This window comes from Vigna angularis, chromosome 9, assembly GCF_016808095.1.
Source record: "Vigna angularis cultivar LongXiaoDou No.4 chromosome 9, ASM1680809v1, whole genome shotgun sequence".
NCBI lineage: Eukaryota > Viridiplantae > Streptophyta > Magnoliopsida > Fabales > Fabaceae > Vigna > Vigna angularis.
This window is the reverse complement of record NC_068978.1, coordinates 8,266,958-8,339,046: the sequence shown is the minus strand read 5'-3', so window position 1 is coordinate 8,339,046 and position 72,089 is coordinate 8,266,958. Positions and strand designations below refer to the sequence as shown.

At 35.0% G+C, this 72,089-nt stretch overlaps 4 protein-coding genes across 13 annotated transcripts; 1 reads left to right on the top strand and 3 right to left on the bottom strand.

The window, feature by feature from the left end:
* Nucleotides 1-7,553: 7,553 nt before the first annotated feature.
* Nucleotides 7,554-10,503, bottom strand: LOC108321184 (60S ribosomal protein L5). The gene is made up of 9 exons (XM_017552855.2): nt 10,379-10,503; nt 10,055-10,124; nt 9,872-9,963; nt 9,622-9,748; nt 9,458-9,537; nt 9,251-9,367; nt 9,040-9,174; nt 8,766-8,935; nt 7,554-7,904 (listed from the first exon to the last, which is right to left on the bottom strand). Exons 1-9 carry the CDS (start codon nt 10,379-10,381, stop codon nt 7,796-7,798), a joined length of 903 nt encoding a protein of 300 aa, XP_017408344.1. The 5' UTR covers nt 10,382-10,503; the 3' UTR covers nt 7,554-7,795.
* An 11,967-nt stretch (nt 10,504-22,470) lies between these two features.
* On the top strand, nt 22,471-31,197 carry LOC108321199 (signal peptide peptidase-like 4). The gene is made up of 14 exons (XM_017552879.2): nt 22,471-22,780; nt 23,770-23,928; nt 24,064-24,175; nt 24,433-24,552; nt 24,725-24,876; nt 25,185-25,367; nt 26,523-26,557; nt 27,118-27,280; nt 28,397-28,450; nt 28,657-28,749; nt 28,859-29,001; nt 29,191-29,261; nt 29,914-29,997; nt 30,631-31,197. Exons 1-14 carry the CDS (start codon nt 22,646-22,648, stop codon nt 30,750-30,752), a joined length of 1,626 nt encoding a protein of 541 aa, XP_017408368.1. The 5' UTR covers nt 22,471-22,645; the 3' UTR covers nt 30,753-31,197.
* A 2,580-nt stretch (nt 31,198-33,777) lies between these two features.
* On the bottom strand, nt 33,778-48,357 carry LOC108321202 (SKP1-like protein 21). 10 transcript variants are annotated; one of them, XM_017552882.2, is made up of 10 exons: nt 48,202-48,357; nt 46,901-47,231; nt 45,735-45,959; nt 45,403-45,618; nt 45,230-45,340; nt 43,994-44,072; nt 43,062-43,165; nt 42,763-42,929; nt 35,019-35,146; nt 33,778-34,081 (listed from the first exon to the last, which is right to left on the bottom strand). In XM_017552882.2, coding segments are annotated over exons 2-10 (1,068 nt in total). In that variant the 5' UTR covers nt 46,937-47,231; nt 48,202-48,357; the 3' UTR covers nt 33,778-34,079. The 10 variants fall into 10 exon arrangements, with proteins under 10 accessions (XP_017408371.1, XP_017408374.1, XP_052724358.1 ...); XM_017552885.2 differs by having other exon boundaries at nt 46,901-47,122; nt 48,202-48,330; XM_052868398.1 differs by having other exon boundaries at nt 46,901-47,046; nt 48,202-48,330.
* A 6,676-nt stretch (nt 48,358-55,033) lies between these two features.
* LOC128193864 (uncharacterized) lies at nt 55,034-55,435 on the bottom strand. Its single transcript, XM_052868051.1, has one exon. The coding sequence runs from the start codon at nt 55,433-55,435 to the stop codon at nt 55,034-55,036; it is 402 nt and encodes a 133-aa protein (XP_052724011.1).
* Nucleotides 55,436-72,089: the final 16,654 nt, after the last annotated feature.

Genomic DNA, 72,089 nt, shown 5'->3' with positions numbered 1-72,089 from the left:
TTTAAGGAGGCAAAATAATCTCAAGTTCACTTCCAGGAAAGAGAGGAGAATCACTAAGGATCACTTAAAATCCAAGCCTTTCCTAGCCAAAGTTTACCTCAAGTTCTCTTGCACCAAACTTCTCAAATGGAATTAGGTTTGATACACAAGTAGACACACAATAAATTATAAGCAGTTAAAGACAACAATTAAACTAGACTATGCGGCCTAATGGTAAAGTTAGAAGGCACTTTGGAACCTTCAAACTTTAACCAACTAAAAACGTTTTCAATATGGTTTACAAGTCTTTGTTAGGATATGGGATTGAGTATCACAGACTACCTCAAGATACCTAACAAGGTTATGAGTTACAAATCCAAAAGCAATACAATTTTACAACTCGAAAATGCGTAATACAAATAAATAATGTGTGTTCCTCTCTAAAGTGTTTCACTCCTTTTCTTCTTGTCTCTTCCTCAAGGTTTCAAGGTCCATAGAGGTCTCCGATCACCCAATATACTATGTCCAATTTCGTTTTTCCTCCAAAGAATATCCTACAGCAAATATCAAACCAAATCCGAAAGGTAGGAATCCAAAGAGAATGCAAATCAAGGGCCAATTTGAACAATAGCTCTTCAAAAGGAGTTATGTTGAGACAAAACAGAGAGTAATGAACAAGACAATCAAGAAAATAAAGCTTAAAAAAACGAAGGCTAGGCACTCAAAAGAATTACCTAAAGAAAGGCACTAGAATAGATGAACAAAACAAAAAACAATTAGAATAGAGAATTATTACTTCTTATCTTTACAAACACTGAGCTAATGGTGCACTATAAGCAGAGACAATATTTTGTCAAAAGTGTCATGTCCAAGTCTCATATCCAAGGGTCATGTCCAAGTGTCATGTCAAGGTATTATGTCCAAGTATCATCTCCAAGTGTCATGGTAAAGTCTCATGTCAAAGTCTCAAGTCAAAGTAACTTTTTTTTTTTACTTTTGCTTTTGCTTGTACTTTTACTTTTTTTTTTTTTTACTTTGGCTTTTTACTTTTGTCTACACTTTTGTTTTTCAACACAAATTAGATCTGGACAATTTGTTTGGGTAGCTCAAAGTTCATGACTCAAAGAAAAAAAAATGGAAGAAATCTTACTAGAATCAAAAATAGAGCATGAAACTCAAAGAAACACAAGAGAAACTTAACTCTAAGAACTTGACAATGATCTAATGACAAGCATGAACTCAAATATGAAATAAAAAAGCACTCAAATGGATGTATATACTGTAATTTCGAAATCCCAATGGGACATATTTTTTTATGATTTTTGCAAAGCCCGAACTAAGAGAAAATGACATAAAAATGACTACACATGACTCTAGACAACATGGATGGAATTAAAAATAAAAAATAACCCAAAAATGACATTAAAACAGAACCAAATATATGAAGAAAGATTAAAAAAAAATTAAAAGCACGCCACAACACATGTATATGGAAACTTAGTGGTAAAAACCGAATGGTTCCTGATAAACGGGTCGCACCGCTCACAAAAGTTGATTGCACGAAAATATGCAGTATAGCTAGGATTTGACTCCTAGGTCGTCTCTCAAGGACCAATTTGTGTTGGTTCAGTCTCAGATTTGTTTCACACTAAGTGGGGGGTTTGTGATTTTTGGTTTGACACTGAAAAATAAAAATAAATTAAAACTGGAATTAAAACACAACTAAATTTAAAAACACTTAAAATAAATTTTAAACACTGTAAAAACTGAACGGTAAAAATGACGTTGAAAATAACATGAACAGTAAAATACGATGACAAATTTTAACGGTATAGAAAATAGTAAACGGTAAAATAAAAGAGATAACAAAAATAAAACACTTAATTGAAAATAAAATTTATCAAAGATTCAACACTTATAATGAAATTCTTGAATAATACATGTAAAAATAAAACGACTAACACACTACTACTCAGCTACACGCTCAAAAAAAATAAAATTCTACATTATGCACTATTGAAAATGGAAACTGAGAGAGAGCTCCTGGAAGGGAAGGAAACATGACCCCTTCCAGGCCTCAAGGCCGTCCCTTCTTCTTCTGGTACAACTGGTTTATATCCTTCTACCGAGAGACAACACTCCCCCTTTCTCGGTGTGCCTCCCTTATTTTCTTCCAGTTTGCGTTTTTGTCCCCTCAGCATTTTCTGTATGTGCCAAAAAAGGGGCCCTCCATTTTCTACCTACTTCTTGTCTTCTTCTTCATTCATGCTAGCATCCCAGTACATCCCGTGAATTATCACCTCATTCTTACTAGCATCCCGGCTTCTCCTGCTTCCTTTTCCTTCTCATAAAAATATTCAAGAAAAAACCAAAATGAAGATGGCGGCTGGTCTAGGCTGAATGCGTGTTCTTTCCTTTAATCATCTAGCACACACCACTTCCATTTGAGTACACGTTCACCAGTTCTTCCACCGTGTAGCTTGCTAAGAAAAAGGAGTCAAACCTCTGCATGTTTGGACCAATTTCTTCGCTGGACACCACCCCCTCATGGGCGTGCGGCCTCTTTTTATATAATGTCAAGCCCTTTAATTGTTTGCTGGACGGTGATGTTGCACCTCCCAAGCTGTTTCGATATGCTGGTGCTGCTGAATGTCCGTGTTTCTCCTTCTCTTTGCTGCTGGATGGGCCACTTGAATCAGTTGGGAACATGAAGTCCAGCTTGGTGAGATGAGCATGCTGCAGCCCCCTTCTTCCAACTCATCTGTTTGCACTCCAAATGCTTGCTGTATGCGTGAATTAGCTGCTGGAAACATGGAGTCTTTGCTGCTATGGAATGTGACCTTGAGAGCTCCTCCTTTTGCTTTACAACCATCCATGTGCATCTACTTTCAGCTGGAATAAAAGAAAACAGCCCCTTCTTCTTGTTTAATCAAAACGTTCCAGCCCCCAAAGAAATGGTGGACGTTGTGCTGCACTTAATATGTTGTGAATATGTTGTTTCACTTAAAATCCCAAAAGCTTTTCCATGTGGGCCGTGTGTTGTTTTTGTTTGTTCCATGAGTTTCATTTCATGATAAATTATCTTCCAAATTATTTGAGAACCGTTGGTGCACTTGTGGTCCCCTCCAATTATGTTTTACTGCCTCCTTCATTTCTTTTTAAGCTGAAATACTTTGCCAAAATGAATGGCCGTGAGCTTTTCACTTGGTGGCCCCTTCCCAAAATTAATTTTCCAAGCTTTATGTTTTGTCATGAACTTTCCAACATGGTGGCTCCCACTTTGCTAAATGCTTGCAAGGCCATTAATTTCTTCCGTGAATTCATTTCCAATGTGGCCACTTCTTTCTTGTTAATTGTTGGATGCGGTCCCCTTCATTTCCATCCATCTTCATCATATGCGTACACACTTCATTCTCCTCCAAGCCAAAAAGAATTCTCCAAAGGTGGCTCCCACTTTCCATTTGCTTTACAAGGAAGAAAATTTATGTGGATGGTTTGGTATGGCCGTGGCATTCACTTTGAGAATGTGGCAGCACACTTGTTATTAACTAAAAACCGTGAGCTTACTTGCAAGTGGTCCTTCCTCTTCTCCATTCAATACATGTAATGCTTGCTACAATAAGACCGAGAATTCCAACCTTAGATGATGGCATCCTTCTTTCTTCAATTAATTGATAAAGTATCAAAAATTTTAGCATTTCCTTGGACTTCTCTTAGACGTGAAGTGTGTAGTAGTTCCAAATTAAATTTTCTATTTCAACACACAAAAATAAATCAATGTGGTGCAGCTCCTTCCAAGTAAATAATACAGTGTGCAAATTAATCTTCTTCCAAATGTCCTAGAATATTTGCAGAATTTTCCCTGTACTCAATAATGTAAATAATTAGTCTCAGATAATTCAAATTAATTAAAATAAGAATTTCTGATCGGATTAAGCTTAATTCAGTAAAATGGGAAAATACTGGACAATTATGCACAATTCCCTAATTAATTCTAGCACAATAAACTAAGTGAAGTGAAGAAAATAATGATTCATCAGTTCCGCAAAAGAACAAACTAGAACCATAAAAATAACATATATGGATGTAAACAATGGAAGACAATAAAGAACAACACAATAACAACAAGAAATACACAAAGATAGGTAAAGGACCAAGATACTTAGCTCTTGTAGACCCAAAGCTCTTGATACCAAATGATAGCGTCCTCCTCGAGCTAGGTTGGGCCAAAGCACGAAGATGAAGCTATGGAGGTGGAATTTGTGCGGAAGCGATGGATATGGTGGTGGGCTCACAATTTTGGTGAGTATTTGTGGTAGGATGGAGGTGTTTGATGGATCTCCGGAGAGGTTAGGCCAACTCTAGAGAAGGGTGGTTAGAGGGACCTCATGGGATGCTCTAGCCTTGACTTGAGACAAGATATGTTTACACACATTTTGGCATAATAACATTCAAATTCATCAAGTGATTTTACAAGGAAGGAGACCCTTCTATTTATAGAGAAAGGTGTCTCCAAAGTAGACAAGAAACCCTAAAAACTATCCACTCTTAAAGAGACATGTGGCAATCCTCTTTTACAAAGTTTCTCCACTCTTAGAGTGCCATGTGGCAATCCACTTTTGTAAAGTCTTCTCCACTCATGTGGTAATCCACTTTTGCAAAGTTCCTCCACTCTTAAAGTGCCATGTGACAATCCACTTTTGCAAAAGCTTTCCACTCTTAGAGTGACATGTGGCAATCCACTTTAGGAAGAGTTTCTCCACTTGGAAAGTGACACATGGCCACTTCCTTTTTAAGAAGTGTCTTCACTAAGAGCTTGCCATGTGGCCATCATGTCCCATGGTGGGACACACTCTTTTAAGCTAATATTACAAACCATACAATACTTGGCCCATTATACAAGGCCTAAAAATATACCCTATACTACTTGACCCTTAATACAAGGTCTAGAAATACTTCATGATAGCCCAAGTAAATAAGAGTTTAGCTCCTTCTTTTGGAAATGATTTTAATCCTTCTTGAATTTGTTTGGCCATGCTTCTTGTGATTGGACCCTTAGCTAGGAGTTTGTCATCAAGCTCTCACTGAGAACATTGCTCAAATATGTATTTTATATAATTTTTGCATCGGCAAGGATTTTCTGCTTTCCTTTTTTGACAACATTATCATAAATCAACATGGTTCATTTTCATTCTATTACATTATTTAGTTATGGTATGGAATTGACGGTAAAATGCTTATAGTTTTAGATGGTTTCGCCAACCTGCCCAGACACATGTGAAGAAACCCTTCTTTGGAGTTCTCATATCTGACACTTGTTACTCCGTTCTGCATAGTGTTTGCCGTGAAATCCAGTACTCTTCCTTTGGCTGCACTGGGACTAAAACAACGACTTAGGATACCACATTTGTGTCTTGAAATGTATTGTTTTGGATCCAATAATAATTGTTTATTACATTAACACTGTTTGCTAGTATGGAGTCATGAACTAAGCATCAAGGAGTGCATTTTTTGGTTTTGGTCAATGAAAAAGATGTCAAGAACAGTATCAATTTCCTAGTCTCTGCTTTTTAAATAGGATATTTGTCTGTCACTAGTCATCAAAATGCAACATGGTCAGAGATTCTTCTCTCCATCCATAGGGTGTTTCTTCTACACCCCAAGTTTCTGGAAATGTTTATCCAGAATAAGGATGGGATGAGAGTATCTTCTCAGTTGTGCATTCCTATGTGACATCTTCTGGGTGTTTGTCTCTAAATGGTGGTGCCAACACACTCCTTCCCAGACTTTGAGAATAACCTTTATTTGGTTATTTTTATAGAGGGTGCTAAATTTCCTGGAAGTGCACTGAGAGAGAAAGAAGTTCAAGATTATCATTACAGAGAAAGGCAAAAAATTCCGAAGACTATGGATGCCTATCTTTATATATGTCAAAGAATGGGGGTAATTATTCTGGTGAACCTTATTTGCAAAACTTCTTTTTTTCTTTTTGCTAATAATTTTCTGATTGAAATGGATTGCCTATGTGCGGGCAGGGAAACTACTCATTGAAATGGATTGTGTAGAAAAAGGGATTGTAAAGTTCATCCATCAGTATGCAATACAGAGGCTTGTAATGGGAGCAGCATCTGATAAGTACGATTCTAGGTAAGTAGCCAGCTAAAATCCATCAAGAAGCTAATACACATTGTTGTAACTAAATTATCTGTTCGAAATTTGGAGCTTTTTGTTAACCATGTTATACTTTCACACTTTTGAATTACTGTTTCTCAACATTCTTAGTTATGGAACTTAATCTTCACCTCTGCCTGTTTGATTTTATTCCCCTCTTGAACGTTTTGCTTCATGTAAACTTTTGTAGCCCTTTTGAAAGTAAACTGCTACTAATCTGAAAACAGCAAACTGAATAGCCACATTAGAAATAAAAACAGTAACAGACTTGCTACTTACTCATGTTCTACATTCCTAAAAACAGTAAATAAAATGAAAATCTCTCAAAGCAGAGAAATCCTTAATCTATGCAGCAAAAAAAAAGGTTGAACACAGAAATTTAAAACTGCAAACACTGAGAAAATAGGCAGAAAAGCAAAGATTAGAACCCTCTCCTACACTTGAATTACACATTGTCCTCAATGTGCAAAGGCAGTAAACCAGAAGTGAAAGAACTAAAACTAGTGCTAAATTTGAGATCAAAATTTAAAAACAGTAAAGAAAAGCTACGGATGAAAACAGTGTATAAAATGGAATGTATATATGAACTGGTGCAAACTGGTGGTAGAGCTGGACAACTAAAGCTAAATCTAAAACACAATTGAAAACAATAAATGTTAAAAGAAAAGAATCAACGTCCAGCAATAAAACCAACAACCGTAAAATGAAAATGAATAGTGGTTAGCAAAAGAAATAAAAAATGTAATGCATGTAAACTGAACAGCAGTGACCACAAAAAAGGAAAGAAATTATGAACGGTTATTGACATTAAACTAAAGCTGACTTTAACTAAAATACAATGATAAAACATAAAATGGAGTGAAAGATGCAATGACTGAAACTATGAAATGCAAAAGTAAACTTGAAGATGCTAAACTAAACTAAACTAATGCAAAAGGAAAATAATCAATGTAAAAATAATCAATGCATTGACTCACCTAAAACTAAAAACAGCTTGGCCTAACTCAAATTGACCACAAGCTACTGTTCATGGTGCTATATTCACTGCTTATACTAAAGTCTAATATTATATTTACAAACTCAAAAAGCTTGCATTTTTACGATTGTTATTCCACATACCTCCGTGTGCTTACATAATTTTGGTAGAAGGTTTAACTGTAATTATACTATTAATATTTTATTTATAATTTTAAACCTTTTATTTTGAATTATTTTATTTAAATTAACATTGACTGAGAAAAGACATAGAGGTTACTCGTGTCCATATCAACCTTTCCAATGATCAGTTCGGATTAAAAAAACCAAATCTAATCATGTAAGTTTGGATCATAATTTGAATCTCAAGATATCAAATTTAAATTTAAAATCTTAAATAAGTTTTCAGACATTTTCTGAACCCAAACTGATAAGTTCAACCTCTAATAATAAAAATTTAGAATACCACGTAAACAATCTGATTATGTTGTAACCAACATATCTGTAAAGCATGAGAATAAAATATAACACATTAATCAATCCCGACACAAAATGAAAGGCTAACTCAACTCCAAAAGTATCCAAAATTTGTGATCTACAAAATAACTGCTCATAATGACTAAATACAAGCTAAGACAGCAGCTCATATTACAGCATGAATGATGAACTTTCACTCATCATCCTCATCATCATCATCACCAGCAGCAGAGTTGAGAGCCTGCAACCGTGCAACCAATTTAGCCTTTCTCTCCTCATAAGTGAGTTTCTTAAGATTGTACCTGCATAAATATGCAAATATTTTCAGAAACACCCTCCATACTAAAATCTAAATTACAAAAAATCGGAACCAACATGTCAACCATGCCACAACATGAAATATAGAGTACATAGGTGAAATACAAACAAACTATTATTATTGTGTAATTTTTATGAAGTTTTTACAACAATAATACACAGCTAATCATAATTTAATTTAATAATTATTACAATGGAAGCATTTTTTTTATGAAGTTATTGAATAAATTAAACACATCCATGAGTAGTATACTTGGGTATGATCATTTTTATATAAAACTAAGAGTGAATTAAATTAAATCTACTTCATACAACCATAAATAAATAATTATAGGACTGATTAAAATTTTATGTAACTTAAAAAGGAAACATGTGATTCTTATTTCACAATCCCAACATTTCATGACCTAAAGATTCATCTTTTTAACATAAAAAGACATCTTACTATATATGAATATATACGTATGTATACATAGTTTTTTAACATAAAGAGAACATGTGTCTCATAAAATAAACTAAACCATAATATATATTATAATATTACAAAAAAAATAGCATTAACATTAGATTTAATAAATTTAAATATTAGATCACACCTATATATCCATGAAATTGCTTACTTCCAAATCAATTATTCAATGCCATACGGAACTAGTAGCAAAAATAAGATGAACAAAAGCTAGATAAAAAGCAGAAACTAGATAAACAGCACAGGATTAGTTAAATATACAGCCAATCCAACAACAGCTCCACTTAAAATTGCCAGAATTCAAAATGACAAAATAGATATATGCATTTCCCTAATTCTAGAATCTATATGAATTCAAAAAATATCAGCCACTTACCTCTTATGCTCCTTTGGTGCCTGTTTCTCGGATGTCTTGAAAGTAGGGTCAGCTCTGATGGCAGCATGAACCTTCTTATACAGATCTTCCAGACCATCAGGCTCTATTCCCCGCTTGATATAATCACTAAAGTGTGACTGGTATTTCTCTGGCTCATCCTCATTCAATGTCTACATAATACATAAAATAGTGTCGGAACACATTTTCTTAAATAGTCACAATATAGTACTAAACTTTTCAACACAATTGTACTAAATAAAACCTCTGTCCGTACCTTCATATAAGCAGCAACATGTCCACCAAAGACATATTTGCGATGAACCTCAGCATCAAGCTCCTTCTTATCCTTATCAAAGCCAGCAAACCTTTTCTCACTATGAGGGATATCCAAACCCCCATCCAGAGCTCCCTGTAAACACAATTATTCAATTTGGCTATTAATCAACAAAAACCACACTAAACAGCACTGTATTGAAATAGATTACCTTAAGGGCACCAAAGACACGATTGCCCGTTGTGGTCTTAATAAGACCAACATCAAGGAGAGCACGGAATGGTCTCCTGGTGTCGGCTGGTTCCACTGAATAATCCTCTCCAGTGGCCTGAAAAGGAAACACCCAAATAACTTAGAAAGATGTCACAAATAAAACAATAAAAAATAAAAAACACAGAGCTAGCAACTTCGTACATACCTCAACATTTCCTTCATATTCCTCATCCATTTCAAGCTTCTTAAGCACTCGACGGGCCAACAAGAGTCCAGTGCAATAAGCTGATGACAGAGAAAAAGAGTAAAAAGATAGACACAAACCGTGGGTCACAAAATGGTTGGGAGTTAGATTTCCTCACAAAGTACCTGCGGCATAGTTTGTAAGGCCCACTTCGAGACCATAGCGTGGCAGCTCATGTGCATATGCTGCAGCAAGAACATTATCGCCAGCAATGGTAGCAGATGTTATTTGGGCAATGATGTCCTTGTTAGTCTAATATCAGGTTAAGGTTTATGCTCACAGAAAAACATCAACTGAGTGAAGAAATCCAGTTATTCACATGACAAAAACAACAATTCAAGCACATATAACAAATTCTTCATAACAGTAGGATACAAATCGAACCACAAAGCGATACTTTGGTGTGTTGTACTTGTTCTTATCCTGGTTAATCAACCGAATCCTGGCTCGGTAATCGGTTTTTCCCTCTGCAGTAAATAAAAGCATAGTTACAAATGAAGATTGCAACGAACAAGACATACATTGAATACAATGAATCAAAAGAAACAAACAAAATACCTCTTCTTCTCTTGAACTTCACTTGATATCTCTTGAAGTAGGCCCTTGATTTCTGAGCCTTAACAAACGCCTTTAACATGCACCCAAAATATGTTGATACAGATAATGTAAGAAAAAAACATAAGAACGCAAAAACTGATTCATTTCAAGCTAAGCTACCAAACGTACAAACTCAACAGAAAAACTATAATGAGTAACAAAGCTCAAAACTTCGCCTTACCACTAAGCTCACAAACTATAAATGTATAACATGAGAACATAGCTGAAACGAAACATGGATAATCGAAATTCAGAATCTTCAAAATAGTGGGACATGATACGCACCATTGTTGTGAAGCTCGCTACCTTCAAGGAAAGTGGAGGAGGAAAGTTCGGTAGAATAAGGGTTTGCTGATATGATTTTTTCAGATGGGTCGGGTCGTCATGGGTTTAGGCTTTATTGGCCCAATGGTTTTAGTGTTTTTAGGCTGTTGGGCTTATTGCTTTGGTTTTAGGTATTTCCCTCCACCTCCAAGTTTTCAGTTTTACCCTTCAATAAAAATTTATATAAAATAGAAAGAAAATATGTAATTAGTAATTATTGTTTACCAAAATTCATTCACTGTGTCTTCCATATTTTCTGAACTATTCACCTCAAGTCTTTGAGTTTTCTTCTTCTGTATTTCTTTTTCTTATTTTTATTTTTTTTTATGTATTGAATTTTGAAATCAAGTTTAGTAGTTTATTGAATTTTGAAATCAAGTTTAGTAGTTTATTGAATTTTGAAATCAAATTTAGAAGAGTGATTCTTCTTACACCTCACCAGTCTCGTCCTATACCTTTTAATTTTTGTATTATTCTAATTGTACCCCTACATCCTATCAGAACAATAGAATATGTTGACTACTTTTATTTGGATGAGGGTTGCGCAGATGTCCGCACTTGGAAGTGCGGCTGCAATTTGAAATGGTCTAAGCGCAGTTGGAGATGTGATAAACCATGTGCACAGTTCGAAATGCGGTTCTCGTACTTGAAAGTGCGGTGAAGCTTTTTCATTCTACATTTATTACATTTAATTGTTTTTCAATTTTATTTGCTTTGAATTTAGAAGTGGGGTGAAAGCTTTTTCATTCTACATTTATTATATTTAATTGTTTTTAAATTTTATTTGCTTTTTATATTTTCTTATTAGTTTATTTAAATATTAAACATTTTGTGGTTAATATTTTGTAATTTGTATTTTATTTTTGTATTTCATATCTATTTAAATTTTATTTTTAATATAATTATTTTTTCTTAATTTTGAAATTTTATTTTAATTTTTAAAGTTTTTGAATCTATAATTATTTATTAATATTTTATTTTTTAATATGAATTATTATTTAGTTATTTGTTGTATATTTTTTGTTTTTATTCATTTATTAATTTAAATTTAATTTTTTGTATTTTTGTGGTTTTTTAAACTTTTTATATTGAAATTGTTAACATTTTTTAATTTTAATTTTTATTATATTTGATATTTATTTAATATTATTTATAATATAATTAATTTGAAATTTATATTTGTTTGTTAATATGTAATGTTTTTGAAATTATCTATTTATTTAAAAGATATTTATTATGAGTAAATTTTAATTTTTAAACTAATAAAAAAATAAAAACAAATCAAATTCAGAAAATAGTAAATCAAAACAAAAAAAAGAGAATAAAATATCCATTCATCGCATTTCTAGTTACGGCCCAATGAGCCGCACTTCCAAGTCCGGCTACTGTAATTCCAACAGCGGTGCCGTATGAATCGCGCTTCCAATTTTGACGCGATGTGAACCGCACTTTCAACTGTGGTTACGGTGGACGCTCAACCCAATTTCCATGTGCAGTAACCTCTATAACTACTCTTTCACCGACGTGTTATCAATCACTATGTCTCAACTCGACCTTCGTCGCATCCAACCCAGAAATGCATCCAATCTAGACCTTCATCCCATCCAACCAATAAATGCATCCAACCTAGCACCGGCAATGCATCCCATCACATACAAACAGCACATACAAATACCACATACATCTCTGTGAATATGTGGTTCTGACAGGAATACAATTGGAATAATAAAAAAATTTGAAAAATGCAGGGTGAGACAAGTGAGGTGTAGGGAAACATTCAATTTAGAAATATATAAATTTTAAAAGTCGGTATTTACTATTTTTAAATTTTGAATTCAGTATTTATTTTTTCTAAATTTTAAAATTCATTGAACACTTATTTTAAAATTTAGTGAGCATAAATAATATATTTACGTATTATAATTCATAAATGATTTATTATTAATGTTATAATTGATATAATATTACTAATAATATTATAACTGATAGTATAATAGTATTAATGATATAATTTTTCATCCTTAATTATTGGGATAATAATATATCAATTTTTACTATTTTTATTTATTATAACCAAATTCATTTGCGAAAACAAATTGTATTTTTTAAATAATTAATTTAATTTATTATATTCCTTCATATTTAGTTATTAATAATAAATGCATTCCAAAGCCACTTCTATAATTGCGGAGGAAATGTTGTTAAGAAAAGAGAAAATGTGAAGAAAAAAAGTCATTTTGAAAACCATGTTCTGTAAAGTTTTTTTCGAAACATGTTTTAGGTGCAGTGTTCCAGAAAACTTATTTTAAAAAATATTACCTTCATTCTGCAAAAAATATTTAGAAAATCTATTTCACAACGTATTTGATGTATTTCAAAAAATTGTTTTGACAATTTTATATTAGAAATTCTATTCCAAAAATCTTAATTCAGTTTTGTTCTAATCCAAAAAGTGACTTTTTAAAAAAAAGTTAAAATAATTATTTTAAAAAGGAAAACTTAAAGGGTGCAAGAAGCAATTTGGGATATAGAAAATAAAAGTTCCCCTAAATTTTCGACATTGGTTGCTCTTTTGGATAGTAGAGTCAAGAACTACTCTTTCACACTTTATTTTTTCACTTTGTTCATAATATTCACACTTTATCATTTCACTTCGTTTACAATGTTGTTCCTCCTACTGTAGTTTTTTATTTGTTCTTCTTTAGAGTCTGAATCGAACGGGTGGATACTTGTCAATTTGAAGCAATTCCGTGAAGAATGGTATTCAGACGCCTCAAAGCAACCTTTCTAGAGTTCTTGAAATGTTTTCTCATAGTTTTATTCGTCCAGAATTGAAGTGTTTTTTGTCTTTCTCGAACTAAAAACCAATCCATAACTAAATAATTCACTTAGCGCACAACTATGCATGTGCTGAGCGAAAACTCAACTGTTGATCTTTTAACTGACCCCATTCGTTGTGTGAATGGTACTGGTGTGTTCAACGTATAATATTCCTTGTATATGAGCGCATGGTGACTGGCTTAGCGAGAAACTGATGACAACACTCCAATGATGTATAAGATTCTTGTACAAATAACTACACCACTTTCCTACTAACTATTACATATTTACTATGAGGAAAACACATAATGCATGAATAATTACAACTTTGAGCTAGTTAATAAGTATGAAAACAAGTAGTTCTCACACTTATCAGTACGACAAATCCACTGATTCAAACGAGCATATCTAAATCTTCATAAACCAAATGTCATTGTACAAGATGAGAGACGTCATATGGTGTAGAGTTTTCCCCATCTCTCTAGAGGAGGAAATCCTAGCTTGGTTTTCTCTATCATCATTCTTAAACTGCATTGCGACTATCCAATCCAAATTTAGAGCTTAGTTCGCCACAAGTTAACCACACCATTTAGCATCGATCACTTTGGTCAATGTTAGGCGGAAGAAAGATTAGTCCCTTTAAGCCTTCATAGAAAGGTTCAAAAATGTCCCTAACATGCATGAGTTTTCCCTTTTGAAAGGCCATTTGAACATCAAACTTTCCTTTGTTTAAGGGGATGTTGTATAAGTAGGTCGTCTGATCCAAAGCCTTTTGGAAGTTGGTTTTGCGTTGAGCCATGACCTGCTGCCGGTCTTGTCAAACTCCTTAGCCATGGACTTATATTTCTTCTCCACTCCTCCAAGGCCTTATGATCGACTTATTGCGCCAAAAAAGAGATCGTCAACCTACTATTGTAATTGACGTGTCTCGGTCAACAATTTTTCTCTCTTTTTCAACCAAGGTAGCAACCTTGGCGACTGAATCATGTTCCTTCTGCGCATACTAGGCATGAACGACCTTAATATCCTCTAGTTGGGTCGTCAGGACCCATTAGCCTTGAGTGCGGTGGCAAGATATATTTTGGGAGTTTGCCAAGTGTTTTTCCAATTGGACCACCTCCAACGCTTAGACATAGAGTGGTCACACGCAAGCTGAATTCTACCGCATCAGCTTTGAATAAGCCCTTTTCTCAACTTCTTCTATCTAGAGATAAGATGATAAGAGACTTTATTCCTCATCCGCAAATTAATGCGAGAAATGCCACCAGCAAGAGGGGTCAATGTCTCCCCACCCTAATGGTCATGTTTGTGATAGCGGGTAGAGGTAGACCATTCACCATGTTTCCTATTTTCCTTTCTTCTACGAGCTTTTTTCTCAATTAGTGGGAGTGACGAAAGCATTCGTGAGAGGAGGAATATTAAGGATAAGCAAAGGGGAGGTCGTTACCCCATCAATAGGGTCGAATGACGTTCTTTCCTCTAATACTCTAGTTGAGGGGCCTTCTTGCGTGTTTGGAGCGACCCTGGAATAACTGACATTAATTAGGTGCTTATCCAACAATTTCTTGAAGAAATTAAGGTTCAGGGGATTAGTGCAGACCATTATAGCTATAACACAAAAGAAAATATAGCTAAGTTAAAAACTAACTATAAATAAACCAAATAACGAAAATCTATTTATCATAAAGGTATTGGTCGTGGTTAAAGGATCAAAAGCATTTAAGAACCTCTTTGGTCATGAGCATTTAAGAACTTCTTTGGTCATAAGCATTTAAAAACATCTTTGGTCAAAAGCTTTGGGGGAGCTGGTCTAAAATCTCAAGAGCAAAACATTTTTCGAGGTTCATCATCGACGATTTCTAAGGAACCAACCGAGTAGGATTTTAGGTATAGTATAGAGGGAATTTTGGTTGATCGTTCCCATCAAAGAATAGTTTGCGACCCTTAAGCAAAATGGAAATCTTGAAGAACCATCCCTTGAAGCCATAAAAGTAGCTAAAAGCTAGAAGAGGTTTCGACCAGTCTCGCTTATTTAAGAAACTCATCCTTTTCGAGCAATAAAATGAGTACGATAATGATAAAGGAATAAAGTTGGGGTAGGAGTGAGGCTCAAATCCTTGCACAAAATATCAAACGCTTGCATAGTTGCCCAAGCGGTCGGATGAAGCTGAGTGAGAGCAGCGTTGAACTCCTGCAATACCCCAACTTGAAAGTCCTCAAACAGCACGTGTATGAACAAGTTAGTGAAAAAGATGGAGTAAACAAAAAACAAATCCAACTTTAAATTCTCCCGACCGTGACACGCTTGATCGTTTCGTCGACACACGTGAAGGTGCACAACATCATCATCCACCTCATCCCTCAAAATGAAAGTCCAACCAATAAGGTCCTTTATACCGTTACCCTATTTGAAATGGGTAGCGTACTTGTAAACCTCGTGTGCGACCTACTCATATACGAGAACCTCTAGAAGTTTCAACTCACCCCCTCAACGATGGTGTTAAAGTGAATCTCCCCGACTATATGACCACTCCTTTACCTTGTGGCTGTCTCTTGGCCCTCGTTCTAGATTGGACCCTTATTACGAGTTTGTACATGTGTTGTACATTATTCACAATCACCAAGCTCTACTCGGATTACCCATGATCCTTGGACAATGACCTAAATGATGACGATGAGATAGAGGCGTCATTTGCATACCCCCTACCCTCTCGACCAAAGAAGCCTTTCGAAGATATGTTAATGGCAAACATTATTATCTCAAGAGTTGAAATAATTTGAAACTGCGGTGCAAGAATGCGCAAACAAAAGCGGTGAAAATGATGGGACCACATGGTATGTGCTTATAGAACACTCAAGGGGCAAATGACACCCTCATGAGTGTTATATCTTGCACCATCCAACGAAAAGGACATGTGATGTTAAGTATTTAGTGTCAACGCTAATAATGCGATTCGTGAGGCAATACATTTATCCATCCCAACGATCATATTTTTAAAGGTGGACCGAATCGTAGTAAATCTTTTTTTGCTTGTGGTCTTTAGACAAACTTAAAGCTTGAGAGTTAAGTATGGTATGTATCAATCAATATATTTCAATCATAATAATATGATTGATTGTTTGGACATAAGAAAACCAATCAATCATGATATAAAAAGTCAACTACACATCTAATTAATCTATACATGTCAATAATCGGATTTGAAAATATTATTTGAAGTGAACGTTTGATTTTACAATCCAAAATATAAAAGTAAACATATTTTTTCTTAACAACAAAAATATGATGTTTACATATCTGTTTCTAGAAATCATGTTTAAAAATATTTTTAATTCACATAATACGTATGAACAGAATATTTTTAAAATTAATATTTAATAGGAATTCACTTTAGGAAAAAGGGTTTTATTCAAAGAACCATTATCATTATATAATAATAATAATAATAATAGTAATAATAGTAGTAATAGTAATAATAATAATAGTAATAGTACGTGTTATTTATGACTTATTGGAGACTTTGAATTCACACTATTTGAATATTTTTATTTATTTAATATTATCATCATGATAATATTAAAACCAATTACGTGTTCGTTATAGTTTTGACTAAAATTAGTTAAAATTTTAAACCTCGTATTGGAATTAATAATCATTACTAGTTTGAAGAGAAAAATGGTCAGAGTGCAGTGAGTGCCATCTTAACTGTACGGTACATACGACATTTGAGACTTGTTGAGTCGGTAGCCGGTGACCAGACCCTGTCGTGATAAAAAAAAGTGGAGAACAGGTTTTGTCGCAGACACGTGGCATGTGGTAAGTGGAAGAAGCACCGTACGAAAGCATACTAATTAAGCTTTATGAAGTTGTTTTTTCATGTGGAAGTGGAACCTCCATTATTATATTCTGATTTATTTTTTATTGGCGTTATTATATTCTAATCTAATCTTTTCTAATGTGATGTGACAGTGCATAGTGCAAAAGTTGTACTCATTGGATATTTTATACCGTGTTAGGTAAGGAACAAAGAATTAAAAAAAGAAATAAAAAGTATATGGCAAAAACATAAAAATAAACTTTATTTTATTAAAAAATATTTTTTAAGTTTTTATCATTATTTATAAAATAATAAGTTTATAGTTTTCTACAGATATTTTACCAATTCATTCTCTCGTCCACTATATTTTTCTATTAACACCAGAAATATAAATATACAACAACTTATTGTAAAATAATTATTCTATATTTTTAACTAAAATAGTGGTACGCTTGTTGATAGATTTTATATAGGATAATAAATAATCGAGTTGAGTATGTGTAGTCTTTATTATCCATTGGATACATGTGAAAAATTACTCACAAAAAAATTATACTCATTTCTATTTGTGAATATTTTTATATTTTATTTTTTAAAAATTTAAATAAAAATATTTAAAAGCAAGTCTGTAAAATATAAAAATAAATAAACATAAAATTTCAAGTATAATCAAAACAAATTATTTAATAAAATATCAATGCAAATAAATTTAGTATTTATAAAATAAAATTAAATGAGTTGCATCAAAATTTAAATTTTAAAAAGTTAATGTTTTATGAAATAACTTTATTTTCATAAGTATAAATTAAAAAATAAAAAATATATATTTTAAACTATTATGTCATGGTTAATGTTAATAATAATATTATTTTAATCACTTGAATTAAGAAAACACTTTAATAAAATTAACTAATAATTAGTAATGAATAACTAATATTATATATATATATATATATATATATATATATATATATATGTATGTATACATATACTGTGAAACTCCAAAAAATGATATTTTAAGAGTGGTGATAATTTAAAAATAGTTTTATTATAAATAATTTTGTTATAAACGAGTTTCATTATTTTACAACATACAATCACTTTGTAAACTACTTTTCTAGAATTTTCTGTTTGAGGATAAGGAAGTTCCTATGGGGTCAAAACTGAGTAATCTTCACTTCTAATCAATCAGTTCTTGGTATAAAGCATCCTTTTGTTCTTTATTTATGATCATGCTTAGGAAACCTCGATGCATGTATCATTGGTGTTTATTTCTTGGTTCTTTGTCAATTTGTGGTCCTAAGGGCTCTTTCCTGTCACAATTTGGTGATTCGTAGGTGTTTTTAGAGTTTCTTGTGCTGGAAGCAAAGGGTGTTCGTTCTTAAAGCTCCGTAGCTTCAGTGTAAGGTAATGGAAGCTAGTGTTTCATATTAACTATTAATTTATAAGTATGATTTGTGATTACTTGGATGATAGTATGATTTAATTGAAATTGTGATATCTGTTATAGTATTTATTGTGTTTGCATGATGTTATTTGAATGGATGTTGATGTAATGTTTAACATTATGGGAATTTGATGATTATTGAATGTATGAATTGTATGTGATTAAGTTGTATTTGATGATTGCAAGTGAATGCTAGTTGTCAAATACATAGGTTTTGTGGTTGAAAATGGAGGTTTTAAGCAGCAAGTTTGTGAGATAAGGTTTTGATTGAGAAACCTGATGTTTTAGGTTTATTTATATGTTATTTGAGACTTGTTAGAAGTATGAATTATTTGAATATGATCTAGAACTAATGGATAGTCCATTGGTGGTGTTTTGGATAGTTTTAATTGCAAAATTAGAGGTTTGGAGTAGGGAGATTTTGAATTAGAAGGTTTGGGCTAAAGGTGATGGTTTGTAATGCATGATTGAGTCTATTAAGACTTGTTCAAGTTGGTAGGTTGCTGAAACTAGGTGTAGAATGTGTAAATCTGAGTCTAGGTACTTTTGAAGGTGTCAAATGGTTGAGTGCACCTAGTTTTGAGTCTAATGATCAAAGGAGTACTTTGCTTTAATTCTAAATGTGATTTTCCATCAATTACAGGATGCAAAAAAATCCATTTAATCATTAGAACAAAGCTCAAGTGCATCAAATGCCAGTTTTAGAAGTGTGCAGTTTGTTGTCATGGGGCTCGAGCACCCCCTAGCGCCCTTAAGCTCCTTTTTTTGCGCAAGCTTTGAGCTTGAGTGGCCCCTAAGCGTCCCCTAGGCGCCCTTTTTTTGAGAAATTTTTGCTTGAGTGCCCCCAGACGCCCCATTCTCGTGAGTTTGGCGCCTGGGCGCCCCTTAGCCAGTTTTTGGGGTTTTTCAGCGTTAGTTTGTCATGTGTTTTCTATGCATTATTTTGGATTCTTTTATGTATGTGAAATGGTTTATTATGAGTTCTATGGTGATATATGAAGTGGTATGTAAATTGTATATTGAATGGGAAGTGTGAAAAAGAGTTCCAAGGAGGAACTTCTTATCGGTAGTTTAATTGTTGTTAGTTTAAAATGTAAGAAGTCAATATGGGGTTATCCTAACACTCTAATGATCATTCATGTTCAATTAGAGAATGATCAGTCATGTCGTGAGAGGAGCAGGAGGTCCTTGCCTGGTGACCTTTCTCTAGTTGGCAAAGGGCATTTTAACAAAGTAACTTTGTGTAATAGCTTTGAGTGAGTCAACTATTCCACCATACAAATGCAAAATCCGTCATGACTCGACATTTAAACTATTTCTAAATGGCCAAGTCTAAGTCAAGGGGTATGATCTTGATGAATGTTATTCTTTGTGTGATGTGTGATATGTTATGGAATTTAATTTTATTATGTTTATCTGTGTTTTTCACTAACTTACCCTTACTTTTGTATTCGTTAGTGTCTTGTTTTTTCTTTTGCAATGATCACTTTAAGCGATGTAAGCTTAGAAAGGAAATATTTTTTCAGTTGATTCAACTTTTGATTGATAGAGAAACAATATGATAGATAAATTTTGTTCTTCAAGAATAAAATCACCTGCTTTAGTAGCCTGAAGTTTTATTTGTGAGTCATCATGTATATACGTTTTATTTTAATAATTTTATATTATTAAAATATGATATTATATATATATAAAAGTATATATTAATAAACAGGTATTAAATATACAATTCAGGTATTAAATATATGTGTCCAGTGTGTATTCATTAAAGAAATATATTTATTATCCTTGATAAATTTTATGTACATGTGCAAATTTTTTTATCAACCTTAATTTTTTCCATGTTTAATTATTAAACTTAATTACTTAAAAGTTACTTAGTTTAAGATGCAACTTTTTTATTTCTAATTTATTATAAAATAATCACTTTATATTTTTCGCTAAAATGTTGTATGCTTGTTGGTAGGTTTTATCTATTTTTTTATTAATTGCTAAACTTAACTATTTAAAATTGAGTTAGGACCTGGTATAAACTAAGATGCAGCATATTTTTTCTTCTTTCAATTTTGGTGAATAGATTTAGTTGTTAGTTATTCTCATATTTTTGGACTATGAGTTTTATTTTTATGAGGCTTTCGGTTTACAATTTTTTTATTTAGGGTGTGAAGATTTCAGGAAAAGTAAGTGAATAGATTTAAGAGTAAAATATGTGTCTTTTTTAAGAGATTTAGAGGTGATTGATAATGAATTTGAAAATAAAATTTGTGTAACATTTAATTAATGTTATAAATAAAAGATATATTTTTATAAATAAAAATAAAGATTGTCAAATCATCTTAATAATAATAATGATATAAAATGATATTTGTGAATAAGATATTTTTTGATAAAAAATATTTTAAAATTTTAAAATTTTAAAAAATTAAAAAATAATTAAAATAATATATTTTTAGGATTATTATTATTTTATTATTGTTTATTATTATTATTGCTATTATTATTATTATTATTATTATTATTATTAGTTTAATAATACAACCTAATAAATACCACAATTCAAGCATTGAGGATTAACTTATTCTCCAAAAAGTGCATTCCCTCGATTTGAACACGTGTAAAGTACAAACTTAACCCTAAATAGGAACAATATAATAAACATACTTCAATTACCCACAAATCAAACTCCTCCATTCTTCTTCAAATCTTTAACTTCGAAATAAAAACATTTATCGTATTTAACACATGTTTTTTTCATGTTAACAATAATATTAGGAATTATTTTTTAAGCAGCAGATAACAAGTACAAAATATTTGTATAACTAATATTTTATGGTTTTAATGGTTAATATGAATGATATATGTTTGAAGGAATTTTTGTTTAGATTAGAGAAATATAGTAATTGATAACATTACGAATAGTAAAAGAGAAACCATTTATCATGTATGATACTAAATATGGATTTGTTCTAAATTAGTATGTTACATGAGCTATAATAATTTATATTTATAACATTTTTAAAAAAGACTATTTTACATCAAAAGAAATTAAAAATTAAATATATTTTTAATTTTTAATTTTGACTTAAAATTAGAATTTGTTCACTTTAATATATTTTCTTCCCAAACTTTAAAAATAAAAATGAATAAATATATTTATTTTAATCTAATTGTATTAATTTTTTACTTACTAAATGTCACCATTTTAACTTAAATGTTATATAAGTCAAACGTAAATCTAAAATATTATCTAATATATAAAAAAATATTAAAGCAATTGCAATAGAATGATTTTTTTTTATTTTAAAAAATTAATAATCAAATCTCATCAAAATTTCTAACGAATTTCAAAAAATAAATTACTTACAGCTAAAAACAAAAACAAAATAATTATACCACATACTTAATTTGGATAGTTTTTCAAAATTACAATTTTTTAATTGAACCAATATTTATAATATAAAAATATTTTTTATTTATTTCATGTGTCAATTGTATGACATCAAACTCACTAGATTAGTCAAACTTAAAAAGAGCTTTTTCTGATATTGAATCAACCATTTAAAATGTAATGAAACATATGTTTGAACATTCAAATGAACTTTCAGGTTTTATTAAAATTGTACTATATTTTTGACACCCCTTTTAAATTCATAGAATTTTTATGAATTTTCAAAAGTATAATGAGTTAGTTTTCTCTAAATTCAATGAAGATCAATTCAATTTAATTAAATTTAAATTTTTTAACTAGACAATAACATAATCTACTACAGTGTCAGAGGTAAAAACGCGACCGAATCACAACACAGAACATGGCCATGGTGGTCACACTCAGCTCTAGAACAATCAACATGGCAAGCAAGTTCTAGCTCAACAGTTCCACGCACTTTTTTTAGTTTTTTCTTTCTTTCTTAGTTTCCACAAACGACAAAACAGAAATTAAGAAAACAAACTGATAATAATGAATAAAATCTACTACCCTTTTCTTCTCTCTCTTCTTTCCCACCTCCTCTGATTATTCTCCATTTCCTCTGTCTGTTCCTCATTTTCTATCTGAAAAGAAGAAAAAAAAAACAATTTTTTAGCTTTCATTGATACCCCTGTTGTTTCTCCCTGAATTTTGCATCACGAGTCTTAGCTCTCAGCATGGTTTCAGTTGGAGCTGTTCATAGTGTGGTGTACGTGCTCCTGCTTTCAGTCACTTTGGTTTTGGGTGGGGACATAGTTCACCATGATGATGTTGCCCCCATAAGGCCTGGTTGTGACAACAACTTTGTTTTGGTACCAATTTTTATCCTTTTTCGTTTTCTTCTCATGAATTGTAAAATTGGTTCGGAATGTCATTCTCGGCGGTTTTCAACTTTTGTTCTTGGCCTTGATGCTTGCTTAGTGGGAAAGTTATACAGAAGGGTTTGGAAACATGGGAAACCCTTTTGTTTTTGGGGAAATGAAAATTGGAGAGTTGGGTGGGATTAATTTAGAAATTCAGAAGTATATGTATGTTTGGTATTTGGTTTGAGTTTTTGTCGTGGAAAGATGATCTGTTCCTTCAATGGTGTTTGCTCAACGTTTGCTTAAGTTTTGGAGGTTGCGTGTTTAGTTTTTGAGTTTCCTTTTTTAGATTCCTTGCCACAGTGCTTAGTTGGGTACTGTAGTAGTTATATTTTTGCCTCGTAAACATCTCATAGGTGGTGGGTTTCTAGCTTTTCCAGTAGAGATCTAAGTTTGTTATGTGGGAGAGATTGAGAATTGCTAATTTTTGTGTAATACACTAACATCTTTTATTTGATATGTATGGTTTTATTTATCGTTTTTTTTTTCTTCATATGATTGTTGTCTTGCAAACTTGCATCTTCACACATGAGCTTGATGCAGGCGGTGTTGTTTTTGACCTTAGTTTGTCTATGCTCTTCTTCAAGAGCTTTTGTACTGTAAAATTTCTGCAATTCAGTGCCTTTTTTTATTGACCTTCTTTGTTGGTTAGGCTAATGGTTATTTGAGTGTTCCCAAAATATAACTAAGAAACAAATTTGATGGTAGCCAGGAGATTGGGAGCTATATTTTAATATTGGACTAAGAACGAACTGATTCTGAAAAATCTTTTAGCTTTTAGATTCTAGCAACTGCTATGCAACCTATTTCTATTTTCTTGGATTATGTATTGCCATATATATACACATACATACATATATATACACATACATACATATATATATATATATATGCATTTTTCAGCAGCTTTTATTAAGTTGCTTTCTTTTTTTGTCTAGGTAAAAGTCCCTACTTGGATTGATGGTGTGGAAAAAAATGAGTATGCTGGTGTTGGTGCAAGATTTGGCCCTACGTTGGAATCAAAAGAAAAACGTGCCAATCTTACCAGAGTTGTCATGGCTGATCCTCCTGATTGTTGTACAAAGCCTAAGAATAAGGTATTGGAATTAATTATTAAGTTGTAGATCCTGCAAAATGCAACTTTACTTGCATGTGAAGCATAACTGTTCAGATTGAAAGCTCTATTTTTATATATTTACTAATTTGTATTTTGTATTACTTTCCACCATTAGCTCACCAGTGAGATAATTTTGGTGCACCGAGGGAAATGCAGTTTTACTACAAAGGCGAATATTGCTGATGAAGCTGGTGCTTCAGCCATCCTCATTATAAACTACCGTACAGGTGTTTGCATTTTCTTTTCAATGCTTTTTGAGATCATATAGCGTATTTTTGTTTCTTACTTGTCCATTAGTGATTTTAATCAGAGGTGATCTTGGGAACATTAGTTGCTTAGATGTTAAAAAGTTTTGTTCATTATTAGTTATGAGAGTATAAAAAGAAAGTTGCAATGAGCAGTTGAAGTCAATATTTCTTTTATAAATATAAAAGTATTATTTTGTGGTTGTTTTGATGAACTGTTGTATTTTCTTGCTGTGCAGAACTTTTCAAGATGGTTTGTGAAGAAAATGAAACTGATGTTGATATAGGAATACCTGCTGTCATGCTTCCCCAAGATGCTGGATTGACTTTGGAAAGGCATATTAAAAATAACTCCAATGGTATGATTAACTTTCTGTGAGATGTTTCTTATTATGTAACTAGTTACAGGTTTTCGTTTGGCAAAGGGCAATTTAGCTATTGAAATGATCACTTTCTATTTTATACCTTATCTGGTGATGTGTCTTACTTGATATCATTTGCACTGCTGCATGTACAATTCCTGGTCTCTAGTGTCCATACAGTTATACTCTCCATTGCGTCCATTGGTTGATGTTGCGGAAGTGTTTTTGTGGCTTATGGCTGTCGGTACCATTTTATGTGCTTCATATTGGTCTGCCTGGAGTGCTAGAGAAGCAGCTATTGAGCAAGAGAAGCTTTTAAAGGTTACCTAGTTCCATTTTGTGCCAACTTTACTATGTCTCAATAGTGAAAAAAACAGGAATACTAAGATGTGGAGGATAAGATCCTTCTAAGCCAAATAGAGCCAAACAAAAAAGTGCAGAAAAGACAAGCACATTAAAACAATAAAGCTTTTGCTTTATTTGCTACCTGTCAAGGAGGCTATATAAAACAGGACTTTATTCGCTTTTAATGTCAGCATGTTTTCCCCCTTTATAACAAATTGTTTCCCTCATATTTGGAAATTCATTGATCTAGTTACTAATATATGGTTAAACTTATATACCTGCAGGATGCTTCAGATGACTATACTAATACAGAAAATGTTGGTTCCAGTGGTTATGTGGAAATTAGTACCATAGCCGCAATCTTATTCGTCGTGATTGCTTCATGTTTCTTGGTTATGCTGTATAAATTAATGTCATTCTGGTTTGTTGAAGTTCTGGTGGTTCTGTTTTGCATTGGTGGGGTAGAGGTGCGTTTTTCTTGTTCCTGGCCTAGTTTTTGTTTATCTGAGTATTCTTTCCTCTGATCTAGATTATTATCACTATACTGGTGGACCATATTTCCATGATTTTGTTATAATTATTTTGCATCTTCTTTAAGGAAGCTTCCATATCTTAGATTGTAAGTGGGGGATCACTTCTGCTGAACTTTTAGTGACAAATATCTTTCTATCGTGAAAGCAAAAGAAAGGGATTCTGAACTCAAATTAAAAGGAACTCAAGTGGGAGAATGCTCTTTTCTATAATGGAAAAGATATTTAGTAAGCTACTTTATGAGAAATGATTAAGCATTGTCTACCTTATGCTTAAGGCTCATATTCTAACGGAGTTAGATATGACTAACAGATCATACAGAACCCATTAGCTCTCGAGCTCAACTTATTAATTCAAACAATTGAGTTCCGCACTAGAGGCATATTTCATTGCAATCATTTTCCTCCTGCTAGGGACCTGTTAATATGTAGGTATGAAAGGTACTGCACTTGAATGCTAAGGCTTCAATCTATTTGCTCCTTTAAGCTAATATGGGAAAAGTGGGTTTGATATTTCATGTCCTGAAATTTATTTTGGTATGACTGGACAATTAACTTCTAGCTTCTTTCTCCAATCTCATGGACAATGTCGTTTAGGAACTCAATATCCCAACATTCACTTCTACCTTTGTGTGCTTGAATTCAAGCTTTCAAACTTGTCATCATTGGATGCAAACGAATCGCGACTTGTAAAAGATGGATCAGGGATGAAAATAGTTGTTTGAATTATTTATTTTAGTATGGTCTACCTTTGCAATCCAAATTTATAAGGCTACTATGATCAAGTCAAATCCTAGATCTTCAAGCTGATACAAAAAGGTGTCCCTGGTTGTGATTATATTCAGTCCTAAATAAGTCATATAACATTTATAACTACACAATATGATGTACAGTTAATTATGAATTCCCTTAGATTGGTGGTCATTATTATTTTTGTTATGTAGACTAGAACTAAAATATTTTTTCACTCGTGAATTTTTAGTACTTTTTTGCTTTAGTTATTACTTGAAGTTAAAGTACGGTACTGCAATAACAGCATGATTGTTTAGCTGTCAAACAAGCTAAATCTTTGTATTCTTCATGTGCTTTCAGGGACTGCAAACTTGTTTGGTGGCCCTATTATCATGGTAAGTCTTTTATACACAAAGGAAGGTGGTTGGATGAAAGTAGGACAGGATAACTAATCTACTGATTTTCTTTTGTTATGAATATGTGACTGACCTGTTGGGTTATATATATATTGTACTTCTAGTAATCAGAAAGAGGACATAACTACAGATGTTATGGCCCAAAAGATCATGTCGTGGAGCATACCGTATTATTTTTTATATAAATGGTGGCAAATAAGAGTAAGAATAGATTGACTTAGCCAGCAAGTCTTTTTCCGTATACCTATTTCCTGAAAAGTATTAGCGTTGAACTGGTATGGAACTGATTTTCATAACCAAATGTAGCAAGACAGACGTACAGCTCTGACTAAGAACATTGCTCAAAGATGTATTTTATGTAATTTTTGCATTGGCAAGGATTTTCGGCTTTCTTTTAGTGACAACATTATCATAAATCAATTTTGTCTGTAAAAGAAATTAGCTTAGCTTAAAGCTTGTGGCTGTAGAGAACATGGTTCATTTTCATTCTATTACATTATTTAGTTATGGTATGGAATTGACAGTTAAAATGCCTATAGTTTTAGATGGTTTCGCCAACCTGCCCAGACATTTGTGAAGATACCATTCTTTGGAGCTGTCTCATATCTGACACTTGCTGTTACTCCATTCTGCATAGTGTTTGCTGTGGTTTGGGCGGTTTGTCGCCGTGCATCATGGGCTTGGATTGGTCAAGATATCCTTGTAAGAATAGTTTTGTCACTTTTTGCTTATCAAAAGGATTTATTTACTTTAATTTCTTCTCCTAGTGAAATTTTTTCTTTACATTTCCAGTGTTTTGGACTGAACTGATTGCCATTTCTGATTAATTGTTAAAATAAAGAAAATTATGATAAAATCATAAAAAATCGCTTGTTGCATTTCTTAGATATTGTTTTCTGACATTGGAACATCACTAGTATAAAACTGAAAATATTTCGAAACTAGCATGAAATCCAGTACATTGGCTGCAGCTGTGACTAAAACAATAAGTGTAGGATACCGCATTTGTCTTTTGAATTGTATTCTTTTGTTTGGTTAATTTATGATATGGATCCAATAATAACAATTTATTACATTAACACTATTTGCTAACATGGAGTCATGAACTAAGTATCAAGGTGTGCATTCTTTTGCTATTGGTCAATGAAAAAGATGTGAAGAACAATATCAATTTCCTAATCTCTGCATTTTATATATGAAATTTAGCTGTCATTAGTCATCAAAGTGCACCATGGTCAGAGATTGTTTTTTGTATATACCTGCTATCAGGAACGGATACAGGAGGGGGAGAGGTGTGGACCATGGTCACCCACTCTTTCAGTACCCTTTAACATATATATATATATATATATATATATATATATATATATATATATATATATATATATATATATATATATATATATATATATATATATAGGATGTTGAACTGATAGTTGCTTAATTTCTTTCTGGATCCTATAGGTTTACACTAGATATTAATAGTAAATATTTTTTCAAACCTCATTATTTATTTAAAGCAAGAAAAATATTTAAATAACTGGATGAAAAAACTCACCCCCTTTGATACATTTCTGGATATGTCTGTGCTTGCTACTAGTTTCCAATTTCATGATTTTTGTTTTTGTGTGACGACAATGTTTTTTCCTTTCTTATGTTAGAAAATTATTTCTCTTGATAATACTTGTTCCCATTCAATGTAGTTTTGGATAGAAATTGAAGTTCTGCCATTTAGGATTGTAAGCATTTATAAATGAAGAGTCTCATTAATATTTATTTAGCACATTTACTTATCTTTGTCTACCACCTATCATTCAGGGTATCACATTGATAATTACAGTTCTTCAGATTGTTCGCATACCAAATCTAAAGGTAATGATTCATTGTTGCTGTTTTCTTCCCACTGTTTTTGGTTCTTAAAATGCTTGAAAGGTATTATCTCCTTATTTACTTGTTTGTGATACTCTTAGTTTAAGATTAAGAGTCATAAATGGGGCATTTTGAAGAGATAGCTTTGCTGGATCCTACTGAACTTTAATTATGAAGAAAAATACCTTCATACCTTTTTTCTGTATCAGGTTGGGACTGTTCTTCTCAGTTGTGCATTCCTATATGACATCTTCTGGGTGTTTGTCTCTAAATGGTGGTTCCATGAGAGTGTGATGATAGTGGTCAGTCTTCAAAGAAAGCTCTCTCTCCACCATTCTTTGCAAAGCTTGATTTTGGCTTCATTTGTGATTTTGTTTTCCCTTCAAATTAATACAACTTTTCTCTATACAGGTAGCTCGTGGTGATAAGAGTGGAGAAGATGGCATTCCCATGCTTCTCAAGATACCTCGTCTATTTGACCCTTGGGGTGGTTATAGTATCATTGGATTTGGGGACATAATCTTACCAGGACTTATAGTGGCATTTTCACTAAGGTTGAAATGGAATTCTTATGTTGATCATACTATACACACCTCTCCTACTCATCTTTTACTGAATTCCTTTTTGTGGTAGAATGCACATTATTTCCCTTTGCAAAAATGATTTCGATATATGGAAAGGAGAGTGGTCTTTTATTATGTAACAATTTCAGGTACTTATTCCATTGATAACTAATGTTACAGGTATGATTGGTTGGCAAAGAAGAACCTTCGTGCCGGATACTTCTTGTGGGCAATGACTGCTTATGGTTTAGGTATAGAATGTTTTCTCTGGGAATTGTTTTCCAAATGAAATGTGAAACTATTTTGACCTTTTAACTGTAATGCAAGATTCTGCTGATATTATAATATACTTGGCTACTCTTTGATAGTATTATAATATTGTAATTAACCATGTAAAACTTTAGGTAACTGGTTAAAATTGCTTAACATTCTAAGTGCATCAACTTAACAAAAGAAGAGTTCATTCGAAATTTTAATGGTGACACTTACAAAACTTTTGGCTCTCTCTGTTGGAAAACAAAATGACAAGTTGCAAACTGCATGTCTGTGGAATTTGGTTGGTAGCATAATAGGTGAAAGGGTTTAAAGAAGAGGTTTATCTCTACTTTATTCTTGATAGTGATGACTTTGTTTTTGTGTAGGAGTGTTTTCTTAGAGTGATGAATGTGGGTCCGAGTGAATTGCATATTATAGTGCATTACTAGGCCTATGCATGCAGTGTGCCTCAATCTAATATGTTTTCAATTTACTAATTGGAATTATAAGGAAGCTATGATACGACACTTTAGCAACCTTAAGATTTCCACAATGAATCTGTTTGCTTGCTTCTTCTGTATATTCTTAGTTTCAAATGTGGAAGTGACTGTTTGCTTTTTTCATCATACCTTAAATTTTGATCTGCAGGTCTCCTCATCACGTATGTGGCTTTGAACTTGATGGATGGGCATGGTCAGCCAGCTTTACTTTATATAGTTCCATTTACACTTGGTAAGTACAGTCATCAGACTCCTTTAAATGTAAAGTACAAGATTCAATGATGGCATGTTGGTCTGTAATCTTTTACATTTCATACTTCCCTCTCCATCCACAAAAACGTTACACTTCAACCTATTCTATTAGCTTTTGAAGTTCCTTTGCTTAATTTATGCTAATTAGTATCACTTCAATTTTTGAGTCCCAAACTAAGTGAAAAAGGAATTATGTCATAATTTGAGTTTGCAAAAGGCCTATCAAACAACCTTCTTCCTTTATTTGGGCTTGGGACTTTCTATGACATCCCGTGTTCCATGTAGTTAACTTCTGTTGGAAATCTCACGTCAACTAGAAATAAGGTGATTTCATAGTATATAAGTGGATGCAAACTTCACCTTACAAGTCAATTTTGTATTGTTGAGTTAAGTTAAAAGTCCATTTTTTAACAAACTCTCCTGGCTTTCTTGTTCATATGATTTTAGTGCAAAATTTTATATACAAATTGGACAAAGAAGTAACGATGATTTTACTGAGAATTGAATTGTGACAGACTGCAATGACATATTTTTGTCTTCGGTAGACATTTAGTTACTTCATCATAAGATCTGGTAATTTTTCTGTAACCTTATTCTGGAATCATAAATGCAGGCACCTTTTTGTCATTGGGAAAAAAGAGAGGTGAGCTCAAGATTTTATGGACAAGAGGGGAACCAGAAAGGCCTTGCTGTCATATCCAAGAGGATAATCAATCAATTAACAGCCACCATTGAACAGCAGCAGGCTTGTATCCTACTTGGTATATTAATCTATAGGAAAGTGATAGGAACTCCTAGGACATTGTGTAACTTTGTTGTAACAATTTCAGCCAAATGGTATGATAGCATGCACTTAAATCCTGAGAGAGATATCACTCAATATTTCTGATATTGAAGAGGACCATGAATCTGTGTACCTTATTTTTTGTGAGATAGCAGATGAAGAATCCATGAGGGTCTGAACAAAACCATGCCTTTTGCCAACCAAATGTCAAGAAGCAAAGATACATGCATAGAAAATTCCGATCCAAGAGGTAAGGCACTGTTGGAAAGGCTGCTAACACTGAGAAGCTGCTGTTTACTATGTAAGCATAACTTATGTTGTATTATTGTCATCATTACTATTGTTAATGTTGTATTGTATGGGATTTGAACTTGAAGTTAGCTAAATTTTAGTTTATGTAAGATTTTTCATGTTACCAATTTCCTTAAATCTTTCAAGATGAAGAGGAAGGACACTGATCTGTCTAGTCTTTGGTGTTTTGTATATGGCAGTTCTTGCATGAAAAGTTGGCTTAGACTCCCAATGAAGACTTGTCAATTATGAAAGTTAAATTAGTACAATTTTAAGTAAAGTTTAAGAAATGTTACAAAATACTTTAAAAATTGTTTTTTCAGAATCATAGCAACAGGCAGTAATTTAGTCAACTAAACTCAGCTTAAGTTGAATTTAGTTAAGTTAAATAAACAATCCCATCAACGAATACTTGTAATCTCTAACTTCAAGATTTTGGTAATTGTTTATTTGAATTTAAATCCAATTTTCAGTAAAATCACATAATATATAAGCTAATTGATTTACTGACATGATATATTAAATTTTGATATTATATATAAAGATATATGAATAAAGAAATTAAGAAACAATAATTAAAATAATTGTATTTTAAAAAATATCAATAAAGCGTTATAAAAAGTTTTATTTATTAAAATAAATTATATAAAGAAATTGTTACAAATGTTTGAAGTAAAAATATGCTTTTAGAACATTAATACGCTTTCAGAAGAATATATTTATTAGGTCTGTTTAGACAAATTGTTTAAAGTACATCCAACATACAAAAATTGTTTAGACAAATTGTATGATGGATTGTTTCCTACAGTTCATATCTTTTACTACACCCTAAATATTTTTAAAAAGGAGTTTTATTTGACTTTGCAACATTTTCCATTGCTTTGTCCCATTCCAACGTGTAAGAAAAAATTAATTAAATTTAAAAATCTTTCGTAGATTTAAATACTTTTAATTAAATTTTTATTCAAAAAAAAATCAATTGAACATCTAAATTTTTTATATTTTTTTAACTAATTTTATGTTGTTTATTATTTTTTAATAAAGTTCAATTAAAATTATTTAAAATTAGAAAATTAAACCTAAAAAAAGTCAAATACTTTTTTCACTTTGTTACAATATAATTGTCAGAAAACTAAATCTAGAATTTATTAAGAAAAAAAAAAACTTCGAATTACGCTTTCCATAAACATTCCAAACAAGGTATTTTGAAATGTTTGATCCAATTATGTTTGGATTCTATCTGATAATTATTTTTGCAGGTTTTTCTTCTTTGTCCTCCATACTTTCTTCTTCTACTCTATAATCTAAAATAATAGTTAATAAACCTTTATCAGTATACTTCAAATATTCAAATAGCATAATGTGACATATAATTTCCTTATCCAAAAAAGGGTTTTGGATCAAATTACATAACTAATCCAAAACAATATTTGTAATTCCGTAATCTAGAATAAAATTTCTTAATCTAAAACAAGATTACATGTCATAAAAACAAGACCACGCAATCGGGAACAAGATCAAGTTTCTGCATTAGAAAATCCAAAACAAGGTAATTCTGAATCTGAGACATAACCTGGAGTATTGATAAGGTTTTATTGTGTAAAATGTGGATCCACATTTGCACAGGAATCATTTCTTTCTTCCTGCGCTTCCATAATTTCGATCCACACCCACAGATTTTTATTTTCTAAAATATATAATTTATAATATGATTTTGGGATTGTAAAATCCAAATTACATTTTATTTTAAATAATGTATTTAAAAAAATTTAGATTATACATTCCAATATATAAATATAAAAGTATATTTTGAATTATACATTGTGTAAAAAGAAAGAGTATATAGAAAGAAGCTGCCTTGCATGAGTGAGCAGATGAGAGAATGAGCATTACATGAGTGATGCAAGGAATTTTCTATAAATACCCAACTTAATAGAATATATTTAAAATTATTTTGAAAATGTTATTTTTTGATAAAAAATTATCCAAGATCTATCAAATTAATTACTAATTATACATTATGAAATTCTCTTCGTGAAATGTATCTCTATACCATTAACTATTTAATATATTTCAGGTTGTATTTTTTTTCAGGAGAGTTAAAGATATAAGGTTTTTTCTTTCTTAAATGCGAAAGTGTATCGAGAAAATGAGTGTATTTCATTCAAAAATTCTCTCAAAACCCTATTTTAAATAATATGTAAACTAAAAAAACTAACCACAACCAACTAATCTTCATACTAAGACAACTCTTATCACTCTTATGTATATTGGAGAGGTAACGAGTCAAATTAGAAGAGGTTCTTCTGTCCATGGACATGAGAATGCAACTTGAGTATGCAATGAACAAACATAAGGATTTGGTTACTTTAAAATTACTAAAATTGATAAAAAAAATCTACATGTATAAAAAGTGTATTTCAATTAAAAAAAAAAGTGACACAGTGGCCAAATATTTCAATTATATCATTATTAACAAATTACTATGACAACACATAAAACAAAAATAATCAATTGTAAATTCAGATTCAGGTTTGAGAGGAGAGATTGAGGATGAGTAACTTTAATATTGCATGTTTCTCTGTCGTCCATGCATTATTTTCAGAGAGTTTAAACTTGCTAAACCGAATTTCATGTAAATGAATTTGAATTTTAATTGCTGTGAAGTTAAAGATTAGTTCTTATCCCACACCAAATGTCTTGACAGAAAATCAATGTATTCGTACAAATTAAAAGTGCAAAACTGCGAAGGCTCAACAATAAAGATATACTATTCCATACAAACTATTATTTTTATTTGACAAAGTACAAGAAAGTCCCCAGAATAAAATTACCACCAAAAATGAACGGCAAAGAATAGAATAAAACAAAGGAAATGAAAAAAAGAACAACTGACATGCAAAACTTTTCTTGCACTTGCCAGCATCTCTCAAAATTGTTGAAGCCTCTGGGAAGGATTCATTTCCATAATTCCATTCTAAGTCCAGTCCTGAAGAGGGAAAGAGATTTTAGTGAGTCGTGAATAACACTACAAGAGTTGAAAAAGGAATGAATTTGGAGTAAATTTTTTTTTCGGAAGGAAACTATCTTGAAAAGTGAATTTTTTTTAAAGAAAATACAACATTTAATGTATCACTTTGGCAATACATCCCGGCCGTGATTCCTAACAAAAAGCTTTTTATTTATTCATTTCTTAATCATTAGCAAAACCCTATTCACAAACACTGAATGAATTCAAGTACAATTCAAATAAAAACAAAACATTCAAAAACTACTAAACTCTCAAAAGTTGATATCAAGATTTATTAAATGACTAAATATGTTTTAAATCCGTAAACTTAAATATGAAATTGAAATTCGTTCTTGTCTCCCAAACTTTTAAACCTAACAGCGCTAATTTGTTTTTTGTTAAACAGTGTTTCGGAATAACATTTGAACTTAAATGTGTTAAACAATGTAAATAGTTCAAACATTACCCTAAAATGAGTTTGGATTGAAAAACCTACAGTTTGGGATATGGTCAAATTTCAATTTCGTATCAAAGTTTAGAGACTAAAAACATTTAACCATTTATTAATTGATAGAATATGACACCACACAATTGAGACCCAGCGCAACGAGCTAACAGACAAGCAAGCATCACCAAGTATATAGAACAAGAAAATAAATATTTGAAAACAGTAAAACTATAAAACTAAAATCATGTCACCAACACTAACATAAAATGCAAAAAGAAACAAGAATGAGGTTCAAAAGGAAAGGGAAATAGAGAGCTGAAGACGCAAAATATATATAAATGACCTAAGTTTCTAAGCAGAGTACTAAATAAAAGCGGGCAAAGGGAAAATAAAGGAAAATGCTTTAGCGCTCAGCAAGAAAAACATGGTGGATAAGAGAAAATACTGTAACAAAGGGTGAAATCATACAAGCATGTCGCCTTATAAAACCATCTGCAGTGAAAAGCACCGTCTTCCGTTCTTGCCCTGATGATAAAAGTTCTTGCATTCTTTCTGGCCAGTCAGAATTTAATCTGCGGGCAAAATCTTCCACTTCCCTGCATCAAATGATACGATGCAGATAAAATTTTAGTGTGCATCCTGTCATCATCTCAAAAGCACTCTAGTGTGTAACAACCAAACATACATAGGTTACGAAAATGGAATGTCAAAAAAACATGGAAGGTAAATAAAGAGTGTCATAAACATTGCCAATAGTGTTTAGAAATCATAGGTTTCACTCTCTTATGATAATTCCTAACAGAGGAGGAATCATTTGTATTCGAAAAGAAAAGGAAAATACAAAGATGAATAGGAGCAAAGCTCCCCCAAGTCACAGGAGATCTTTGGACTCCAATCAATCATTTGCCCCCTGTAACAGAATTCTTCTCCTCTAACTCCAAAAGACTTCTCCGAATTGTGCCCATTCCAATAAATACCACCCTTTCTAAAATATGCCTTGTCCTCGAGGCAGAAAGTGGGAAATTTATTTTGAATGGAAGTAGCAAGCTCCCTTGGTGCTTCCTCCACTGGCAGGGACCGCCAAAAGATCAGCCATTCCACCACTGGATCCATGGCTTCAAATCTCTCTAGTTGCTAAGATAGCCTCAGGGGTGGGAGGTTCCACTTCATCAATCTCCAGTAGTTGGGGTTCAAAAAACAGTCAGCAAAAACCACTTCTCAAGGACTTTTTAAGCTGAGAAACATGGAATATGGAATGAATTTGAGCTGATGGAGGTAACTGGAACTTATAGGCCACATTTCCAATGCAGGACACCATCTGGAAGGGGGCAGAGTACTGCGGGAATAGCTTGGGACAGTTGCGGCAAACAAAAAATTGCTGCCTTTGGGGCCTGACTTTGCATACTTAATAGTTTGCTAGGCATGCTGCAAATGAAATTTCAATTGACTAAGAGCTGTGTCTCAGTCAAGCAACACCTTTGTTATAGATTCCTTTGCTCTCTGGTTACTGAATCATGAAATTTAGTTAACATAGAAATCAAAACAGAAGAAGGGGGACAACATGAAACACCCATTAAAACAATCAACCCTCACAACAAAAATAATTCACCGTGGAAGTTGGATAGGGTTGTATCTCATTACAGATGCAAATCAACCTAGGATGTTCTATACCTCATCTCTTAGTTTCGGAAATCAACTCAACACAGACTAATGAATATGGTATTAAGCTCAGTGATGGATGGTAGAGAGAGCATCTGCTACTTTATTTTCCAGACCTGGTTTATAGATTACCTCGAATTGGAAGTTCATTAGTTTGGGTAACCAGCTATGAAGCACACAGACATGAACACAACACAGCAACACCTGTGATCTCCCAAATGAAGGTCACGACAGCACAGGTATACATTTACATATATATACACATGCACACACAGGCACACACACATATTGATCATCATTATGAATTATTTAATACATTCCAAATCATCTAAAAGAAACCCAGTCAAAGATAACAGTTTGAACGCATTGTTGCCTAAGACAGAAAAGGATATAATTCATTGTCTAGAATCCAAAATGTTAAAAGAGGATCTCTTTCATTTAAGACATTTCAGCCTTTTGTCATCATAGAAAAAGACACCCTCTAGCTTAGGTTCATCTAAGACAAATTAGCAACTTCAAGAATTGCATAATCATCAAATGAACCCAAATCGTCTCCACCTACATCCACAATTTTGTTTCCTTTTCATATTGTGAAGTATTCCTTCAAAGAATTTGAAGAACTACCAAATCGTCCACTCTATGTGATGCCATCTCGTTTCTCCTGAGAGAATGGATAAATGAATAAGTACTCTAATTTCTTTCATAGCATGAAGATGAACAAGGTTGTGCAAGTAACTAGAGGGCAATATTTTGAAGTATTGGAGCACTAATACCATGAGCTAGCTACCTTGGTTTTAGATTCATGTTACACTATCACTCAATGAACCGGTATCATCTCAAAATTCTCTTCCATATGATAAGTCAACAAACTCTATTCACTTATCTCTTGCATTCATATCGAGAAATAATCTCCTAAAGCATTTAGCAAGTTCAATGTGTGGATGTGGAGGAACTCACTTACAATCTTCACTTAGCCATAGATGACTATAATACCTACAACTAAAAAATAAACAAATATATATATATATATATATATATATATATATATATATATGTAGTGTAAGATATTATTAGTTATAATATTGTTAGCCCATACTTTCCTTTATTATCATGTCTTTGACATCATCCTTGTTTGCATAGGCTAGGTGCAAAATCCCTAAATGAAAGGACCAATATTATGATAATTCCGAATTCCTAATTGAGTGTGGCATGATTTGTGTTCAAAAAACAAAGGAAAATACAAAGAATAATAAGAGCAATGGTACCCAAATCAGAAGATCTCAATACTCCAATCAATTAACAATTCCATGATTCCTCCCACAATTCAGATTTCCCAGCTATAACAGAATTCTCTCTCCTCTAATTGACTTCCCTCTCCCTGAAATAGCTAATTATGAATAGACGCAATTCATCTCTTTGGCGTATGGGTGTAGACCTTAAAAGGCTTTTCTAAATTGAGCTTCTTCCTATTAGATTTCTTGAAAACCAAAAAAGAGAAGGAAAAAGTTCAATCATTCTGCAGCCTTGTCCTCTGTATATGCAATAGTTCATATAAGACATTCAGTAATGTGGCTGACTAGGCAGAATAAAAGATATTGACTTGCAAGAGCAACAGCAAATATGCCAGTGATAATACTTGAGATCTAAAAGAGAGAAAAAATGTTTCTCAAAGACTTATTTCATTTCTACTCTTAAGCTTACATTTATAGAACTAGAGAGAGTGCTCTCTAGTTGTAACCCACTTAATACAACTCACACACAACTCATACACACTCATACACACTCATACACACTCACACACAGCTCATACACACTCACCCATAAACCAATATTCTAACACTCCCCCTCAAGCTGGAGCATACAAATTGTATGTGCCAAGCTTGGAACAAATAAACTCAATCCGAGGTCCCCTTAATGACTTAGTCAACATATCTGCAAGTTGGTCATTTGATCCAACAAACTCAGTACATATTTCTTTTGACAATAATTTTTCCCGAACAAAATGACAGTCAATTTCTATATGTTTGGTTCTCTCGTGAAACACTGGATTTGATGCAATGTGAAGAGCAGCTTGGTTATCACAATACATCTTCATACTCTGGATGTCACAGAAGTTAAGTTCTTGAAGGAACTGCTTCACCCATATAAGTTCACATGTTAATGAAGCCATTGCCCTATATTCAGCTTCAGCTGTTGATCGAGCCACTACATTTTGTTTCTTACTTTTCCATGAGATAATGTTTCCTCCAAGGAAAACACAATATCCAGTAGTAGATCGTCTATCAATAGGAGAACCTGCCCAATCAGCATCACAATATCCTGATACCTGAAGGCTTCCTTTTTCTTCGTATAACAGCCCTTGCCCAGGAGCCTTTTTTAGATACCTTAGAATGCGAATGATAGCATTCCAATGGCCAACACATGGAGCTTGCATGAACTGACTAACCACTCCAACTGCAAAAGATAGATCCGGCCTTGTAATAGTAAGATAGATTAGTTTTCCAACTAGCCTCCTATATCTCTCTGGTCGGACAATAACTCACCTTCTTCTGTTGTTAATTTTTGATTTGGATCCATAGGGCTATCAACCGGTCTACAATCAATCATGCCTGTTTCTTGCAAAATATCCAGAGCATACTTCCTTTGGGAGATTACAACTCCATCTTTTGACTGAGCTACTTCAATGCCTAGGAAGTATTTGAGGCTCCCAAGATCCTTGGTTTGGAAATGTCTACACAAATACTCCTTCAATTGAGATATTCCAGCAGTATCATTTCCTGTAATAACTATATCATCAACATATACTATCAAGTAAACACATTTCCCTGGAGACGAATGATAATAAAAGACTGAATGATCTGCTTCACTGCGTTTTAGCCCAAATTTTTGAACAATGGAGCTAAACTTTCCAAACCATGCACGTGGTGATTGCTTGAGCCCATATAGAGATCGGTTCAATTTACAAACCATACCAGACTCCCCCTGAGCAACAAACCCAGGAGGTTGCTCCATATAAACTTCTTACTCAAGATCACCATGGAGAAAGGCATTTTTGATATCCAATTGATGAAGTTGCCAATGACGAATGGCTGCCATTGCAAAGAACAATCGAATGGTAGTCATCTTTGCCACGGGAGAAAAGGTATCACAATAATCAAGACCATAAACCTGAGTGTACCCTTTTGCAACCAGTCGAGCTTTGAGTCTATCAATGTCACCATTAGGACCGACTTTAATTGCATATACCCATCGACAACCAACAGTCTTTTTGCCTGGGGGAAGTGGCACAAGCTCCCAAGTATGACTGTGGTCAAGAGCCTGCATTTCTTCAATCATTGCTTGTCGCCATCCAGGATGATCAAGTGCTTCTTTCACACTTTTAGGAATAACCACAGAAGATACTGAGGATAAAAGTGAATAAAAAGAGGGCGACACTCTGTGATAACTAAGAAAATTATAAATGGGATGAGGGTTTCGAGTGGAACGAGTACCTTTTCTGAGAGCAATGGGCCAACCAGAATCATCTTCACCAGGAGGCGTGACAGGAGATGGTGATGGAGAAGAATCTGAAGAAGGAGATCCACCATTTTCTGGAAGAGGATTATCCATCGGGGTACTGTGTCCAAGGATATCAGTATGTGGAGAGGAAGGTTCGGGAGGACCTTGGGTATGACTTGGATTGACAGAGGTATTGGAGATATTAGACTCAACCACTGGAAGAGGGAGTACTTGGTGGAGGATGTGAACATCTTGAACAGATGGAGAGAAGAAAGGTGTCTGTTCAAAGAAGGTAACATTAGCAGACATGTAGTACTTTTTGGTTTCAGAAGAGTAACATCGATACCCTTTTTGAAGTCGAGAATAGCCCAAAAAGACACATTTGATCGCACGAGCCGAGAGCTTGTCGAGCCCCGGAGACATGTCGTGAACAAAACAAACACAACCAAAGACTCGAGGAGAGGTGTGAAAGAGAGGGTCATTGGGAAAGAGAATGGAGAAAGGAACTTTATTATTGAGAGAGGAGGAGGGCATCCTATTAATAAGAAAACATGCAGTTAAGATGGCATCCCCCCAGTGATGAACAGGAATATGAGCACCAAGCAAAAGGGTACGAGCCGTTTCAACCAAGTGTCTATTTTTTCTTTCGGCTATACCATTTTGTTGGGGTGTATGAGGACAAGTGGACTGATGTAAAATACCATGGGAGCTAAGAAGTGAAGAAAAAGTTGATGAGAAATACTCTTTAGCGTTATCACTTCTTAAGACTTTAATTACTTGACCAAATTGGTTCTTGATTTCATTCAAAAAGGATGTGAAAATGGGTAACAATTCAGAGCGATCTTTCATCAGATAAACCCAAGTACATCTAGAATACTCATCAATAAAGGTAACAAAATACCGAAAACCAAAAGAAGAGACGCGACTAGGTCCCCAGACATCAGAATGAATAATAGAAAAACTAGAAGTACACATTGATTGAGATCTTTTAGGGAAGACAGATCTAACATGTTTTCCTAGTTGACAGGACTCACATTCTAAGGTCTGAAGACCACTAAGTTCAGGACACATCTTTTTTAATTTTGACAAGTTAGGATGGCCAAACCGATCATGTAACACTTTAGGGGGAAGAGCAGCAACACAAGATACCCGTGGACGAAATCCAAAATGGTATAAACCTCTAGCTTCATATCCTTCTCTAATCTGTCTCCCCGAGCCACGCTCCTGTATAACAAAAGATTTTGAATCAAACGTTATTGAACAATTTAGTATTTTGGTTAACTGACTTAGGGAAATTAAATTGAATGGACAGTTAGGTACAAAAAGAACGGATTTCAGAGTTAGAGAAGGAGACAGGGAAACTTGACCGACTCCCTTTGAACAAGTTTTAGAGCCATTTGCAAGGGTAATGAAATGAGGTTTTTCTTGAAGGGAAAGATTTGAGAACAATGAGGTATTACCAGAAATGTGATCAGAAGCACCCGAGTCAATTACCCATGAATTTGGACCTGCCATGGATTGAGAAATGCAAGCTGTGGACGTACTTGAGGACTGAGATGATTGTGCCAAGCTGTTAGACTTTAAGCGCAGATACTCTTGATACTCTTCCTCAGTAAACTTGGAGTTGGAAGTGGAAGTTTCAGCCTGAGATATATTGGCAGTTTTTGAAGGAAAGCCATGCAAGGAGTAGCAGTTTTCTCGGATGTGACCCATCCTCTTACAGTAAGAGCACTGTTGATTTCCCCGACCTCCACGTCCTCCTCCTCTAGTTCCACGTCCTCCTCTTCCTCGCGTGGCAACCATGAGAGATGGTGCTATTGTTTCATGAGCTTCCTGAGACTGAGGCACAGGAACACGAAGAAGACGTGTGGTTAAGGCTTCCATAGAAGGGACTTCATGACTTGTCAGAAGTTGATCTCTGATGTGATTCAAATCTGGATGCAAAGCACGGAGGATCATCACCATATAATACTTGTCAAGCTTCTTTTTGATATCTTCCGAAGATTCCACTTCCAAGAACATTCTCAATTCTTCCACAACTGCTTGGGCTTCAGTCATGAAGGAGACCATATCATGGTCTGTCATTTTGAGACAGGCGAGCTTGTTTGCGGTATCATAGAGACGTTGAATATCATTAGCATAAATGCTTTGAGCTTTCTTCCACAAAGTGTGACATGTCTTGAAGGCTCTAAGAGATATCAAAAGTCGGGGTTCCACAGATTGCCACAAGAGGGCACACAATTGAAAATCAGCTTGTTTCCATTGTTCAGCTATGTCAGAAGGTACTTGACTCCCATCCTGCTCAAGGTGGTCATAACGTCCTTGACCAAGGAACCACATTTCTACAGCAGCAGACCAAGACATAGAATTCTTTCCATTTAGCTTTTCGGAAGTGATTGAGGGACTTCCAGAGAAAGAAAGAACACTTCCAGATGCCATTCTTTGATAAAAACAGGAGAGGGAATCAGAAAATCTGTGAAGGACCAAAAAACCCTAGAGGGTTTCTTAAGGTTTTCTTAAAAGGGAGCTGGGCGGAACAGTGGCGGCGGACGGCGGCGGACGGCGGCGGTCGACGGCGGACGGCGGATAGCGGCAGACGGTAGCGGACAGATACCAGGATGGCGGCCAAGTTGAAAAACTTGAAATTGCAGTTGACAGCTGCAAATAGTGGCGAGACAGCCGCAGACAACAACGAACGGCACCGGACAGGTGCGACCAGCAGTGACCGTGCTGGTGAACAACACACGGAAACCAGAGCAGGATGAACCCGCTCTGATACCAACTTGAGATCTAAAAGAGAGAAAAAATGTTTCTCAAAGACTTATTTCATTTCTACTCTTAAGCTTACATTTATAGAACTAGAGAGAGTGCTCTCTAGTTGTAACCCACTTAATACAACTCACACACAACTCATACACACTCATACACACTCACACACAGCTCATACACACTCACCCATAAACCAATATTCTAACAATAATAATAACTCTCATAAAAATAAAATAGATTTTTAAAATAATACAGTACAAAAAAATCAGTCAGAAAATAATCCCACCTGTCAATTTTTTCCTTTAAAGCGGGATCAATCTCATCATCTATATCACCATCATCAAACTCAGGCTTAGAAGTAAAAGCATCATCTTCTGCATAGTGTAAATACGAGGTCTCACTAATTATCTCAGCTTCAGAACTTTGGTGTCTGATATCATGACCATTTACCTCCTATTGTAAGGCAATAAAATAAACACTTCAACTTTTAGGTGAGCAGAGACCATAACCTTGTTCATTCAAAATTGACATAGTGCTAAATGATTTAATGATGTGTAGGCTATACAGCAGAGCATTGAAAACAACCTTCTTGTTCAGTTCAGATGCCTCCTTCAAAGAAGAATTCTTCTGTTGCTCTTTTTTCCTCCTATTCTTCTTTTTATTCTTTGAAGTTTTAACTCCCTTTGGATCTGTGACAAAATTCTTAACTTCCAGTAAGAAATTCAAAAGGGGAACTGAAGAAAAATATGAAAGGGCTATAGGTCTCAAACAATTTCTCCCTAAAAGCATCATAAAATAATTTCAAAATGTAATTAGAAACTACAAATACCAAAAATCATAAAAAATTATCGTCCTAAATGATGTTACAAAAATGCGTGCTTTCACAACATAATGAAATTTGGCATTAAGAAAATAAAAAATACACCAATAAAGAAATAGGTTAATTTTGTCAGTAGATAACTTCACTTATTTGTTTCTCTGATTAAAATTATTTCAAAACAATATTAGTGCAATTTCATAAACTTAAGAAGTCAAAGTTTGAAGCCATGTTTAAGTGTTTCTTATATCAATTTACATGAAATTTAGTTGAAGGGTAAAAAATGCTAGCCATGCTCATACAGAAAAGGAGACAGATATTAGCAGTCTTCTTGCCAATACTAGTTCAGCTTGGCTGTCATAAACTTTGTTGGAGTTGTGATAATTTATCATCTAAAAATGCTACCCGGATATTCTCAAATATAGAATGCCATCATATTACGTACACCACACACCACCATACTTAACACTTAGTTGTGCATCCTACCATTCAGAATTACATTGTCAATATGAAGAAACGTATGCTAGTTGGACAATGGCCCAAACCAATTCATAAGCTCATCTAATGTTTCACAGGGGGCTTCTTACAACCAACGAGGTCCAAACCAATTAGGAATGAGACAAGTATCCATTTAATCAAGCAATAGACAAAATACATTAAGTGAAGACAAAGATAAGGATGGTTAATATTTTTAATTTACCTCCATCATTTCCATTGATAAAAGACAACAAGTCATCAACTGAACGATCATCCACATGTTCTTCTTCAACCTCAACATTCTGAAACAAGAAAACGGATTATTTAAATCAAACTTATCTACAATTTAGGAATAAAAAATTGAAGTAAGAACAAAAGCACCAGTGTTGTCAATGATTGACATCTTTGAAATAAAAGAAACAAATGACATGTTACCCATCTTTCATAGCTTTAGTAGAGGCAAAAATTGTCACAATAAGCAACCTATGCTCACTTCTATGAATTTGTTTGGAGAGCAACATAAATATTTCTAAATTTTAAGCTTTCATGGCACAGCACTAGGCACAGGGCAAGATAAGGCAAGTGGTGTGGTTTGAACATTGCTGCACAAATTTTCCTTTTTCTTCATTTGGTTGATAATGATAGTTTATTGTCCTTTCTCTTCATAATCTTGGGTTTAAATACAACTGTTATCCCTATAACTTACTTCTGTTTTGGTTTAAGTCCCTATACTTCGAAAGTGTAGTTTAAGGTCTATAGTTTCAAAAGTTAGGTTACAGTTCAGATTAATAGCAATATGGCCACTTGCCCTACAAGATGCACCATTTCAATCAATGTTTGATATATTAGATGGAGTAACACCTAAAGATAAAGTCATAGGGACCACTAATGTTTTTAAACCATAAATTTTCTGTTCATATTTATGAAAATCTTTCATCAAAAGAAATTTACATTTTCTCCAACATTGCTACCTTGCTTAAAACATGATAGTATGCAATCTCATAAAACTATGACAGTTAATGCAATACACCACTGGCAACACCGATCAGCACAGTTCTGAAATAAAAGTTCAAACACAAATACCTAATTTAGGAATAGGGTTAAACAAGTTTTTGGTACTTCCAAAGTTTTTTAGCGTTTTTATGCCTAACATTTAATAAATATGTTAACTTGGTCCTGACATCAACTTTGTTACTTTAAAATTAACAGTGTTGGCATGTAATCATCTTAATCAAATATTTGCAGGTATGTTGACATGTGACATTGCCAAAATTAACATGTTAACACCATTAATTCAAAAGTACACAGTAACTGCTAGGATCAAACTAACACATTTACTAAAAGTTGGGCCAATTTTGGAGGTACCAACAACTTATTTAACCCAAGGAATAAGGGCCAGAACTGACATTGACAGCATGACATAAAATGCGTTGAAGATAAAGAAACAATTTGGTGGCACCTTTAACCTTTCACGCTCTTTTAGTTCTTTTCTCTTTTTTGCATACAAACGGTTCAAAAGCCTGATCCTTGGGTCAGCAGTTATATTTCTCAATGGCTCCAGCTTTTCTTCCTGGGTCCACAGAATGTGTAAGAAATGAAAATAGAAAATCCAAAAAGATATAATTGGCATACAGAGTTCTCACAAGCACCAGACACCTCTGTAAGATCATCTGGCAAATGAAATATATCACGTATCTCCTCTGGCGTCTTCCCTTCAATTATTCGAGCAAGTGCACGGCTGGTTAGATCGACTAACGGTTTTAACTGAAGGCTGTCTGCAGCAGATGTCAACTCACAAAGCCTCTCTGTGTCTATCCTAACAAATTTCTCATCATAAGATTTACGTTCCTATGTAAAAGAACAATCCCTAAGTCAAACGATTTTCATATTTATAGTTCAGACTGGGAATTGTCTTGTCAGGTATAAAGATAATAACTAAGAGCCTTGAAAAAAAGTAGTCAAACCTTGTTTGACCGGCCTGGTACTTGATGAAAACGACAATAATCAAGAATTAAGCTCAACATGGCAGGACTGACTTGTTGAGGAAGACATATTGCACAGTTCTTGGAAGATCCCATGCCTTTTTGTATTATTTCTTGACATATAAGTGGGCAAAACATTGCAATTTCTTGTTCCACTTGTTGGATTGAATCATCTGAAGTCTGAAGCCAGACATAAGGCTTCATCATCTGAAAATACAAAACAGGTATCAGAATAGTTTCGGTCTCAACTTAAGAAAGTAACCAACAACAGGTTTTGATTCACTATTATGTTAGTTTCACTTGATTAAACTAAAGAATACCATTTTTTAATCTCCAGACAAGAAAAGTACACAACTAAACATTAAAAAATCATAGAAAATTGGAATACAAAACCTATTAAAGAGACTATCTGTCTAAACTAAGTTAAGTCAGTGATTCAAAGAGAAGATGTCACACAGAATTGAATGAACCACATACAAGACTAATGCTTTCAAAGAATATCTAATGGTTTAAAAAACATTTAGAAAGAGAGATTCACCATTGAAACTCCCTGTTATTTAATTGATGGGTGGTGCATGCACACACTGTTCAATTTTGAATCGAGATTCAGGAGAAAATTACACCAGAGTCATTTCAAATGCTAAAACAACTCTTAAAACAGAAAACTCAAAGATAGCTTGTATTCACATAATCAAAATTTCTTATCAAATAAACACATAGTTTCAGATGCAATGCTAGAGGGTGTTGGGATTCAGCTGTGTAGAGAAAAAATTGGCAGTTAACTATAAACAGGGCGTGTATGTTTTGTAAAAAGTAACTTGAAGAGAAAACAACCTCTGTATTGATTATTTTTATCAAGTTACAAGCTTCGTTACAACATCCGTATATAGACTACAGAAACTAAGTTACTAAAACCTATTGAAATTATTGAGCATAGATTGATTTCAATAATGTATTGAATATTACAGGAAAATTAGAAATGGATTAACAAATCATATAGAAGATAGCGGATAAATAAAGGTCAAAGGAATAGGTTAACAAATCAACCAGAAGCAAACAGGCAGCAGCACAACTCAAATAAAACATTGGGCCACACCTTAAATGGTTGACCCAAAAATATACATTCCCTTATACACAAGAAAGCATACCTCGGGTTTAATAACTGCCAAGTCAGTTTCTGACATCTGACAACAATTTGAAAAGCAAACAGGGACACTTGAAGTGTTTTTACGATGCAGGGAACTCCTGATTTCAAAAATAAACTTCAAACCCAAACAACCATTTAATATTCCACCTGTCAAAGGAATTCTTCAATCAGGATGTTGTTACTCGAGCAACATTATTCAAATGCACAAGATCCATGGGAGAATCTGCAGTGGTACACAGATCTCTATCACAAAAAGTCAACCAGTAAGTAAAATAGGTGTGAACTTTCCAAATAGCACAGCGCAGATTGATGTCTCAAATTCAAGATGAAAGCTGCAATGTTATGGATAAGAAATCAATAACTGCAGCAGATGACAATATAGAAATGAAGGGCAGACAAATATATATTATTCCAATATTAAGCATTGCCCAAATAAAAGTATTAGCATATTGTATATGTTAAGACTACATAAATTGAAGCAAATAATAGTCTTTCTCTAACATTATTTTGTATTTAAAATTTTGTAATAGCTTATAGCTTTGTGCATATACACCAAATGCATACAAAAATATAACTGTTTAATTCCATAAACCTGTAATAGTCTAGAATTGTGTAATTTTTCTTCAACCTATATGAAAGAATCAGCCTCTCAAGGAAGGTTTTCACTTCTCAGAATACCTCTAGCAAACTACTTAAAACTAAATGGCTAGCTACTGCTTTAAAGAACTCAACAAATGTTAGATTAAAAGCATAAGCTTTTCTTTACCTTGTCTATAAACCCACTTCACTGATGACACGCAGTACCAAACCAGTTCTAACTCTTACTTTCATGGCATTATCCAACAGATATTCTTTTAAATTCACAACCAAAAAGAGAAAGGAAGTTAAAAAAATCAGCGGATAAATCAACTGTAATTCTATTATTTTAAAACATTACTAACATAAAAATCGAGTGATTTCATCATTATTTTTCAAAGCAAATCAGAAAACAAAAAAATATTTTTAGGGGCGCGAAGGACATCCCAGCACACCATAGTACCACAATCAGTCATGCGCATTCCCAAGCTCATTTCTAGGTGAGTAATAACTTAACTTTATCATTTCAGAAACCTCCTAATCCTCACACAGATTTCACAGCTAAGCAGAACAAATTAAAGGGATAACAACAAAACAACATAAGAGTGTGAAAACATGTATTTTTTTTTAAGAAAAAACACATTCTGAAGAAAACCCACAATTCTCTAAAACGAACTTAGGGGAATGAAACGCTCAAATCAAATGTAAGAATGAATCCGTGTGTACCTGGGAAATGGATTTGCAGAGTGACAAGACGAAGGGAAATATAGACAAGGAGAAAAAGGGAGTTAAGAAATTTTTGTGACTGAGAAATTTTTCACTTTAGTGGTCTGTAGTTGGAATCGTTGTCAATGTCAATGGCAAAGTGAATACGAACAATAGGGAGAAGCAAACGACACCGTTCGCAACTGAACCCGATTAGGTTTGGTTTTGGTATGTTGTTTAAGATCCATGACTAATGAGAAGTAGCCTCTTTCTTCTTGCACCCCTATGATTTTCCTATGTATCCTCAAGGTTTTTAAAAAGACACATGGTGCCCCTGTTTGTTGTACACTAATTAGAGCTTCTCCCTCTTTCACGGTGGATTACATATCATAAGTGTTTTTTTCTTATCTATTTTGAAACAAGTTTGGGAGTTATAAAATGTTTTTTATTTATCGTAATAGAATAAATAGATTCATAATGTAGATTTTGTATTTACAAATGGTGTGATATAAAAAACAAAATATTATTTTGAATGGTATAATTTGTAATTTATATATATATATATATATATATATATATATATATATATATTACAATTTTCAAATTATATTATTTGGGAAGAGGTGTCATTATTAGTACTATGGACCACATGAAAATTATAGTTAATAATTCTATAACACATAGATATTATGACTAGTAATTGTGAGCGTTGATTTTAAAATTATTTTTTGTAAATTCTAAAATATTTTAAATAATGTGTCTTAAGGTATATTCTAAATTTTACTTTTTTATTTCATATTGTATTTAGAAAGAACAAATAGTTGTCTTGGTATTGATATGTGATAATTAGTGGTGTCAAAATGGATTGCAACTGTGAGTTAATTCGACTCATCGTGAGTTCGAGTTGGATTGGGTTGAAAAAGAGATTAATAATTTATTAAAAATTAATTACCTCTCATATTATAATTAAATTAAAAAATAAATTATATCATATTTCAAGGGATGTCGATTAAATTGTATGAGAGTAACATTTTATGTGAAATGTGTTAATTGTAAGATTTCTATTAGTAGTATCTTGTGCAGTTCTGGATGAAATATGATAAGAGGAACAATGAATTGATTAAATTTGTTAAAATGTAAGGACCAATAAATCTGAATCAAGAGAGGGATGAATTGGTTAACACCTAATTTTACCCTTCGTGAAAACTTATGGTGTTTTAAAGATATTTCAAATAAACTTTTCAACCTTTCAAAAATTTAATCAAATAACAAGTAAAGAAAATAAATCAAGATACACAAGATTTGACACTATTCAATATTTTTCCAAACAACTTGAATTGGAAGAAAATCCACTATAATATAGTTGATATTAGAAGATTACAAGATTTCCTATGCAATATATATCTTTAACCAAACACAAATAGTTTATAATTGTGAGACTACACAAACTCACCCTAAAAACCTTGCCTACACAGCAAATGATATAGTGGTAATCAGAAATATCAGAAAAAGAAAAGGAAATAGATACACCTTTAATGCCCATAAAACACATTGGAAACAATCTCTCCTTAGCTTTTTCCACTTATTCTTGTAAGGTTGTAGTCTTGATTTCACGTCTCTCCAAGAATGTTTGAAGGATGTTCTTTCTCAACCAATGAATGCTTTTGCAATGTATTTCTTAGACGAAAAAGTAAATCAGACACATTTATATACAAAAACACATTAATGATAGTTTTAATTGATTATGTAATCATAGTCGATTAAAACAAAAAGCTAACATTTCCTAACGTACATATTAACAGATTTAACAATCAATTAAGAACCTAGTTCCTACAATACATCCATTTTAATAGATTCAACAATTAGTTAATTTCATCATAAACATTTTAAACACATCATCGAAAATACTTTAACCATATTTAAAGCATCATCAATAATATTTTCCTACTTAGGTTAGCTTCCCCTGTCAACAAAAACATTATATGTTCACTGAGTCATAAGGTTTAGTTGAATTTGTAAGAGAAAAACCTCCATAATTTTCAAAGGTTATAACCCAAAATCTTAATTATAGATTTAGAAAATTGAGAAAATATTTTAAGTTATGAATTATTCTAACAACCAAAAGGTAAATTATGTTGTTAGGGGATGTTGAATTTAGAAGATTACTAAAAGGAGGGAAACCAATCATTACTTGGAAAGTGTTGAGAACAATTTTTTTATAAAAATATTTTCATAATGATGTGAGGAGAGAAAAAATAAATAATCTTTATACAATTGAAATAAGTGAATGTGACAGTATAATAATATGTTTCTATGTTTGGAGAGTCGAAAAAATATTCCACCTTTTTTATCACTCATATAAGAGGACAAAGTGTATCAAGTTTGAGATTATACTTAGGCTTGAATTATTAAACATATGTAAATATTGAAAATTTATAATTTTCCAACACTTATTTGAGTGTAAATTTTTGAAGGGTTTTGAAAAGGTCAATATAATAAACTAAAATATTTCAAACCATAGAAAAAATTTGGATTGACAACTTAGTATAAAAAATAAAACTTTAGCGATATTCAATTAATGTTGGTATGTTTTCTCAACTATTGAGTTTTGTTGAGATCTCTCTGTACAAGGAAATTTGTGTTGAGTGCCTTGTTATAACAATAAATTAGGAAGAACAAATTATTTTGTATTGTTAGACCTAAAACATTTAACCTTAGGCTTAAATTTATTTTACATTTGAAAAAGAATGTTTTATAGTATTAATAGTTTCAAATTTGTTGTAAGCAAAAATATCCAAGCAAAAGTTTTACATGTAAGAGAAAATTATATGTGTTTTGGATGGGGCAGTGCTGGTCCCACGTTTCTACGTCACTTTCTTCTCGTCGTCCGTACGTCGGATCCTCTTGGCTCACTCCTCAGTCCGCCGGTGGGAGACCTACAAAAGATTCTCCGATGCAAAAGTCAGTTGAGAGCTAAGGCGTTTTTCTCAGACAGTAATAAATGTGCAGTAAATGCAACCTATCTACTACTCACCCTGGACTTGTATTTATAGTTTTCGCTATGGGCTTGGGATTAGTTAAGCGCTAATCACGGCCCAATTTAGCTCAAATAGCTTTAAAATCCTACTTACCTTAAACTAGGATTATTAGTTACATGGCTGGCCTATCCGGACGGTCGGGTGGCCGGCCCCGGGTGAGTTCTGGTATGGACGTGCGGGCGTCCGCCCTGCCTTAACCAGTGTACGGTCGCGGGGCAAAAGGGGCAGCCGCCCTATAAGTGGATAGAAAGGTACTCTCCTGGGTCTATGTTGTAGTGGGCGGCCGGTCAGTGGGTAATCCGCTGTCACGGATGTTCTTCCGTACGGCGTCCGGCCCTTGGGTCTTGTATACTGAAATGGGCGGCCGGATGTCCTTTCGTACGGCGTCCAGTCCCTGCTGGTATAATATGTAATAGGTTAAATTATGCCTTTGGCTCCATTTTTGTTGCGAAATCTTAATTAGGTCTTTTTTTTAATTTTAATTTTGGTTACTATTTTGAAAAATTCAATTCAATGTTAATTTGTGTTAGTATTGTATTAACAAGGTTAAAGAAGGTTAAGTGTTAGTTCATGTTTTTTATTTTTATTTTTATTTTTATATTATTTTTTTATTTTTTTTAAATATACAAATTTGATATATGTCAAGTTGACGTCGTGTCACCTTATAGTGACAATGTGGCGTGACATTAGTGTCACATGTTTTTATTACGCCAAGTGTTATTGTCTTAATTTCAATTTAGTCCTTATATTTCTTTTTGTTTCAATTCACTTTCAACTTTTTTTTTTTAAATGAAGCAATTTCGTCATTCTCCACCTTGAAACTAAATTTAATTTTTATATAAATGTTACATAAATATTTTTTATAAAATAGATATTTTAATAAATATTTTAACAAGATTAAGTTTATTTAAAATTGTTTTAAAGTTATAGATTGCATAGGTATAAAATTGTTTTAACAAGATTAAATATTTAGATATAAAATTGTTTTAAAGTTGTTAATAGAAAAAATTCAAATTTAATTTTAACTAACAAATATGTTAAACTTGTTTATTAATTGCATTTCATGAAAATAAATTTATTATTTTTTTCAATTCTTATCAAATTTATATTTTACATTAAATTTCATTTGCTTTGATATTTTATTGCATTGTACTTTAATATTTTTTTTGTTTGAATTTATATTTCAAATAATTTATATTTTTAAAATGTGTAAAATTTAATAAATTTTTATACAAATGTTTGAGTTGGTTTAAAAGTAACAATTTTACATATTTAAATGTAAAATTTTAAACAATTTTATAACAATTAAAACAAATAAATTTAAAATTTAAAAACAATTTTAAATAAAGTTCAACGTGTAACATCCCAAAATACAGTAACACCATATATTAGAATTAATTACATTTAATGATAAACAAATTAGTCTTAAATTAACGAAAGCAAGGGGTTAGGCTGCACGACCTTACAAGAAGTTAAATAAGAAAACACGCTCGACGTAAACGTACCCAACCAACGGTTACAGAGTACAGATACATACCGATCGACCAAATAATATAAGGGTCGATCCAAAATCAGTACAATGAAACATCTAACCTAAACAACTAACCGAACGTCTACTGTTCGGCCTTCACTTCCACATCTACAAGGGTTGCTTCCTCCAAATTTTCCTCTTCCAGTGTTTCCTCGAGCAACGCCTCACCATCTGCTCACATCCACACGGATGATCATTGCATAGACAGGACGGATGCACAGAGACGATCGACAACGCAAAGAAGATAACACAGGGTAAGCTTATTGAATTTAATTCAAGGAAAATCATGCATTTCATAATACATCAAACATATCAAATATTTCACAACATATAATTAAATCAATCCCTCAACTCAAATCCATTCCTGAAACTAGACTGACCGTCCGGACTGTATGAATCTGTGTAGCTACAGGCGTCCTTGCACCCGAGTGATGTAGTAACTGTATTACGCTCGACAGCTGCCACTCGAGGTTAGTCCGTTTCTTACGTCGCCCATGTTAACTTATGGACTAAGGACCTCCTGCCATTCCCACACATGAACTACTCTCCTCTACATGAAGATGAGTATCACGGAATATCAGGATGGACCAAGCCAGCATTAGCATGCCCACAGTCATACTTTACAAAATTCCATATTCAACCATGAGTCGTTCCTCCCTGGAACGCTCGCCCAAAATTCACAACCGTAGTTCACCTCATATAATGTTCATCATTTATAATCTTTTACTTTTATTTTCATTTTTGTCATTATGTCCAAGTACATAAAATCACGACCTCTTTATAACGAGAACGAATGTGAGGAATGAGACCGAAGAACTTGCCCCATTCCAAAATAAAGTAATACCGGCTTCAAGATAAATGGACGACCTATTTTACAAGGTGGCTCGACATGGTCGGTCGACCCGGATGGACGACCTACATCAAGAAGGGTGCTCGACACAGATGGACAACCTGTATTACGAAGGTTGCTCGACATGGTCAGTCGACACAGATCGATGATCTGTATTAACAAGGGTACTCGACACTGTCGGTCGACACATATGGATAACCTATATTAAGAAGGGTGCTCGACACTGTCGGTCGACACTGATGAATGATCTGTATACTCAAGGGTGCTCGACACTGTTGGTCGATACAATTGAAGGATCTGTATTATCAAGGACTTTTCCAGAAAAGAGTAAGAGCGCTTGGTGTAAGACCGAGCACTGCCCAATACGATTACTATGCATAAGATCGACACTGCTCATTATGAGCTCTAAGTAAAAGACCTACATAGCTCATTGCTCGACCAGAATCCTTCCCAAATGAAAGTATTCCAATTCAAAGATGTTTGCTGGAACACCAAACGGTCGAGAACCGTTTAATGTCGGACATACGTTATCATAGGGAAGTTGATATTCAAGTTTCACTTATGTTCACTGCTTCTAAGCATGTATATTTCATATTCACACGTATCACCCATATCATACATTTCAACCAACATATATCATGTTCATATAGTACAGCAACGTTCGATCATGCATACTCAACCAATATACCCCTCATACTTGTGATCATATACCAACAATCAAATAACACAGTTCATACTTCATGCGACACACGTAATGTTCATACAGTACAAGACAAACATACGAATTAAATTTAATAAGCTTCCCTTACCTGGATCAGAAGTGAACGTCCTAACTCAGGGTGTTTGGTTCGTACGCTAACAGTCCTCTACTCTCACAGGATCACTTAACTCTTCCAACCCGATCTAACCATGAAAACCAAGAAATATTAAGAACTTAACCCTTCATGCAACCAGGATCTGGCTTTGCATGCGACAGAAAACGCTCGACAGGAAGAGAGTCTTACCAGTATCAGAACGTTGAGGTGATCGGTTCAAAACGAAGCTCACGACACCAGGAATGGTTCTACGGTTTCTGAAACGTGAACGGAGAAGAGAAAGAAGAAGTTTTAGTAGAGAGAAGGTAGAGGTTTCTAGAGAGAAGTTGGAGAAAATGAAGAGTTGAGTTCTAGGGAAGAAGAAGAGTGCGTGCAGGGTAGTGGAAGAGTTTTTCAGAAATTTGTTTTGCTCAACCCACGTCTGAACGGAAGGGCGTCTCACCCTCCGACACCTGCACACCCACTTCTGACTTCGGAGGCTTCTTTCATGACAAGTGGCACTCATGCATGCAGTGCTTAGTGTTTTTTTTTTTAATTTCCCTGAACAGTGATGTGGCGTGTACTAATGGTGATGCGACAAGGATTTGCAGTACTGATTTTCTCGGGTCTCACATTCTCCCTAACTACAAAAATTTTCGTCCTCGAAAATTGGAAACTTACCCAAGAATAAGTGAGGGTACAAACCCCTTATGGCGCTCTCGACTTCCCACGTAGTGTCTCCCGTCTTCTCATTCCACACTACCTTCACCATTCGGACAACTTTCCATTTGAAATATCTGGTATCACTCTTTACAATGCGCACCGGCTGCATCTCCAACGTTCGGTCTGGACGGAGCTGAATGTCTTCCAACTCCAGTACATGTGATGGATTCGCTATATACTTCCGAAGTTGGGAAACGTGGAAAACTGGGTGAAGATTCGACAGTTGAGGAGGCAATGTTAGTTCGTACTCTACTGGGCCAATCTTCCTCAGTATTTGATAGGGTCCGACGAACTTCGGGGATAATTTCTTTGGTCGCATAGTGATAACAGTTGAAAAACTGTTATTTTCATGCTTAAAATTGACACTAAAACCAACCTTTACACTTAGAAACTAGCTTGAAATCATGCTTTTACCAATATTTTCAGAAATAAGAGAGCTGGACAGGTTTATGCTTGATTTCAGTGTTTTTGTGCAGGTTTTAAGGTGAATTTGGTGAAAGAAGTGAAGAAGGAGAGAGATGAAATCAGACAAGACATCAAAAAGTGCAAAAAGAGAAGCCGCAACTGCCGCTCAGCGGCAGTTTACCGCTGAGCGACACTCAGGCAGTCAAGCTGGCTCCGCTGAGGGGTGAAATGGCCGCTGAGGGAAGAAAACAAAGTCACGCACTCACCGCTGAGCGGTATTTTACCACTGAGCGGCATTTTAATGGGCTTGGACTTGACTTTTTGTAATTTACGAATGATATATAAGCTTTAGGGTTTCCTAGGGTTAGGCATCTTTGGCAGAAACGAGGCAAACACTCTCTCTTCCACCCCTTTGAAGGAGGATCTTGGATGCTCAGGCTACCTCTTCACCTTTTTAGGGTTTATTCTTTCATTCTTTCATTGTAATTCATCTAGGTTCACCATGAATATGGTGAACTAAACCTTGTATGTTTGTTGGGGAATCAATGTAATCTTATGAAGCTCTCATATATGGAATCTGTTTGTTACATCTTTTAATTAAGATTTATGCTTTCTTTCATCATTAGTTAGGGTTTTTCCTCTTTGCTTAATGCTTGCATTGTTTAACTCATTCGATGCATGATTATTGGTTTTGTCGATACGGGAACGTACGGGGAAGTCTAGATCCGGGGAATTTCTCCCAATATGATATTGGTTGTCGTTAAGCTCCTGCACTTATGAACTGATCATTAGGAATGTTAGGAATTGTATGAACTCGTGATTGGGGAGAATCCTTCTAGAAAGGTACTTTAGAGAGTGGCATTAACAATGATGATTTGAATGTTGAATTCCTAAAATATATGAGAGTGGATAAGATGAAATTGACCCCCAACAACATATTCATTAATATATTCCATTGAAAGTGTGTGTCTTTTGTTTTAGCCATTGATCAAAACTTCATGCATACATGTTTATTTTCTGTCTTGCATATTAAACTCCAAATATTTCGTCTTTAAGTCTTAGCTAATCAAGAAATCACATAACTAAACTAGGCCGTGAGTCCTTTGGGAAGAACGATACTTGGTCTTACCAAGTTTATTACTTGAACGATTCGGTCATACTTGCCGATTGAAAAACAAGTTTGTGACATCATATTTTGGTGCTCATAAATTTGTCCATCAAGTTTTTGGCGCCATTGCCGGAGACTCGTGGTTTAACTGGTTAATTTGTGTGATTATTGATTATCTTTGACTTTAATTTTGAATTTCTGTTTTTATTTTTCTATTTTTATTTTTTTCTGTTTTTATTTTTATTTTATTTTATTTTATTTTATTTCTGTATCTTATATCTTGTCCTATATCTTTTTGTGCTAACAATTGTTTTTAGGGTTTTGTGCCTAATGTCTGCAGAATGCAATTTGGTCAAGAATTTAACTATATGGGCACTCAATTCTACCAAAGTAATCTCAACCACTGGTGGGAACCTCACTCAAGCATGGATCAAAGCCAATTTTGGCAAGCTGCTGGACAATTTGAGAACCAACCACAACAACAATGGCAGCAACAACCCTTTCTATCAGGAAGTTTGGATAGGTTGGAGGACACCCTTCAACGATTTTTGAAAAATTCCGACTCTACTCAGAAAAGCATTGAAGAATCATGTAAAAGAATGGAGATGCAACTTCGTTACATCAATCAGAGATTGAATGATGATGTTAATACTGAAGTTAACCTTAAGGAGGAAGGGCAAGGCATTATCACTAAAAGTGACAAGGTTCTTGATGAGGAAAAATTAGAGGGAGATGAGGAAAGGGTAGAGAGAAAAGAGAAAGAAGAGTTGAGTGAGAAAGATAAAGATGAAGAAAAAGAAAAAGAAGTGGTTGAGAGCGAAGAGAGAAAGAAAATTTGTGTGAAAATAAAGAAGTTGAGGAGAAAAAGAGAAGGGAAGAAAAAAATAAAAGAAAAGAAAAAGAGAAAATTTGGGGAGAGAAAGCGTAAGAAAAAGAAGATGAGAGGAAAGAAGAAGGAATCATATGAAAAATCCCATCCTCATCTAAAGAAGAATCATAGGAAGGAAAAGAAATTTAAGTGCTTTATGGATATCTTCAAGAAATTGGAGATTAAAGTTCCTATGATTGAGACACTGCAACAGGTTCCTGGTTTGATCAAATTTCTGAAGAAGTTCAGTAGAAAGAAGAAAAAGAAGATGAAACATGAGCTTTATTGGGTCAAGCTAATGACGTTAAAAGAGCGCTTGCTGGGAGGCAACCCAGTGATTTAAAAACTTTTGATTTTGATTTTGGTTTTGTAACTTTTAATCTGTGGACTTTATTTTTGTAAATATTTTGTTGGATATAGCATCTACTGAAGGATGCTAGGTGGTTAAGTATCTACTGAAGGATACTCAGTTTGTAACACCTACTGATGGGTGTTGGTAAGTTTGTAACACCTACTGATGGGTGTTGGTAAGAAAGTTTTACACCTACTGATGGGTGTTGGTGGATTTTGGGTCAGGCTCGTGACATTAAACAAGCGCTACCTGGGAGGCAACCCAGTTGATTGATTGTTTTTGTTTGTTTTAGTTGCATAATAGGGTTTGCATAAGTATTATGAACATTGAATTGCAGGGAACCAGTGAGGGGCATGTCTAGGAGGCACGTAGGTTAAGAAAAGAAGGAGAAGGGCACATCACAAAAGTGCCGCTGAGCGGCAACTTACCGCTGAGCGGTACTCTCGCAGATGGGCTTTAGTTCCCCTTAGCGGGACCCGAGCCCATTAGGGTGTTTTTAAACCCTAAGCTGCGCAATTTCTCATACTTTCAGGCTCTTCTCTGCACAAACACTCCCACATACCTTATCCAAGGTTTTCCACATCTTTTCACTCTTCCCTCTTAAGAAAATTTCTCTTCCACTCACTTTTTCACTAGTGTGCCATCAAAGTTTGGGGTTGGAAGAGAGCATTCTAGATTGGAAGCATTTTCATTGCATCTAGTATCTCCACCCAAGTAAGTAAAAAGCATTTTGTTCATTCTAGGGTTCTTGAATTTGAATGTGATTGTCAAAGCATGAATATTTAGGGGTTTTGATTTCTATGCATGATTTGATGATATATTTGATGTTTGAACCGATTAAACTGCATGATTATGAACTGGAAAAACTGAAAATTGCATTTGGGTGGAGTTAGGACAACTTTAAAACAAGATTTTCAAAAATCTGCAGAGTTACCGCTGAGGGGTAAACTGCCGCTGAGCGGCACTCTGCCAGATTTGGTTTTTCTGAAATTTTGCGTGTTGGAATGTGGCACTGGTGGCGCTGAGGGGAAATTCTGGCCCTCAGCGGTGGTTTAGCTTCGAAAGGAGTTGTGTTCTGTGTTTTACTAATGATTAACATCATGTTCTGTGGTTTTGTTTGTGTTTTGAATATAGGAATGGCATCCTCTTCAGGAAAGAGATTGAAAACCATGGCAATCAAGAGAAAAGAAAATGAACCAGAGCAACCCCAATCTAGCAGGTTCCTCTCTAGGAAACATGAGAAGCACTTTAGGGTGGTCCAGGACAGGAGACTTCTGATGGAGAGAAAGGTTGGAATGATACCTAATTTTGCTCCTCAATTTGGAGAGCAAGTGTTAGGGAATGATTGGGGAAAGCTAGCCACTTATCCTGCACCTGCCAACATAGCTGTGGTAAAGGAATTTTACACCAATGCAAAGAAGATTGGTGATTATCCAGCTGAGAATTATTTGGGCTATGTCAGAGGCCATGCTATCAGGTATGATCCTGATTCTATCAACAACTTCCTAGATACTGTGTGGGCTGGTGAGCAATGCCAGTTTGCTCTTTGCATGGAGGAAGGTGCTGATTATGAGGATGTGGAGAGAGTATTGTGTATACCTGGAGGACACTTCCAAAGGAATAGATTTGGCTCAGTGGTTAACATTAGGAGGACGGATTTGACTCCTCTTGCAAAGTATTGGATGGCGTTTTCTCATGCCAACATTCATCCATGTTCACATGTGTCAGATATTACTCTCAGCAGGGCACTATTCATCTACTGTGCTATCAGAAATTTAAATGTTAATATTGGGCAGGTGATAGCTGATGAAATTAGTGTATGTGCTAACACTTCAAACAACAAAGCACCACTAGGACATCCTTCTTTGATTACTCACCTTTGCAAGCTAGCTGGGGTGGATACTTCTGTTCCACCATTTGAGAGGCCAAGAAAAGCTATTGATGAGGCCTATTACAGACAATACTGTGGAGGTGAGGATGCTGCTCAGCCAGTTCCACCACGCCGTGCTCGTAGAGAGAGGGGGCCAGCACAGAGCCAGACATCTGCTGAGACACATGAAGCAGAACCATTCCAGATGAGGGACATGTATATGTCTCTTATAGGTGCTCAGTTGCAGTCCATTCACAGAGGGCAGGTGGCCACTGCTGAGATGATAGTGGGGATGTATGATACACCTCCAGCCCACAGGTGGACTATGGATGAATTCCATAATGTAGTAGCTTGGCTAGAAGAACCAGTGCATGGAGGAGGAGCTGGAGCAGCTGAAGCTTCAGCTAGAGATATGGAAGAAGATGAAGCTGATGAGGAGGATGCATTTGAAGATGATGAAGATGAGGAGGAAGAGAAAGATACAGAGGATAGCTCAGACTGATGAGGAGCTGAGATAGCATTTACTGATGAATGCTATCATATGATTATGCTTTTGTTGGTTTAAGTTTTCTAAACTTATTTATTTTTTGTTTTAGATTAGGGTTTGATGTACTCTATTGGAAACCCGGTTTGTTATGATGGTTTGCTATTAACTGTGATTGTGTGATAAGTAATGCTTGATGATGATTAGTGATTGATTGATGTTGAGATAGATGTGCACATAAAATGCTTATACAGGTGATTCACAAACTTTGTGAACAAATACAGGATATTATGATTGTGATTGTGAAATTAAGCAGGATGTGTATGTCAAATGTGAATGAGCTTATATGTGAGGTTTTGAGCTCCAGAGTTTTTGGTATGATTGAATGCTATTACTTTGAAAGCATGAATGACTTTGCTCAGGTTTTCTATGATTGAATCAATTGCTTGTTTTGCTTCATGTGATCAAGGCCGTTTGTTGGAACCCTTTTTATTGGCCAAATTCATAAAGTTAGCCCACTAAAAGAGAACACTTTGTGTTCTATCCTTTGAACCCTTAGCCTTGAACATACACTGAAAACCCTTGATTGAAAATCTTTACCTTGAGTTAAGTAGAAGATCTTGTGTGGTATTGTTAAATGTTCAAGTTTGGGGTTGTTGGGAAAACATGAAAAAGGAAAAGCAATGAGCTAAGAGCTAAAAAAGTAAGAATATGCAAAGAAAAAGAAAAAAAGAAAAGAAAAAAAAAAGAGAGAAGCAAAGCTCAATGCAAATGCAAAGGCAAGTTGGGAAGAATAAGAATAATTGTGTTGTTATGACTCTCTTAACTCAAGGATTTTGTGATCCAGAAAAACCAATTTTCTTGTTAGCCAAGCCACATTATAAGCCATTGAAAAGTCCTTGTGATGATGCATGCTTGTGAATGTTTTTGATTGTGGTAAAATGAAAGGCAAAGTTGATTCATGTAACATTGTGATAGTAGAGTGAATGAGTGATTACCTTTTATACACTTGTGTGTTGAGTGAAACACTTTATCTAGTGAGGAAATACTCCATTAGCACATGAACATCCATGCTTAATTGATTGATCATTCATGAAAAATAGCATTTGTTGGAATTTAAATGACTTTGTGAACACTAAAGCATGTGCACATCTTGATTGAACTCTTGGTCATAAGTTTGATTGAAGTTTTTACTTATCATTGAAAAGAAGATTTTAGAATGAGTGAATCATCATATGAATTGGTGGAAGATAGAGTTACATCTTGTTTGCTTGAGGACAAGCAAAGTTCTAAGTTTGGGGTTGTGATAACAGTTGAAAAACTGTTATTTTCATGCTTAAAATTGACACTAAAACCAACCTTTACACTTAGAAACTAGCTTGAAATCATGCTTTTACCAATATTTTCAGAAATAAGAGAGCTGGACAGGTTTATGCTTGATTTCAGTGTTTTTGTGCAGGTTTTAAGGTGAATTTGGTGAAAGAAGTGAAGAAGGAGAGAGATGAAATCAGATAAGACATCAAAAAGTGCAAAAAGAGAAGCCGCAACTGCTGCTCAGCGGTAGTTTACCGCTGAGGGGCACTCAGGAAGTCACGCGCTCACCGCTGAGCGGCACTTTAATGGGCTTGGACTTGACTTTTTGTAATTTACGAATGATATATAAGCTTTAGGGTTTCCTAGGGTTAGGCATCTTTGGCAGAAATGAGGCAAACACTCTCTCTTCCACCCCTTTGAAGGAGGATCTTGGATGCTCAGGCTACCTCTTCACCTTTTTAGGGTTTATTCTTTCATTCTTTCATTGTAATTCATCTAGGTTCACCATGAATATGGTGAACTAAACCTTGTATGTTTGTTGGGGAATCAATGTAATCTTATGAAGCTCTCATATATGGAATCTGTTTGTTACATCTTTTAATTAAGATTTATGCTTTCTTTCATCATTAGTTAGGGTTTTTCCTCTTTGCTTAATGCTTGCATTGTTTAACTCATTCGATGCATGATTATTGGTTTTGTCGATACGGGAACGTACGGGGAAGTCTAGATCCGGGGAATTTCTCCCAATATGATATTGGTTGTCGTTAAGCTCCTGTACTTATGAACTGATAATTAGGAATGCTAGGAATTGTATGAACTCGTGATTGGGGAGAAGCCTTCTAGAAAGGTACTTTAGAGAGTGGCATTAACAATGATGATTTGAATGTTGAATTTCTAAAATATATGAGAGTGGATAAGATGAAATTGACCCCCAACAACATATTCATTAATATATTGCATTGAAAGTGTGTGTCTTTTGTTTTAGCCATTGATCAAAACTTCATGCATACATGTTTATTTTCTGTCTTGCATATTAAACTCCAAATATTTCGTCTTTAAGTCTTAGTTAATCAAGAAAGCACATAACTAAACTAGGCCGTGAGTCCTTTGGGAAGAACGATACTTGGTCTTACCAAGTTTATTACTTGAACGATTCGGTCATACTTGCCGATTGAAAAACAAGTTTGTGACATCATATTTTGGTGCTCATAAATTTGTCCATCACATAGCTCTGCCTACTCCTGTGGTTGGATTCAGTCTAAGGAATACGTGATCGCCAGCTTGGAACTCTAACGGCCTTCTTCTCTTGTCGGCATAGGACTTTTGCCTGCTCCTCGACGTCTTCAACCTCTCCTGGATTAACTTCACTTTCTCAGTCGTCTGCTGGATAAGTTCGGGTCCAGTGAGCACGTTCTCTCGTTCCTGGAACCAACAAAGTGGCGTTCGACATTTTCTCCCATAAAGTGCTTCAAACGGTGCCATTCCAATGCTCGCTTGGAAACTGTTATTATACGTGAACTCCACTAGCGGCAAAACTTCATCCCAAGCTCCTAAGTGATCTAGGACACACGTCCTCAGTAAGTCTTCAAGCGTCTGGATTGTCCTCTCAGATTGGCCATCCGTCTGAGGGTGATAGGCTGAACTCATTTGCAACCTACTTCCGAGCTCACTTTGAAGTGACTGCCAAAACCGTGAAGTGAACCTTGTGTCTCGATCGGAAATGACGCTCGAAGGTACTCCATGTAATCGAACAATCTCCTGGATATACAACTTAGCCAAGTTGGTCATCGACATCTTCAAGTTGACAGCTAGGAAATGGGCGCTCTTCGTCAGTCGATCCACGATCACCCAAATCGAGTCGTGATTTCTGACCGTGCGTGGCAGATGGGTCACGAAATCCATTGAAATGCTGTCCCACTTCCATTCGGGAATCTCCAAAGGTTGTAGTAGGTCGCCCGGTCTTTGGTACTCAGCTTTCGCTCGTTGACAAGTGAGGCAGGACGCCACGAAGCGAGCGACGTCACTCTTCATCCCAGGCCACCAAAACGACTTCCTGAGGTCATGATACATCTTAGTCATGCCAGGGTGCATGCTAAGACGGCTGTGATGTCCTTCCTCCAGTATAATCCTCTTTAGCTCGCCATCATTCGGGACGCACGTCCTATCCATATAACGTAGAAGACCGTCCGTCCCGGTGTTGAAATGCTTAGCCTTATCTGTACCGAGCGCGTTTAAGATCAGCACCAAATCTTCATCCTCACGTTGCTTCGCTCTAATCCGATCAAATACATCGCTAGATATTCTGAGGTTACAGCACTTGATGCTGCTCGGTTCTAACTCAAATTGTAACCTTAGATCTCTGAAACTCTCCACTAAACTCAGCTCGCGCACCATCATGGACGACACTTGTACTACTTTCCTGCTTAGAGCATCCGCCACAACGTTCGCCTTTCCTGGATGGTACAGTAGTTCGAAATCATAATCCTTCAAGAACTCAAGCCACCTCCTCTGCCTCATATTCAACTCCTTCTGCTCAAAGAGGTACTTGAGGCTCTTGTGATCGCTAAAGACCTGAAAGGTAGCTCCGTACAGATGATGTCTCCAAATCTTCAAAGCAAAGACGACCGCCGCCAGTTCCAGGTCGTGTGTAGGATAGTTTCTCTCGTGAATCTTCAGTTGACGGGAAGCGTACGCGACAGCCTTCTTCTCTTGCATAAGAACGCAGCCCAACCCTTGATGAGACGCATCGCAATATACCTCAAAGGGTCTGGCCGCATCGGGGATGGTTAACACCGGGGCGCTCGTCAATTTCACTTTCAACTCTTGGAAACTGGCCTCACAACGATCGGTCCAAGCGAACGGTTGATCTTTACGAGTCAACTGAGTTAGCGGCGCTACTATCTTAGCAAAACCTTCAATGAAACGCCTGTAGTAGCCCGCTAGACCAACAAAGCTACGCACCTCAGTGACTGAACGCGGACTCTCCCATTCCAGTACCGCTTGAACTTTAGCTGGATCGACAGAGATGCCTCCAGCCGACACCACATGCCCCAAGAACTGAATCTCCTTCATCCAGAATTCACACTTAGACAACTTGGCATATAATTCCTTCTCCCGCAACACTCCAAGTACAAGTCTAAGATGCTCTTCATGCTCGTTTTCGGTCTTGGAATAGATGAGAATATCATCTATGAAGACGACCACAAACTTATCCAAATAAGGCCTGAATATGCGGTTCATATACTCCATGAACACGGCTGGAGCGTTCGTTACTCCAAAAGGCATCACCACATATTCATAATGCCCATAACGAGACCTGAATGCTGTCTTCTGTATGTCGTCTTCCTTAACCCTGATTTGATGATACCTGGATCTCAAATCAATTTTTGAGAACACAGCAGCCCCATGCAATTGATCCAGCAGGTCATCTATCCTTGGCAACGGGTACTTGTTCTTGATGGTCAGCTTATTCAATTGCCTGTAGGCTATACATAACCGAGAGCTGCCATCCTTCTTCCTTACTAACAGCACGGGCGCTCCCCAGGGTGATACACTCGGCCTAATAAACTGTTTCTCTATCAACTCTTCAATCTGCTCCTTGAGTTCAGCTAACTCTGCAGGCGACATCCGATAAGGCTGAACTGAGATAGGAGCTGCTGTCGTCACCAAATCAATGGTGAATTCAACTTCACGATGAGGAGGAAGCCTAGGTATTTCTTCTGGAAATACGTCGAGAAATTCGTCCACAACCAATCGTCCTCCACTATTCCTGTCCTTGGACGATCGTTCCAAACTTGCATCCCTAACTCCTCCGTCTTCATGCGTCATGATGAGGAAACAGCTGGCGCCCTCCATAATATCTTCCTTCAACTGACCGAGCGTCACTGACAATTTCTCCTCTTCTTCACCAGGAAAAATTAATTCCTTCGCTCCACAATCTATAAGAATGAGATTGGTAGCCAACCAATCCATTCCTAAAATTACTTCTAAATCCTTCAAAGGTAAACAGATTAAATTCACCTTATAACTACGCCCCTCAACCACAATAGGACATCTAATGCATACGGTAGATGTCCTAAGCTCTCCAGCCGCTGGGGTCGACACCACCAGGTCGAACTGCATATCTCTCTCAACTATTCCCAATTTCTCAACACACACCTTCGAGATGAAGGAGTGAGTCGCCCCCGAATCAAACAGCACACGACAAGACATCCCATACAGCAAGCATTCACCGATTATAAGGTTACCTGAACTCGCTGCTTCCGCTCCATTTATAGCATATACGCGCCCCACTGCTTGTGCTCTGCCACCTCTCGGTTGATTCCTTCTAGCATTTGGTGGCCTCAACTCAGCGCGTCCACCCATGTTACACTCACTCTCCCAGTGCCCATTTCTTCTACATCGAGTGCAGAATTTACCTCCCACTAGTTGAGGGCAGGACGAACGATAGTGTGGTCCTCCACACTGGAAACAAGTAATGTTGCCTGGCTGCCCAGACTGTCCGGCAGTGATCAGCGCTCGTGATCCACTTGTTTTTGATTGACTTGGACGAGCGTAAGGATTATTTCTCGTATTAGCAGTACCCCTGGACACGACCGGTCCTCTAACCACCTGTTGCTGTTTCTTTTGTCGTTCCACCTCTGCCATATTCTTCTCCAGTACTTTAGCTCTTTCTACCATGGCAGGAAATGACCGAATGCATAAACTTGATATCAACACCTTCAGGTCGCTCCTTAGCCCATTCTCGAACTTCCTACACTGCCACTCTTCACTAGTGGCCATAGTGTTGAACCTCAACAACTGCTTGAAAGCATTGGTATACTCCGATACAGACTTTCCCCCTTGCACCAACTAAGGAACTCTACTTCCTTGGTGTAGCGAACGTTGTATGGGAAATACTCTTCATAAAATTTGTTCCTAAAAACTTCCCAAGTGATGGGAGCATGAGCGTCTGTCAGGATAGCCTTCACACTCGCCCACTGATAACAGTTGAAAAACTGTTATTTTCATGCTTAAAATTGACACTAAAAGCAACCTTTACACTTAGAAACTAGCTTGAAATCATGCTTTTACCAATATTTTCAGAAACAAGAGAGCTGGACAGGTTTATGCTTGATTTCAGTGTTTTTGTGCAGGTTTTAAGGTGAATTTGGTAAAAGAAGTGAAGAAGGAGAGAGATGAAATCAGATAATACATCAAAAAGTGCAAAAAGAGAAGCCGCAACTGCCGCTCAGCGGCAGTTTACCGCTGAGCGACACTCAGGAAGTCACGCACTCACCGCTGAGCGGCACTTTAATGGGCTTGGACTTTACTGTTTGTAATTTACGAATGATATATAAGCTTTAGGGTTTCCTAGGGTTAGGCATCTTTGGCAGAAACGAGGCAAACACTCTCTCTTCCACCCCTTTGAAGGAGGATCTTGGATGCTCAGGCTACCTCTTCACCTTTTTAGGGTTTATTCTTTCATTCTTTCATTGTAATTCATCTAGGTTCACCATGAATATGGTGAACTAAACCTTGTATGTTTGTTGGGGAATCAATGTAATCTTATGAAGCTCTCATATATGGAATCTGTTTGTTACATCTTTTAATTAAGATTTATGCTTTCTTTCATCATTAGTTAGGGTTTTTCCTCTTTGCTTAATGCTTGCATTGTTTAACTCATTCGATGCATGATTATTGGTTTTGTCGATACGGGAACGTACGGGGAAGTCTAGATCCGGGGAATTTCTCCCAATATGATATTGGTTGTCGTTAAGCTCCTGCACTTATGAACTGATCATTAGGAATGCTAGGAATTGTATGAACTCGTGATTGAGGAGAATCCTTCTAGAAAGGTACTTTAGAGAGTGGCATTAACAATGATGATTTGAATGTTGAATTTCTAAAATATATGAGAGTGGATAAGATGAAATTGACCCCCAACAACATATTCATTAATATATTCCATTGAAAGTGTGTGTCTTTTGTTTTAGCCATTGATCAAAACTTCATGCATACATGTTTATTTTCTGTCTTGCATATTAAACTCCAAATATTTCGTCTTTAAGTCTTAGCTAATCAAGAAATCACATAACTAAACTAGGCCGTGAGTCCTTTGGAAAGAACGATACTTGGTCTTACCAAGTTTATTACTTGAACGATTCGGTCATACTTGCCGATTGAAAAACAAGTTTGTGACATCATATTTTGGTGCTCATAAATTTGTCCATCAAGTTTTTGGCGCCGTTGCCGGGGACTCGTGGTTTAACTGGTTAATTTGTGTGATTATTGATTATCTTTGACTTTAATTTTGAATTTCTGTTTTTATTTTTTTCTGTTTTTATTTTTATTTTATTTTATTTTATTTTCTGTATCTTATATCTTCTCCTATATCTTTTTGTGCTAACAATTGTTTTTAGGGTTTTGTGCCTAATGTCTGCAGAATGCAATTTGGTCAAGAATTTAACTATATGGGCACTCAATTCTACCAAAGTAATCTCAACCACTGGTGGGAACCTCACTCAAGCATGGATCAAAGCCAATTTTGGCAAGCTGCTGGACAATTTGAGAACCAACCACAACAACAATGGCAGCAACAACCCTTTCTATCAGGAAGTTTGGATAGGTTGGAGGACACCCTTCAACGATTTTTGAAAAATTCCGACTCTACTCAGAAAAGCATTGAAGAATCATGTAAAAGAATGGAGATGCAACTTCGTTACATCAATCAGAGATTGAATGATGATGTTAATACTGAAGTTAACCTTAAGGAGGAAGGGCAAGGCATTATCACTAAAAGTGACAAGGTTCTTGATGAGGAAAAATTAGAGGGAGATGAGGAAAGGGTAGAGAGAAAAGAGAAAGAAGAGTTGAGTGAGAAAGATAAAGATGAAGAAAAAGAAAAAGAAGTGGTTGAGAGCGAAGAGAGAAAGAAAATTTGTGTGAAAATAAAGAAGTTGAGGAGAAAAAGAGAAGGGAAGAAAAAAATAAAAGAAAAGAAAAAGAGAAAATTTGGGGAGAGAAAGCGTAAGAAAAAGAAGATGAGAGGAAAGAAGAAGGAATCATATGAAAAATCCCATCCTCATCTAAAGAAGAATCATAGGAAGGAAAAGAAATTTAAGTGCTTTATGGATATCTTCAAGAAATTGGAGATTAAAGTTCCTATGATTGAGACACTGCAACAGGTTCCTGGTTTGATCAAATTTCTGAAGAAGTTCAGTAGAAAGAAGAAAAAGAAGATGAAACATGAGCTTTATTGGGTCAAGCTAATGACGTTAAAAGAGCGCTTGCTGGGAGGCAACCCAGTGATTTAAAAACTTTTGATTTTGATTTTGGTTTTGTAACTTTTAATCTGTGGACTTTATTTTTGTAAATATTTTGTTGGATATAGCATCTACTGAAGGATGCTAGGTGGTTAAGTATCTACTGAAGGATACTCAGTTTGTAACACCTACTGATGAGTGTTCGTAAGTTTGTAACACCTACTGATGGGTGTTGGTGGATTTTGGGTCAGGCTCGTGACGTTAAACAAGCGCTACCTGGGAGGCAACCCAGTTGATTGATTTTTTTTTTTGTTTGTTTGTTTCATTTTAGTTGCATAATAGGGTTTGCATAAGTATTATGAACATTGAATTGCAGGGAACCAGTGAGGGGCATGTCTAGGAGGCACGTAGGTTAAGAAAAGAAGGAGAAGGACTTTGATGGGCTTGGACTTGACTTTTTGTAATTTACGAATGATATATAAGCTTTAGGGTTTCCTAGGGTTAGGCATCTTTGGAAAAAACAAGGCAAACACTCTCTCTTCCACCCCTTTGAAGGAGGATCTTGGATGCTCATGCTACCTCTTCACCTTTTTAGGGTTTATTCTTTCATTCTTTCATTGTAATTCATCTAGGTTCACCATGAATATGGTGAACTAAACCTTGTATGTTTGTTGGGGAATCAATGTAATCTTATGAAGCTCTCATATATGGAATCTGTTTGTTACATCTTTTAATTAAGATTTATGCTTTCTTTCATCATTAGTTAGGGTTTTTCCTCTTTGCTTAATGCTTGCATTGTTTAACTCATTCGATGCATGATTATTGGTTTTGTCGATACGGGAACGTACGGGGAAGTCTAGATCCGGGGAATTTCTCCCAATATGATATTGGTTGTCGTTAAGCTCCTGCACTTATGAACTGATCATTAGGAATGCTAGGAATTGTATGAACTCGTGATTGGGGAGAAGCCTTCTAGAAAGGTACTTTAGAGAGTGGCATTAACAATGATAATTTGAATGTTGAATTCCTAAAATATATGAGAGTGGATAAGATGAAATTGACCCCCAACAACATATTCATTAATATATTCCATTGAAAGTGTGTGTCTTTTGTTTTAGCCATTGATCAAAACTTCATGCATACATGTTTATTTTCTGTCTTGCATATTAAACTCCAAATATTTCGTCTTTAAGTCTTAGCTAATCAAGAAATCACATAACTAAACTAGGCCGTGAGTCCTTTGGGAAGAACGATACTTGGTCTTACCAAGTTTATTACTTGAACGATTCGGTCATACTTGCCGATTGAAAAACAAGTTTGTGACATCATATTTTGGTGCTCATAAATTTGTCCATCAAGTTTTTGGGGTGGCTGGCCTCACCAGTCAACAGGTATTCAGTAAACGCCAATCTGTTGTCGTCAGGGCACCTCTTTGCATTATAAATCTTCTCCATGTCCCGCAGCCACTGATCTGCCTCATCAGGAAGGCATTTTCCACTAAACTTGGAGGGATGATGTTGAAGAAAGCTCTCCAAACTCCATTCAGCAGTAGGCGGGGCAGCGTTGGAAGAAGACGCCCCTGGAGTGTGTCTAGTTGCTGCTAAAATTTCCATCAGCTGCCTCTGCGTCGTTTCAGAGTTGGCACGCGAGGCCTCCAAACTCTGCATAACGGCCTGGTTTTGCTGCATCAGCGTAGCGTTCTGTTCCATCAGAGTGGTATTTTGTTGTTGCAGTCTCTCAATCACCGTTTCCAACAACCTAGCGTTGTTGGGCGCCTCAGGGTCAGTAGGTTGCGGTGGAGGAGGGAGTCTAGGAGCCATTTATCTTCTGGAACTGAGAAGAAGAACGTTAGTCATGTTCAACGAGTTTGAGAATTAGCTCATTAACCACATATTAAGCACACAGCAAAAACACAGTGCACTCATAACCTACAGTGTCCTTTTAATAGAACAAAACTGCTCTGATACCACTAATGTAACATCCCAAAATACAGTAACACCATATATTAGAATTAATTACATTTAATGATAAACAAATCAGTCTTAAATTAACGAAAGCAAGGGGTTAGGCTGCACGGCCTTACAAGAAGTTAAATAAGAAAACACGCTCGACGTAAACGTACCCAACCAACGGTTACAGAGTACAGATACATACCGATCGACCAAATAATATAAGGGTCGATCCAAAATCAGTACAATGAAACATCTAACCTAAACAGCTAACCAAACGTCTACTGTTCGGCCTTCACTTCCACATCTACAAGGGTTGCTTCCTCCAAATTTTCCTCTTCCAGTGTTTCCTCGAGCAACGCCTCACCATCTGCTCACATCCACACGGATGATCATTGCATAGACAGGACAGATGTACAGAGACGATCGACAACGCAAAGAAGATAACACAGGGTAAGCTTATTGAATTTAATTCAAGGAAAATCATGCATTTCATAATACATCAAACATATCAAATATTTCACAACATATAATTAAATCAATCCCTCAACTCAAATCCATTCCTGATACTAGACTGACCGTCCGGACTGTATGAATCTGTGTAGCTACAGGCGTCCTTGCACCCGAGTGATGTAGTAACTGTATTACGCTCGACAGCTGCCACTCGAGGTTAGTCCGTTTCTTACGTCGCCCATGTTAACTTATGGACTAAGGACCTCCTGCCATTCCCACACATGAACTACTCTCCTCTACATGAAGATGAGTATCACGGAATATCAGGATGGACCAAGCCAGCATTAGCATGCCCACAGTCATACTTTACAAAATTCCATATTCAACCATGAGTCGTTCCTCCCTGGAACGCTCGCCCAAAATTCACAACCGTAGTTCACCTCATATAATGTTCATCATTTATAATCTTTCACTTTTATTTTCATTTTTGTCGTTATGTCCAAGTACATAAAATCACGACCTCTTTATAACGAGAACGAATGTGAGGAATGAGACCGAAGAACTTGCCCCATTCCAAAATAAAGTAATACCGGCTTCAAGATAAATGGACGACCTATTTTACAAGGTGGCTCGACACGGTCGGTCGACCCGGATGGACGACCTACATCAAGAAGGGTGCTCGACACAGATGGACAACCTGTATTACGAAGGTTGCTCGACATGGTCAGTCGACACAGATCGATGATCTGTATTAACAAGGGTACTCGACACTATCGGTCGACACAGATGGATAACCTATATTAAGAAGGGTGCTTGACACTGTCGGTCGACACAGATGAATGATCTGTATACTCAAGGGTGCTCGACACTGTTGGTCGATACAATTGAAGGATCTGTATTATCAAGGACTTTTCCAGAAAAGAGTA

Excerpts from the sequence above, each read along its gene's own strand:
- LOC108321184 (XM_017552855.2), bottom strand. Across the intron at positions 9,964-10,054 it reads GAAGTTCAAGAGAAGAAGAG|AGGGAAAAACCGATTACCGA; the intron begins GTATTTTGTTTG and ends TATTTACTGCAG. Across the intron at positions 9,175-9,250 it reads GTGTCTTTGGTGCCCTTAAG|GGAGCTCTGGATGGGGGTTT; the intron begins GTAATCTATTTC and ends TTGTGTTTACAG.
- LOC108321199 (XM_017552879.2), top strand. The coding sequence starts at position 22,646 with ATGGTTTCAGTTGGAGCTGTTCATAGTGTGGTGTACGTGCTCCTGCTT. Across the intron at positions 22,781-23,769 it reads GTGACAACAACTTTGTTTTG|GTAAAAGTCCCTACTTGGAT; the intron begins GTACCAATTTTT and ends TTTTTTGTCTAG. Across the intron at positions 29,002-29,190 it reads ATAGTGGCATTTTCACTAAG|GTATGATTGGTTGGCAAAGA; the intron begins GTTGAAATGGAA and ends CTAATGTTACAG.
- LOC108321202 (XM_017552882.2), bottom strand. The coding sequence starts at position 46,936 with ATGTCAGAAACTGACTTGGCAGTTATTAAACCCGAG. Across the intron at positions 45,341-45,402 it reads CTGGTGCTTGTGAGAACTCT|GAAGAAAAGCTGGAGCCATT; the intron begins GTATGCCAATTA and ends CTGTGGACCCAG. Across the intron at positions 44,073-45,229 it reads AAGAGCGTGAAAGGTTAAAG|AATGTTGAGGTTGAAGAAGA; the intron begins GTGCCACCAAAT and ends TTCTTGTTTCAG.
- LOC128193864 (XM_052868051.1), bottom strand. The coding sequence starts at position 55,435 with ATGCGACCAAAGAAATTATCCCCGAAGTTCGTCGGACCCTATCAAATA.